The sequence below is a fragment of the Eretmochelys imbricata genome, chromosome 20 (genome assembly GCF_965152235.1).
Source record: "Eretmochelys imbricata isolate rEreImb1 chromosome 20, rEreImb1.hap1, whole genome shotgun sequence".
Taxonomy (NCBI): Eukaryota; Metazoa; Chordata; order Testudines; family Cheloniidae; genus Eretmochelys; species Eretmochelys imbricata.
The window spans coordinates 11,191,755-11,263,843 of record NC_135591.1 but is presented as its reverse complement, the minus strand read 5'-3'; the positions used below and the strand labels follow the sequence as shown (position 1 = coordinate 11,263,843).

The 72,089-nt window shown below is 46.9% G+C and overlaps 1 protein-coding gene across 1 annotated transcript; it reads right to left on the bottom strand.

Annotated features, from left to right (window-relative positions):
* Positions 1-26,533: 26,533 nt before the first annotated feature.
* Positions 26,534-49,312, bottom strand: SLC48A1 (solute carrier family 48 member 1). The gene is made up of 3 exons (XM_077838411.1): positions 49,133-49,312; positions 30,573-30,740; positions 26,534-28,479 (listed from the first exon to the last, which is right to left on the bottom strand). Exons 1-3 carry the CDS (start codon positions 49,269-49,271, stop codon positions 28,343-28,345), a joined length of 444 nt encoding a protein of 147 aa, XP_077694537.1. The 5' UTR covers positions 49,272-49,312; the 3' UTR covers positions 26,534-28,342.
* Between the last annotated feature and the right edge of the window lie 22,777 nt (positions 49,313-72,089).

The window sequence follows — 72,089 nt, the reverse complement described above, 5'->3', positions numbered from 1 at the left end:
GGAGGTCATCTAGTCCAACCCTTTGCTCAAGGCAGGACCAACCCCAACTAAATCATCCCAGCCAAGGCTTTGTCAAGCCAGGCCTTAAAAACCTTGAAGGATGGAGATTCCACCACCTCCCTAGGTAACCCATTCCACTGCTTCACCGCCCTCCTAGTGAAATAGTGTTTCCTAATGTCCAACCTAGACCTCCTGCACTGCAACTTGAGACCATCACTTCTTGTTCTGTCATCTGCCACCACTGAGAACAGCCGAGCTCCGTCCTCTTTGGAACCCCCCTTCAGGTAGTTGAAGGCTGCTATCAAATCCCCCCTCACTCTTCTCTTCTGCAGACTAAATAAACCCAGTTCCCTCAGCCTCTTCTCGTAAGTCATGTGCCACTGCCCCCTGATCATTTTCATTGCCCTCCGCTGGACTCTCTCAAATTTGTCCACATCCGTTCTGTAGTGTTTCATGGTGTTACTGTGGCTTTAAGAGAATGACTAGAAACTCCAAAGTGTGGGAGCTGACAGTGGGAGGAGGCAGCTGGTTGGAGGTTAGACTGGCAGATTGACTGGAGCTAAGATGGTCTATCTGCATGTTAACTACGGATCTAATAAAGACTGTTGTTAAATTACTAGCAAGTAATTAGCACTAACACTAATGGATTACTTGATTATAAACCAACCTATGGTAGCAGCAGTGACGGAAGTGATTCTATGAAAAGAACTGGAAGACATTAAAAAATGGAGGTAAAAGTTACTCAAGAGTGAAAAAGAAGTTTGAATGGAATCAGCTGGCTCAGAGTTCCCATTTCTAAAAATGGCACTCAATGGTGCAGAATGCTAGAAAGGGGTTACAGAATACTTGGGTTTATTTCTGAGGCCATTGGGATCTACTCCTAAGGAAGATGAACAAAAGGTCACCATCTTTTTTATTATTGCAGGTGCTGAAGCAGTTTGAGCTTAATGGTAGAGAATGAGCTGACTATGTGTAACCCACACACCTCGTGGGTGTGGTGTTCTGTCCCATCTAGTGACACCAAGAACACATAGAGAGAGAGATAAAATGAGTCTGCTCTACAGCCTTTGCTAAAAGCTGGTTGGCTTTTAGCTCATGTGGTACAGGCTCATGCACTAAGCTCCAGAGGTCCAAGGTTCAATCCCGCCCACTGATGGACCAGGGTGTGTCAGCTTTACACATGAATCATAGAATATCAGGGTTGGAAGGGACCTCAGGAGGTCACCTAGTCCAACCCCCCTGCTCAAAGCAGGACCAATCCCCAATTTTTACCCCAGATCCCTAAATGGCCCGCTCAAGGATTGAACTCACAACCCTGAGTTTAGCAGGCCAATGCTCAAACCACTGAGCTATCCTTCCCCACAAGCTATCCCTCCCCTCCAGTTTGTCTTAACAAAACTGGAGCGTACTGGTCACTAGAAGGATGAAGTGTGAAAGATCTCAGCATTACTCAAATGGAGGAAGAGCCTTTTGAACCATTCTTAACAGAAACAGAAGCTCCAGGGTGTGGGACCTGACAGTGGGAGGAGGCAGCTGGTTTCCAGAGGTCACTAGACTGTTGTAAGAGAACTGCTCCAAGGCCTTGTTTCGATGTATCTGAAGACAGATTTGTAAGTCTCTTACTCTCCAATAGTTTTAATACTGGAGCTAATTTTATTAGTTGCTTAAGCTGCTTAAATTCTAGTTGAGGGCTGAGCAGCATAAAACCACCCCCAGCATCATGGGCGGCACGTGAATCCCCCTCTTTGGGGAGGCTAGCCCCGACAGCCCCCTTGCCTGCCAGAGCACCAAGCACCCCTCCCCACCTGTCCCATCTGCCCCAAGCCCCTAGCCAGCCTGCAGTAGCCGTACCAGCCGCCCCGACCCCCAGCTGGCCCAAGCACTGGGTTGCTGGCCAGCCTGAACACTAGCCTACTTGGGCCACTGGCCCAATCCCCAGGCCATCCTGAGCAGCCCCAGGCTGCTGGCTGGCCCAAGCCACCCTTGGCCACCCTGGCCCCCAGCCTGATCCCCGGGCCACCGGCTGAAGCTGAGCCCCCACGGGGTGTGAGGGCGGGGCCTCAGGATGGAGCATGGGTGGGGACACAGCCTGCCCTGGCCTATGATACCTGCTGTCCATGCCCAGCATTAACCCTGCTCCTCAGCCTGGCACTTGGGGACACTGGGGCCAGCACTCAGGAGACCAGAGCCCTGTTGCTAGCTGTGTCACACACCTGCTGGGTGACTTGGGGCCTGTCCCACTGCATCTGTTTCTATAACTGCGGCTAGTGGCATCGCCTGCCTCCCTGTCATTTGTAAAGTGCTTTGAGATCCAGGGAGTTTAGTCTCCAAAGGCTGCATGGAGCCTGCTCCCAGCACCCGGCCCCACCACAGGGGCGGTGAGGCCTGGCCTATGCCAGGGCAATTAGCAATCCAACTCCAGCACACCCGCCCAGCCTGCAGCTGCATTGGCAAAGCTGGGAGCTAGAGTCCCTCCCTTCAGCTCCAGCAGTGAGAGGAATGCCGCCCTTGTGGCCAGGATCCTGGGCTGGAACTCAGGAGAGCTGGGACGTGAAGCCTAGCTCTGCCCTGGGTGAGTCGCACAGTCCCTCTGAGCCCCTGCTCCCATCTGTGACATGGGGACACTAATCTCTCTTCTGCCCCTTGTCTGGTGTGTGCATTTGCCCTGTGAGCTCTCTGGGGAAGAGACTGCCTCTCACCCTATTCAGTGCCCCTCACAATGGGGCCTGACCACAGCCAGGGTCTCTGGGTGCTCCCATCCTAACGCAGCCTGCAGCACGGAGTAGGCCAGGCCAGAGGCCTTTAATGCCCTGCTTGGAGCACGGTTGAAGCTAGAGAGTCCCAGTGCCCACAGGCTCAGCTCACAGCCTTGAGCTGTGGCAGAGGTGGCAGCCCATCCCTGTCCTGGGGAGAGCTCTGAGGAAGCAAGACAAGGAAGGCTGGGAAGAGCCCATGTGCTGCTCCAGTGCTGTCAGCCCCAGTCCCATCTCTGTTTGCTGGAACAATGAAGACTCGATGGCTCCGTGAGCCTTGGCTGAGCAATGCCAGCTGGGAGCTCAGGCATGAATTCTGCAGGATGCATGCCAAGAGCCTAGCCCCCATACCAGGAGTGCATGGGCTGGGCGCACCAAGGAGCTGACACATTCACTCAGGCTAATGACCCTCCTCAAGCAGGCAGCTCCATTATCTCCGTGTGCTGGCGTCTGGCCCAGTGGGTTGTGTGCCATGGAGCCTTGTTTGTATCTCACTTCACAGCAGATAATGAGAAGAGTCCATTGAGGGGTGACAGTCACTGCTAGGGAAAGGGCAGAAGCCATTAGAACAACAGAAAGACACAGGGCGAGGAATTAGAGGGGAAGGATGGTCCAGTGGTTACTGCACTCACCTAGCAGGGGGAGACCCAGGTTTAAGTCCCTGCGCTGTTACAGGCTCCTTGGTAGAGTCTCTTTGAGCCTCGGTTCCTCATCTGTGCAATGAGGATCAGAGCCCTGCCTTGCCTCTCAGGGGCAGAACAAATACCTTAATGACTGTGAGATGCCCAGATCCTGTGGTGATGGAGGCCAGATAAATGCCTTAGATCTCCTCCCCACAGGTTTGCTAGTACTCCTGCCTACAGCCTCTTCTGTTATTCAGTCCACCCAGCTCTGCCCTGCCCTGCGCCCATGGCTCATCTGACCACCCTTCCCCCAGCTCTGCCACTACCAGAACCCCCTGGCTATTTCAGTCCCAGGCCTCGAAATCTCCCAGGGGAGGAGTGTCTTGTACCAGTGCTGGAGTCAGCCCTGAGCCCAGCCTCCACTGTGGGGAAGCTTAGCAGCTGAACTCTGCAGCTGCCCTGCCTCTACAATGGGGCGAACTCAACCCCAGGTCCACACACCCCTAAAGGTTGTGAAAACCTGCCTTGTCCCCCTCCAAGGGCAGAGCAAAGCAGGAGCTGGCTGGGGAGGGACACCGAGTCCCCCGTCCACGCTCAAGGGGGATAATGGGAATTTCACCACAGACAGTGCAGGAAGGAGACATGCCCATGTTTTGCAGGTACTGCCCCCAGCGGGGTGCTGCCCCGCTATCCATTAGGGTTGGGGTGACTGGAGCTTCCAGTAACCTAGGGTGCAAACCAGACCCCCTTGGCTGGGCCCTACTCCCATCCCATCTGCTCTGCCCATCTGTCCTGCAGGCCTCACCACAAGCCCTGGGCCCTTCAAACTGTGCTTCTATGGGCTCAGTCATTGCTGTCCTCTAGCGGCTACTCAGGAGTCTTACATCCTGCAGGCCCAGGTTAGCGCACTTCCCCAGGCAGATTGTCCAATAAACCCAGCTCCTGCCGTGCTGACCACCTACCCAAGGGAGCGCCCAGAAAGCCCTGCTAGAGGGCCAGCTGCGTTGGGAGGGTCTGAGCAGCGCTGTGACAGGCAGTCAGAGCACAGGGGGCTCTCAGCCTGTGCTCCCTGATTGCAGCTCTATAGCCTTCACCGGGACCTTCCCCTTTCAGCCCCCAGGCAACGGTGGGTTTCACTGAGATGGAGACAGTGAAGAGGGACAATCTCCCAGGGACTTTGCCCCAGGTATCAACTCTTCCACTTTTTATAAAGGACGGATGTAGTTTTACTGCACTGGACAGGAGACTAGGAAAATCTGTTAGACATTCTGTTACTTCCCTTCACAGTTCTGCCAGTGCCCCTTAGTCCTGACCCACATCCCCTTGCTCTCCCAGCCCCGGGCCCCTACACACAGAGTTCTACCAATGCCCACTAATCCTGACCCGTCAGACCCCTGCTAATTCAATCCTGGGCCCCTTCAGAAAAGACTGCCAGTTGTGCTGCATTGTGCAGTGTTTTTGATGCAAGCTGGTGACCCCTGTGGATTCTGCTGAGCCCACCAAACTCATTTCATTTGTAATTGGAGCCAGATTGAAGCTCAATGCTGCAAAAATGCGGGCTGGTGCCTTTAACCGCAGCATTACAGAACCTTGGACTCTTTCCTGCTGCAGGAACAGCATCAAAGCGCAGACACCGTTCCAATGCTTTCCCCTCCAATGTATTCCAAATGTTCTAATTATCCCGGCCTCCCACCAGCATTTACACTCTGGCTCTGATACCGAAAACAGATGAAGAGACATAAACATGAGGGGACCTCCCCTCCTCCTGGAACGCACCAATCCACAGGAGTCAGCCCTGAGCAGGGATTTTGCCAAACACCACCCCGCCCCCCTTCTCTTCCTCCCTGTGTTGGGAAGCAAAGCCCCAGGGGGTGAGCCTGGCTGCAAGGTCTGGATGGGCCTGTGCTGCAGGGAGGATGCACAGCCTGGCTGGCAGAGATGGGAGGGGAATGGTCACAGAACCCAGCGCAATCATTTGGAGCCAAGGCTAGGCTGGGGAGAGGCCCCATCCCCCAAGGTTATGGGGGCTGTAAGTGGGGCACAGGCCATGCTGGTCTTTGGCACAGGGGTGACGCGCTCACCCAGGCTTCTGAGCCTTGTCACATGTGTCACTAACCTGGAGCCATTTCTGCCCCAGGTATTTATTCAGAGGCTACACAGGTGCTTGGAGGATTTGGGAGAGTCAGGTCCTTCTCCTGACTCTGCAACTGCCAGGCCTGGGTTCAAATTCCCTATGCCACCTTCCTATGAGATCTGGGGCAAGTTCCTGTGGGACATTGTGCCTCAGTTTCCTCTAATGCAACATGGGGATCATGTAAAGCACTGAGGTCTGGTCTACACTAGGAAATTAGGTTGGTATAACTATGTCACTCAGAGGAGTGAAAAATCCACCCCCCTGAACAATGCAGTTAAACGGGCCTAACCCGCAGTGCACATAGCACTGGGTCAACAGGAGAATTCTCCCATCTACCTAGCTACTGCCTCTCAGGGAAGTGGAGTAGCTACGGCCACAGGAGAAGCTCTCTCGTGGGTGTAGGTAGTGTCTTCTCTGAAGTGCGACAGTGGTGCAGGTGAAACGTTTTAAGGCCATGCAGACAAGGCCTCAGAGAGGGGCCAATCAAAGGAGCAGGTGCATGCACAATGTGAATGTAAACCCGGCCCTGGGCTCCCACCCACAGATGTTCCTCTTTTACCACTTCTCAGACAAAGCCCTCAATTTGCACCAGAACCAAGGCAGCAGTTCCAGCCTCCTGGAGCTTTTGCTTTCTTTATAGTCCATGAACAAAACCTTTGTTTTAAAGGTCTCCAAGTTGGGTAAGGGAGATGTCCCCAGCACAAGGAACTGTGGAGTCAGGGGCTGTCTCTGAAATTCCCCCAGCACCCAACCAGCATGTTCCACTGACTGACAGACTCTGCATTGTCCAGGGGACAACTTCCATCTTCCTCCACCGGATCAGGATATGCACTACACACAGCACAGTGTAAGCCATGACTGCGCCACACCCATACCACCCTGTGCATGCTCCATATGCCTGCCCCACACACCCACACCCTGAAATCCTGAAAAACCAAAACTAAAACAATGAAAATACAAAAATTTCTAAAACAAATACTTTCTATTACATTTTTGCAAAAGATTTGGTATAGAAAAAATTGTTCAGGCTCTTGACTTTAAAGGAGTCAGGATTGCACCCTCAGTCTGTATTAACACAGAGCCCAAGTTGCATCCACACTCCCAACAATCTGTCCATCCTAGGTGCTTGGCTGCATTGTCTGTAGTCGCTGCTTAAACCACTAGACCATCATTGCCTTCACACAGCCAGGAGAACACCCAAGGATTCCTGACTCCCAGCCCCCACCCCCCTCTGCCCAACTCTAATCATTAGACCCTACTCCACTCCCAGAGCTCAAAACAGAACCCAGGAGTCCCGATTCCCAGCCCCCACCCCCCACACTATCCCAGTAGACCCCACTCTGTGTCCTCCCAAAGTTGGGAATAGAACCCAGGAGGCCTGATTCCCAGCATTATACTGCAAATAGTTATGTAACCCACTGGGAAAGCATAAGTGTTTCTGACCCTTTTGGGGGCTGCTCCAGAAAGGAGTAACAAGTACTGCTGCAACTCATCCCAGTGGTCAGGGGGTCATGACCTGCTGGTCCCAAGAGGAGGGGTCATTAGTCCTGTCCATGATCTCAGTGCAAGGTGTCCAGTTTTCTTTAAAAAACAACTCCTCTTTCATTTACTTCACACAGAGAGAAAACAGTCTGAGGCCGTGAGCTGCGGCTGTCCTCTTGCAGGCAATCTGTATTTTATCTACCTGAGACACCGATCTGCCCCCTCATTGTAGTGTGTGAGCCTCACAATCTTTAATCATTATCCTCTCCCCCATTTCCGGGAGCTAGGGCACTGCTCTTCCCCCCACTCAGCTGGGAAATGGAGCAACAGCAGTGAGCCCAAGGCTAGCTACACAAAGATGCTTAGCTAACCACTGTGAGGTCACCTTCCGCCCCATGGAATCCACAGGAGGCATGGGGAACACGAGCGCCTCATGCTGAGACCCACATATGGCAGGCAGGGAGCATCAGCTGCCGAAGGGAGATGCTGACAGGAGCAATGTGTACTCAGCCCTAGCCTGCTCAGGGAGTTAGGCACCTGAGCTGCCCCCCTGCAATAACCAAGGCAGTGCACACCTAACGCCATAGAAAATGGGGTTGGGAGAGGAGGCGGTGGCCTTCTTTATACCCTTTAGGCTGGGGATTACATCACTCACCTGGATGTGGGAGCCCTGGTTCAATTTACCCCTCCACCATAGTCATTCCAATGCTCTCTCTGGCCCGATGCACGTTTAATTATTCACACAAAGTAAAACAACTTCAACAAAGCAGATTGAGAGTCCCCTCAGAACATCCCCTAGCCCAGTAGCTAGGCACTCAGCTGAGAGGTGGGGAAGCTCTGCTCAAATCTCTTCTCAGCAGGCAGAGGTGGCAGTCGAACTAGGGTCTGGGGGAGTGCCCTAATTGCTAGCCCAAAGAGGGGCCTGTGCCTCCTCCCGCTAGCTGTTAGGTGTGCTTTGAGACTGTGTATCTGATCTGAGCAGGCACTGCAGGCAAGATAGGCAGGACAGCACTTACCTTCCCCTGACTTGAGGAGCATATTGGGGCACAGGTGTGAGCTAGGTCTCCAGATAACAAGAGTGAGGCATTGTGCACACAGAATTAGGCTTCTAGGGAGCTTTTACAGCAAACATGTAGGTGCAGAGGGATTTGGGGCACCTTCAGCCTCAGACAGCAGCTGCCTGGGGGTTCTGAGGCTCTCACTGGCACCAGGGGTGGCCCTAGACTAGCTGCCAGCAACTGGCGCCCTTGGAGAACCATGCAATTGGCGCCCCCACCCCCAAAGGCAGATCTAGGCTGAGATTTTGGGTAAACTAGGAAACATTTTGCCCCTTTTTTCCTTTTAATGTTTTTTAAGCATTTTTTTTTTTAAACAGAGGCTTAATTATTTGGTTTGTCCATCCGACTGTCCAACCAATGTTTCTGAGATCAGATAAAATAGAAACACGAAATTTTCAGAATAGATTTGTTAACAACTAGATGATATTTCAGTCCGATTTCAAATAAAAATGCATTTAAAATGTTAATTATAATTTTTATTATTACAAATCCAAAATTATCCATTGCACTATCCTGCTTTAACTACCATTACTACCACATCCAATAAAGAAAGAAAGAAGAAAACTCTTCAATGAACTCTTCAGTAACCTGTATTTACAACACACTCCAAATAAAAAAACACTCTGTGCTCTTAAAACATGACTTTTCTTGCTTTAAGTTTTGAAAATTCAGTCACTAGTTCTTTTAGATCCAGTTTTCCAGCTATTTCATGCTCTATTGACATTGCGGCAAGTCCAACAAGTCTCTCTTGCACCGTTGTTGAACGCAGATATGTTTTTATCAACATTAACTTTGAAAAGGTACGTTCCCCACTAGCTATGGAAACTGGAAAAGTTAAAAGAATGCGTAGAGCTATAAAAATGTTTGGAAAACTGTGTGAGAGTTTATTTTCACAAACAAACTTCAGTACTTCTTCAGGAGTGGAATATTTCTTAAGTTGTCTTGAAAAAGCCTGAAGCTCACTACACAAATCTGTAGCATCAATGTTTTTTGAATTTTCATGAGTCAATGCCAACTCCAGTTTTATATAAAATTCTCTTATCTGTTTCGCTGTTTTCTTTTGCAAGCTGTGGATCTCATATAGAAAGCAAAATACTGACTCTAGCTGCTGCATCAGTTGAAATCTTTCGTCAACCCGGTGAATAGCAGTATCAAGGCCTGGGAAGCAGAAATTCACTTTGAACCTTTCTTTTGGGTTCTGAATGGGTGTGTCTCGTCCTTCATAGGAAAACTGCTGTTTCTTTTGCCAAATGCGAACTGGCTCTGGTTCAAATTCTGTTGGAAAGTCTATTTCTTCAGCAAGCTCAAGGGAATCTATCAATGTTCTTTCAAACCCTTCATCACTTCTGAATTCCTCCAGAATAGCAGAATGTACATTCAAGTTCTTTTCCTGAAGCTGCTTACTAGTGAGGTTAATCTCAAATAGGATATTATGTCACAAAATGAGTGAAGTCACAAATTTGAACTTGGAAAGGCCATTTGCAAGAGCTTTTGCATCTGAACGTGCCGTATTGCCAGATGATCCAGTAGGTAGTATCATCAGAAATTTCAATTAGGGCATCATAAATGTTTCCAAGTTCATAGCAAAGAGGCTTCAAAGCATCAGTGCAACTCTCCCATCCTGTCTAAGTGGTTTCACAGTTAGAGAATTCACATGGCGAGTCAGAATCTCCCAACAGTGTGTTGAGCCTGAGAAAAAACACATAAACACGTTGCACCAGGTCAAAGAAACTGCTTGCCTCCAAACAGCATCTAGCAGCATTATTGACAACCAAATTCAGAGAATGCGAACTGCAAGAAATGAAAAAGGCCCCAGGATTGATTTCCATCATTCTCCTTTGCATACCATTGTCTTTACCCTTCATATTACTCCCATTATCATAGCCACGTAAGTTTTCAACAGATGACAACACTGTTTCAAACTCTTGTAGAATAGCTTCAGTCATAAATGCTCCAGTTGTCTCCTTCAGTGGTATGAACCCCAAAAATGTTCCTTTATAAGCACTTCAACATTATCTTCATCTGCAGACTTTTCTGTAGCCACAAAATGAATGATCATCGTCATTTATTCAACATGACTCACATCGGGTGTACAGTCCAGTATTATTGAAATGTATTTTGCAGAATGGACAGCTTCTACAATTTTCTTTTTAATGCCATTTTCTAGGATTTGAATCAGTTCATTCGGCATATTTTTTCCTAAGTAATGAACCTGTGTTTCATGATCAGTTATTTTACGTAGATGCTCCTTCATGACTGGATCAAACAAAGCTAGGTTTTCAACACATTTAAAAAAGTTTCCATTACCTGGAGTGTATACTTTTTTATTTCTACCATAGCCGCAGAATGCTAAATTTTGCCCACCAAGAACTCTCATAAAGCAATCAGACACTCTAATATTTGTTGCCAATATTCTACTTTTTCCTTGATCACACGTAAATTTTCTTCATCTATAGTTTTTCCTTTTTTTCAATCGTAATTCAAGTTCTTTCCAATTTTGAAAACATTCCAAATGTTCTGTACTTCTTTCATGTGAAGAGAGAATTGAAGATATGTTTTTCCAGTCCTTCGAACCATTTTCAGTCAGTGATGTACCAATTGCTTGATTTCTAAACAACTTGCTGCAAACGCAAAACACAGAGTCCTTCGACACTGAATATTGTAACCAGTTTCAATGAATTCCTTCCCCATTAATGAGTTTCCTCTTGTAATGCTGAGCAGAGAATTTTCTTTTATTTCCATCGTTAGGGAAGGGAAATTCATGAACTTGTTCGGGTCCATGTTCCATGAGAATTTGCCACACATTGTCATCACATCTGGGCCATGAAGCTGGGTCTCCATACTGTAACTTCCTCATCCTTTCTTCCTTCTATTTCATTTACTTCAATTTCTGCATGTGTCTCTGAAGGTGAATAAATTTTCTCCACTTCCATATTAGTCTGATGCTGTGAGCTACCTTCATCTAGAAGTAAGTTTCCATCATCTTGAGTTTCCAAGCTGCTCTTTTGTGGATGTGAGCTACCCTCATCTCGAAGTAATATACCTTCATATTGATATTCCATAGTGCTTCCATGCGGACGTAAGCTAACCTCCTCTCCAAGTAAAAGTCCTTCATCTGGATGCTGTGAACTGCTTCCATCTTTATTTGGCTTAAAGAGAAGATATTTCAGGAAGGATCCCTGCTGTTTTGCTTGGTCCTTTTCCCTCTCAGCCTTTTGTTTACGATACTCAGCTCCTGCGGGTTTTTGGGGGGAGGGATAGCTCAGTGGTTTGAGCATTGGCCTGCTAAACCCAGGGTTGTGAGTTCAATCCCTGAGGGGGCCATTTAGAAATCTGGAGCAAAAATTGGGGATTGGTCCTGCTTTAAGCAGTGGGTTGGACTAGATGATCTCCTGATGTCCCTTCCAACCCTGATATTCTATGATTCTTTCTCCTCTTTCTGCCATGGGGCATTTGAATATTATGTACTGTGCTCCCGACTGAAAGCATTATAGCATTAAGGATGGCTGACATACCCACCACATGGTTGACTATTTAAACCACATTGCAGCCATCCCAACACGTCTTTTCACTGGTTCAATGATTAGTAACATAAACTCACTTACCTATTAAAACAGTTAGTTACAGAGTTTACATGGAAAAAAAAATGACCTTTTTCAACATTATAATCCGACACCGACTGTTTGGAAAGTAATCCCCTTCCTCAGGGTTACCCGCTTGGAGTGTGACTTTATCACTTTCGTAGTCTATTAAGCGTTAACGCTGTTACTTTTCTTTTACGGACCTTATTTATTACATATGAACCAGTTATAACAAAGAAAAGTTCATAATTATACAGCCCGATAATAACGCTAAGGTTTAATAACGCTTAAAGATACTCACATTTTGGATTTATAATGCTTAAAGACATTATTCTTTATTCTTTGGCACCAAGAAACACAATTTTCCACAGTATTCGCTCAATTCTTAACCATCTACCTGTGACGTGTGTTAAAATGACTGTTTGACATGTATCAACTCGCAATATCGCCACTCTACATGAATTTCCTGCTATGCGACCTTGATGTATATTCGAGTTAGGTGTCGCTAGCATTGCAGCTCTTGCCACTGGAGATGAGTTTCATTGTGGCTGAGTTATTGCTTATCAAAATTGTGGAGTGGGTCATCTTGACCCTACGTCGCAAATTGAAAAAAAAAATTTTGCTAAAATATTATTTATTTTTGCAGTAAATAAAAGATTTGACATTAATAAATTCTCAGAAATGTAGATAAATGAATTATAATTCATATTCCCTCCGCACACACATGGGAATTGAAATAATGACATCTTAGTTATTTTATTGTGCGTTTTTTCCATCTTTTTCATTTTTTTTTTTTAAATTTGACTTTTTCCTCAACTTTGGTGCCCCATTTAACTTGGCCCCTAGGCGACCGCCTAGTTCGCCTATATGGACGGGCCGCTCCTGACTGACCCCTAAGTGACTTCCCGAGGCTGCACACAGAGCTGTGGCAAAGCAGGGGAGAAATGATTACTTACTGGAACTGAGGTTCTTTGAGATGTGCTGCAGGATATATGCTATGTAGGTGTGTGTGCGCCCACTCCCTGGAACTGGAGAATTGTGCCAAGCAGTACCCGTAGCGGCAGCACTCGGCCTTGTGCTCATGGCCCCTCCTCTGGCTCTATGACGTGACCCTGCCCTGGTCGCACCGAACGCCCAGGGAGCAGACTCCAGTACAAGGGGATGGAGGCTGGTTATGGCATAGAAGTTGTCAGGACAAATTTTTTGATGGCCTCAGAGTGCAGCCGCCAATTCTTGCTGGTGGCTGCTCTCAAACTTTTCCCTAAAATACTTAATTAGCTTTAGGAAAACCAAATAAATATGCACATACACACACCCAAATCATTGTAATTTATTTATTGCTAGCTAGCAAGTCTGTTGTGAAATGTGCCATTAACAAACATACAAGTACAGTATCACTTTTCACGGCAGGCTTATTCAGCCCTGGCAAGCCGGGGACAAATTAAGCCCTGGATGGAGGGTTGGGGAAGGCAGCAGAGGCCAGGAGTGATGGGGGTGGGTGAGGGAGGCAGCCGGGGGCTGGAGCCTGAAGCCCCACGGCTGGAGCCTGAAGCCCTGCAGCCAGAGGATGGGGCCCAGGGAAGGAGCCAGAAGCCATGTGGCCAGAGCATGGGGCTGACGTGCAAAGCCTGAGCCCCACCACCCCTGAGAAGGTAGGGAACTCACCGCCTGCCTGCTCCTCCAGAGTCCTGCCTGAGATGTCTCCAGAGGGGGCAGGGCCCAACCCCTGCTGGCGGCCACAGCAACACCACCAAGGCGGAACACCAAGGAGGGGGAGGGGCCACTACTTTGTCCCCTCTCCCCCCATCACAGCCCAGGAGGCTGTGGCCAAAAGAAAAGCCCCTGGTGGCCACATTTGAGAAACGCTGCCACTTAAAGGTAAGTAACTGTTTCTTCTTCAAGAAGAAGAATACACAGCCATGTATTCCACTGAGGTGACTCACAAGCAGTATCCAGACAGGACGCAGGGCTCAGAGTCTACCTAAACAAGAATTGCAGCTCCACCCTACCAAAACTTGCATCTGTCTTGGAAGATGCGATACAAACATTTACGAGCCATCACTGCATCTATGACCATATAGCAGCCCTGCAAATGTCCAGTATTGAGACGTCACTGAGGAATGCTATTGACGTTGCGGCACTCTCATAGAATGAGCTCACACTGCTGAGGTGTAGCCAGAGCTATTTCAAAGCTTCCCCTCCTGTCCCTGACACCCCAACTGTCCCCCTCTCTGCATGCAGAGCACCCACCCCACTTCCCCACTAGGGAGGCAACCTAGTGACAGAGGATGTGGAAAAAGCTAATGTACTCAATGCTTTTTTTGCCTCTGTCTTCACTAACAAGGTCAGCTCCCAGACTGCTGCGCTGGGCATCACAAAATGCGGAAGAGATGGCCAGCCCTCTGTGGAGATAGAGGTGGTTAGGGACTATTTAGAAAAGCTGGACATGCACAAGTCCATGGGGCCGGACGAGTTGCATCCGAGAGTGCTGAAGGAATTGGCGGCTGTGATTGCAGAGCCATTGGCCATTATCTTTGAAAACTCGTGGCGAACGGGGGAAGTCCCGGATGACTGGAAAAAGGTTAATGTAGTGCCAATCTTTAAAAAAGGGAAGAAGGAGGATCCTGGGAACTACAGGCCAGTCAGCCTCACCTCAGTCCCTGGAAAAATCATGGAGCAGGTCCTCAAAGAATCAATCCTGAAGCACTTGCATGAGAGGAAAGTGATCAGGAACAGCCAGCATGGATTCACCAAGGGAAGGTCATGCCTGACTAATCTAATCGCCTTTTATGATGAAATTACTGGTTCTGTGGATGAAGGGAAAGCAGTGGATGTATTGTTTCTTGACTTTAGCAAAGCTTTTGACACGGTCTCCCACAGTATTCTTGTCAGCAAGTTAAGGAAGTATGGGCTGGATGAATGCACTATAAGGTGGGTAGAAAGCTGGCTAGATTGTCGGGCTCAACGGGTAGTGATCAATGGCTCCATGTCTAGTTGGCAGCCGGTATCAAGTGGAGTGCCCCAAGGGTCGGTCCTGGGGCCGGTTTTGTTCAATATCTTCATAAATGATCTGGAGGATGGTGTGGATTGCACTCTCAGCAAATTTGCGGATGATACTAAACTGGGAGGAGTGGTAGATATGCTGGAGGGGAGGGATAGGATACAGAAGGACCTAGACAAATTGGAGGATTGGGCCAAAAGAAATCTGATGAGGTTCAATAAGGATAAGTGCAGGGTCCTGCACTTATGATGGAAGAATCCAATGCACCGCTACAGACTAGGGACCGAATGGCTAGGCAGCAGTTCTGCGGAAAAGGACCTAGGGGTGACAGTAGACGAGAAGCTGGATATGAGCCAGCAGTGTGCCCTTGTTGCCAAGAAGGCCAATGGCATTTTGGGATGTATAAGTAGGGGCATAGCGAGCAGATCGAGGGACTCAGAGTAACAGCCGTGTTAGTCTGTATTCGCAAAAAGAAAAGGAGTACTTGTGGCACCTTAGAGACTAACCAATTTATTTGAGCATGAGCTTTCGTGAGCTACAGCTCACTTCATCAGATGCATACCGTGGAAACTGCAGCAGACTTTATATATACACAGAGAATATGAAACAATACCTCCTCCCACCCCACTGTCCTGCTGGTAATAGCCTGATGATTCCTTTAGATAAGCTATAATGGCCTAACCTGATGATTCCTTTAGATAAGCTATAATGGCCTAACCTGATGATTCCTTTAGATAAGCTATTACCAGCAGGACAGTGGGGTGGGAGGAGGTATTGTTTCATATTCTCTGTGTATATATAAAGTCTGCTGCAGTTTCCACGGTATGCATCTGATGAAGTGAGCTGTAGCTCACGAAAGCTCATGCTCAAATAAATTGGTTAGTCTCTAAGGTGCCACAAGTACTCCTTTTCTTAGATCGAGGGACGTGATCGTTCCCCTCTATTCGACATTGGTGAGGCCTCATCTGGAGTACTGTGTCCAGTTTTGGGCCCTACACTACAAGAAGGATGTGGATAAATTGGAGAGAGTCCAGCGAAGGGCAACAAAAATGATTAGGGGTCTAGAACACATGACTTATGAGGAGAGGCTAAGGGAGCTGGGATTGTTTAGCCTGCAGAAGAGAAGAATGAGGGGGGATTTGATAGCTGCTTTCAACTACCTGAAAGGGGGTTCCAAAGAGGATGGCTCTAGACTGTTCTCAATGGTAGCAGATGACAGAACGAGGAGTAATGGTCTCAAGTTGCAGTGGGGGAGGTTTAGGTTGGATATTAGGAAAAACTTTTTCATTAAGAGGGTGGTGAAACACTGGAATGCGTTACCTAGGGAGGTGGTAGAATCTCCTTCCTTAGAGGTTTTTAAGGTCAGGCTTGACTAAGCCCTGGCTGGGATGATTTAACTGGGAATTGGTCCTGCTTCAAGCAGGGGGTTGGACTAGATGACCTTCTGGGGTCCCTTCCAACCCTGATGTTCTATGATTCTATGATTCCCTCCTATCATAGAATCAAAGGGACCGAAAGGAACATCTAGTCTAACCCCCTGCCAAGATGCAGGATTTGCTGTGTCTAAACCATCCTAGACAGATGGCTCCAGCCTCCTTTTGAAAACCTCCAGTGAAGAAGCTTCCACAATCTCACTAGGCAGTCTGTTGTATTGGCCTATGTTCTAAATGGGGAGGCTTTTCCTGAGATTTAATCTAAATCTGCTGTGCTGTAGTTTCAACCTATTGCCTCTTGTCCTGCCCTCTGTGGCAAGAGAGAACAACTTCTCTCCATCTTTTTAGGGCAGTCTTTCAAGACTGCTATCATATCCCCCCTTAATCGCCTTGTGACGCATGGCTAGAAAGGGTTAAACATCCTTGTCATGAACTCACAGGTCGTTCCCACTCTTGGGCCCGTGCAGTCCCTGGGAGGAACCCCCTTCAGTGAGACAGCCCTTTCGGGAGTCCACTCTTTCTCTTGGGGGTTAAGCCCCTCCAACTCCTGGAACCGCACCCCTCAGGGAGTCCACTTGCTCTGGACCCCCGGCCTCCATTCCCAAAGGGAATAATGCATCCCTGTTCTCTAGACCGGAGTGACTCTCAGCCAGCGTAAAACAGGAGGGCGTCTGAACACAGCATAGGAAACTCTCAGGGCCCTCAGGCTTGGCCTCCCTCAGCAAAGCACAGCACATCTAAGTCTCCCCTGCATCCAGCTCTCTCTCTCTCCAGCCCAGAGCACCCCCACTTCCCAGCTGGGCATCCGACACCACCAGCCCAAAGCCCACCTCCATCCACCATCCTCTCTCCAGGCAAACAGGGCCACCTGGGTCTCCTCTCCTCTCCTCTGTCCCCTGCCCACCCCTGGCTCGAACCAGCCGGCAAGGCCACTGGGGTCCTCTCTTCACAGCCGACCATCCTCCCACAGGCCAGAACTGGCTGTGACTCCTGAGCTGGGCCCCCGGTGACCAGGTCCCCAGTCGCTGGGGCATCCACCCTCCAGGCCATTGGCTGGGGTCCCAAGCTCCGTCGCCAGTCTCTGCAACAACAAACTCACTCTCCTTCTTGTAGTGTGGGGCCCAAAACTGGACACAGTACTCCAGATGAGGCCTCACCAATGTCGAATAGAGGGGAACGATCACGTCCCTCGATCTGCTGGCTATGCCCCTACTTATACATCCCAAAATGCCATTGGCCTTTTGGCAACAAGGGCACAGTGCTGACTCATATCCAGCTTCTCGTCCACTGTCACCCCTACGTCCTTTTCCGCAGAACTGCTGCCTAGCCATTCGGTCCCGTTTCTGTAGCAGTGCATTGGGTTCTTCCGTCCTAAGTGCAGGACCCTGCACTTATCCTTGTTGAACCTCATCAGATTTCTTTTGGCCCAATCCTCCAATTTGTCTAGGTCCCTCTGTATCTTATCCCTACCCTCCAGCGTATCTACCACTCCTCCCAGTTTAGTATCATCCGCAAATTTGCTGAGAGTGCAATCCACACCATCCTCCAGATCATTTATGAAGATATTGAACAAAACCGACCCCAGGACTGACCCTTGGGGCACTCCACTTGATACCGGCTGCCAACTAGACATGGAGCCATTGATCACTACCCGTTGAGCCCGACAATCTAGCCAACTTTCTACCCACCTTATAGTGCATTCATCCAGCCCATACTTCTTTAACTTGCTGACAAGAATACTGTGGGAGACCGTGTCAAAAGCTTTGCTAAAGTCAAGAAACAATACATGCACTGCTTTCCCTTCATCCACAGAACCAGTAATTTCATCATAGAAGGCAATGAGATTAGTCAGACATGACTTTCCCTTGGTGAATCCATGCTGACTGTTCCTGATCACTTTCCTCTCGTGTAAGTGCTTCAGGATTGATTCCTTGAGGACATGCTCCACGGTTTTTCCGGGGACTGAGGTGAGGCTGACTGGCCTGTAGTTCCCAGGATCCTCCTTCTTCCCTTTTTTAAAGATTGGCACTACATTAGCCTTTTTCCAGTCATCCGGGACTTCCCCCGTTCGCCATGAGTTTTCAAAGATAATGGCCAATGGCTCTGCAATCACAGATGCCAATTCCTTTAGTACTCTCGGATGCAATGCATCCGGCCCCATGAACTTGTGCACATCCAACTTTTCTAAATAGTCCCTATCCACCTCTTTCTCCACAGAGGGCTGGCCACCTACTCCCCATGCTGTGATGCCCAGCGCAGCAGTCTGGGAGTTGACCTTGTTCGTGAAGACAGAGGCAAAAAAAGCATTGAGTACATTAGCTTTTTCCACATCCTCTGTCACTAGGTTGCCTCCCTCATTCAGTAAGGGGCCCACACTCTCCTTGGCTTTCTTCTTGTTGCCAACATACCTGAAGAAACCCTTCTTGTTACTCTTAACATCTCTTGCTAGCTGCAGCTCCAGGTGCGATTTGGCCCTCCTGATTTCATTCCTACATGCCCGAGCAATATTTTTAAACTCTTCCCTATTCATTTGTCCAATCTTCCACTTCTTGATATTTCACAGTTAGTGCCTGTATCTAATCTTGAAACTGTACACAGCAGAAAAACCACTACAAGCTTGAAAAAAGCTGTGCACAAAGGGAAACTGAGGTACAACACCTCACAGCCTTTATGGCTGAATGCCAGAGTAAGTGCTCTCTGAAGAACATTAATGGCTATGTTAAGTCAGCACATAGACCAAACCCTGGAGTCACTGAAGTATTTCACAAAGTATGGACTAAGTTTCTGGCTAGGGCCAAAGCATGCATCAATAATTTGGCCTTACAAAGAATTCAATGTAAACACAGCTCATATCAATGTTTGAAGGTCCTTAAGGTGTATCCAGGAGCCTTCCACATCAATCTCACGTTGGAGTGTGATGCATGGCTAGAAAGGGTTAAACATCCTGCAAAATAAATAACCCTCAAAAGGCATGTGGAGAGATAATTTTGGGGTTTTATGTATTTTTATGTATTTACATATGTATGAGTAGGGTCAACAATATAACCAACAGTCCCTGTCTCTGCTGTATTCTGATATCTTTTAAATGAATTGTAAACACGGGATATCTGGGTATTCATCTATCTTTGAAATGTACTGTGAATGGTTGTGGAAAAAGGAAATGGCCTCATGTTAATTCATATAGCTAAGTACCGCTAGTGGACCTCCTTCAAAGTCATTCTAATTACCTTTTGTTCCTGAGGAAATCCCAACTTGTCAAAGAGGACATGAAATTGTATGAAAGATCCTTGGGTCCTGATTTTGTCATCTCAGATCTGCTTAGACTTCATCAGGGGAAGTTTGATTGAGGTCCCAGTTATGCTGGTACGCCCTGAAGATGATATTTGGACATTGGACTATAACCTATGAACTATTTCTGAAAGAACTCTTTGCAACTACAAAGCTCACCATCTCTGCTATGAATCTGAATCTCAACGAATTGAACTCATGTCTGTATGTATATTGATCTTTTAACCTTACTCTCTTTTGTTTTTTAATAAATTTTAGTTTAATTAATAAAAATTGGCTGTAGTGTATATTTGGGTAAGATCTGAAATGTTCATTAACATGGCAATGTGTCCGATCCTTTGGGATTGGTAGAACCTTTTCTTTTATATGATGAAATAAGATTTACATAAATTTTCATATTTAACGTGGGTACCTGCATGGAGGCCTGAGGCTGGATCACTTTAGGGGAACCGTGTTGTTTGGACTTCTGAGTAACCAGTAAGGTAATAAACTGTTTTGTGCTGGTTTGGTGACTAAGTATTGGAATATCCACAAGCTTTTTGGGGATTGTCTGCCCCATTCTTTGCAGTTCACCATAACTGAGTGACCACAGCTGGCTCCCCACTAGGACCCCCGTCTCACTCTCTTTTCCAAACTACATATACCCAGTTCTTTCAGCCTTTGCTCATATGGCTGACATTCCAGCCCTTTGAACGTCTTTGTTGCTCGCCTCTGGATCCTTTCCAATTTCTCTACATCCTTTCTATACATTGGTGACCAAAATTGGACACAATACTCCAACTGAGGCTAACCAGCACTGAATAGAGCAGTACTCTCACCTTCCGTGACTTGCAAGATATGCCTCTGTTAATGAAACCGAAAATTGCATCTGCTTTTCTTGTAACAGCATCGGATTGCTGACTCACGTTGAAGTTGTGATCCACCACTACTCCCTGATCCTTCTCAGCAGTTCTACTGCCAAGCCAATTATCCCCCATTCTGTATTTGTGCATTGGATTTTTTTCCTTAAGTGTAGCATCTTACATTTGTCTTTGATAAATTTCATTTTGTTGTCTATAGCCCTTTTCTCCAATTATCAAGATCCCTCTGAATTTTAGCTCTATCCTTCTCAGTATTGGCACACCTCCCCCACATCCTTGTATCATCTGCAGATTTGATCAGTATGTTCTCTATTCCTACATCCAGGTCATTAATAAAGATGTTAAACAACACTGGACCCAGAATAGACCCCCAGCGGAACCCCACTTGAGACCTCCAATCTGACGTCATTCCATTAATAGCTTCTCTTTGTTTGCAGTTGTTTAACCAGTTCTGTATCCACCAAGCCCATATTTCTCCAGCTTACTTATCAGAATAAGTGAGACTGTGTCAAAAGCCTTGCTAAAGTCTACATATATTATGTCCATTGCATTCCACCTATCCACCAAACCAGTTACCCTGTCAAAGAAGGAAATCAAGCTGGTTTGGCATAATTTGTTCTTGGTAAATCCATGCTGGCTGCTAGTGATTACCCCTTCATCCTCCAGGTATTCACAAACTAAATGTTTTCATAGAATATCAGGGTTGGAAGGGACCTCAGGAGGTCATCTAGTCCAATCCCCTGCTCAAAGCAGGGCCAATCCCCAACTAAATCATCTCAGGCAGGGCTTTGTCAAGCCTGACCTTGAAAACCTCTAAGCAAGGAGATTCCACCACCTCCCTAGGTAACCCATTCCAGTGCTTCACCATCCTCCTAATGAAAAAGTTTTTCCTAATATCCAACCTAAACCTCCCACACTGCAACTTAAGACCATTGCTCCTTGTTCTGTCATCCAGTACCACTGAGAACAGTTTAGATCCATCCACTTGTTTTATACATTGCTCTAGTAGCTTCCCAGATATCTAGGTCAGGCTGACTGGTCTAAAGTTCCCCAGCTCTCCCTTTCCCCCCTTTTTAAAGATGGGCACTCCATTAACCCTTCTCCAGTCTTCTGGGACCTCTCCTGTCCTCCATGAGTTTCCAAATATTATTGGCAGTAGCTCTGAGATTTCTTCAGCTAATTCCTTCAGTACCCTCGGCTGAATAGCATCTGCCCCGCTGATTTGAATTCATTCAAATTAGTCAGAAGATCTCTGTGTTCTTTACTTATCCTGATCCGCATCCCTTCCTCTTTATCGTCTATGGTAACTTTGCTAGTCATCAGGTCACATGGTATTTTTTGTGAGAAGACTGAAGCAAAATAGGCAATGAGCAGCTCGGCCTTCGTATCATCTTGTTACCAGCTCACCTTCTCCAGTGAGCAACGGACCTACAACAGCCTTTATCTTTCTTTTTCGCCTGACACATTTGTAGAACCCCATCTTGTCATCTCCACCATTCCTTCCAGCTGTAACTCATTTTTTGCCTTGGCTTTCCTGATTTTGTCCCTACACCTTGAGCTATTCCTATGGATACTTCCCTTGGTGACATGACCCTCCTTCCATTTCCTATATGTATCCCTTTTGGATTTTAGATTGCTAAAACGATCCTTGTGCAGCCACACTGGCCTCCTGTGGCTCTTCTTCTCTTTCCTCTGTGTCAGAATAGCTTGATGCTAAGCCTCTATTTTACATCTTATAGGAACTGCCAGCCCCCTTTGACTCCTTTTCTTAATTGGTCTTTCCATGGGACCTTGCCTACTATTTCTCAGGGTTGGCTGAAAGCTGCCTTTCTGAAGTCGTGTCCTTGTTTTGCTTTTTTCATGTCTCCTTTCCTTAGGATCTTGAATTCTATCAGGTCACAATCACTTCCTCTCAAGCTCCTGACCACCTTCAGGTTCTCAACTAATTCATCCCTGGTGGTCAACCAAAATGGATGACCCCCTAGTTGTTGCCTCAACATTCTGAATCAGAAAGTTGTCCTGTACACGTGCTAAGAACTTGCAGGACATATTACACTTTGCTGTAATAGTCTTCCAACAGATATCAGGGAAGTTAAAATACCCCATTAATACTAACTCATCCCTGACACCCCAACTGTCCTCCGCTGTCTGTACAGAGCACTCACCTCTCTCCCCCTCCCATCTCTGACACCCTGACTGTCCCCAGTCCCCTCTTATCGCTGACACCCAAGACCTCCACCTGCTGTGTCTGACTCACCTGGCTCCTCATGCAGAGTAGCCACCCCTGCATTCCCACTCTGGCCCACTGCCCACGTAGGGCATGCCAAAGGGTTTTAGTGGAGTTTGTGCTCCTCTACTACCTTAAAGTTGCCCATCCCTGTGCTAAGTAATAGATTTAGTTGAAAATACCTAGAAAATTCACTCTTTACACACAGATTATTTGCTCTAAATTGAGGGAAGATTCTTCTCACAAAACAAAGATAGTGAATTCCCATTTTAAGTGAAAACCTGACCCAACCTTAATTTCAAAGGGGCTGTCAGGAATAAGCAAAGGGAATTCAACACAAATACTGGTGAAGCTGTAAAGTACTGTCAGCATTGGGATAGGAGGTTATGCAACTGGCCAGGACTGAGGGGGCTGTGTGTGCATAGAGAAGGCAGAGGGGTTGTGGGTCAGGATTGAGGGATATCAGCAGAACTGGGGCAGCCCAGGGCTGGAATAGCAGGGAGCTGTGGATCAGGATTGAGATGCATCAACAGAGCTGTCCCTATAGGAAGCCCAGGACTGGCAGTCAGAATTGCAAGGTGCCAGCGGGGCAGGAACAGAATAGCAAGGAGATCTAAGATCGTTAGAGAGGTGCATGAATTGAACCGGGGAGGATAGAGATGGGGGGAGCTTGCATTGGAAATGCCCACGAGCTGCATAAGTTTTCCCCTGGGCACCTCTCAGTGCAAGGGTCATGATGCTCAAGGGAAACTAGAAACAAGAACTGCCCAGGCTATCAGGAGTCACAGACATGGGTTAAAAAAGGCTGGCAGCAGGTTCTGGCCTAGCTGATGAAAGTGTAAAAGGCCTAGAAGAGGATAAAAGGGGTTGGGGCAGTTTCAGGTCCCAGAAACCCAGAGAGTATCAGAGCAGGGACTATTTAGCACAGTGCTGTCTCCAGGAGGTCAGCATTTGGTGTTGCACAGGAAGCTGTAACCTCCCACTAGACCATTTTACAGCACCAAGCAAATGGCAGACAGCACTCCGCTAACAGCCTGAAGCACCGCTTCTCTTACACATTTCATCCTAACATAACTGAACTGTCTGATGAGCCAGAAAAGCACCTCATCCTTTAGGAATCCTGCTGAGCTTTTTGCCACAAGGCCTTTCTGCTGTCCGGAGTTCCAGGGGCTAGTGATGCAGTGTGTGCAACATTGCAGGAGTCTCTCCTATGAGATCATGCACTACTGCCATGAGGACTTGTCTAAGAAAGCAACAGTAGCTGCACTGCTCCCAGATGAGCATCCAAGGGGCATTATCGTGAGTGTCCTTCCAAAGAGGGACACATTGTGGTAGTAGATTTGTCACCCTCTCAAAGGCTCTGGTACCATGGAGTGGATTTAAACATGCAGTGAAGACCGCTGAATGGCTTGCTGTGTTTTGGATTCTGCAGACAGTTTATTGATTGCCAGACTGTATAGAGGGGTAGCAGTGACAGTAGTGTGGAATCCAGCATTCCATCCTCCAACAGAAGCAACAAATTGACCCAGCCTGGTTTGTTACTTTCTTAACCACTATTGTCCCTTCCCCATGCAAGCTGTAGTTATAACAAGAGATGCAAGCTCTACAACTCCCATAGTTTAAATGGAAGGAGGCTGCAGGCAACATGTCTGGGGTGAGGGATCCTTGATGCTGGGATGCCCTCCCCTTGGTATACCAGAGTCAGGGCATGCTGTAACTTTGCTCTGTGGGCACTTGGGGGAGGGGCAGGTTAAGCCTGGTGTGCATGCAGCATTACTGCTGTTGGGGACAGTGCTGTAACTGATGTGCTGTTCGCTGAGGTTTTAGAGACTGGGCTACGTGCTGAGGAAACAGCAGGAGCCAAACATGCACACTCCAAAGCAGTGGCCCAGCCCTGAACTAACAGACATGGCAAAGCAGCCACACAGGGTGGACAGTGTGAATCACACATGGAGCAGCTTACCCTCACCCATGCTAAATGCAATTTGTCTCACACACTCCTCAAACATCTGACATGTCCCTTGGGGTATGTCCACGCAGCATTTTGGAGCAAGCCCGCCAGCCCAGCTTGGCAGACATGGCTTAGCAGGGCTTATGCCAGAGCACTAACAGTAGCCGTGTAGCCAGCACTTTGAAGTGGAAGTGCTTGCTAGAGCTCAGGCTCTGAAATCTAGGGAGAGCGGTGGGTGTCAGAGCCTGAGCTCCCGCTTCAAAGTGCTGGGTAAACAGCTACTGTTAGAGCAGCGAGTGTGTTGAGGGGGGCTGGGAGGCTTGCTGCCATGGGCTGTGCACACATACCTGCCCTGGAGAACTGGTGTTTTCACAGAAGACCGTGCACAACGCAGGTCTGGATGTTAATGCTGCTGCGACCAGGGAATGATGGGAGCTGAGTGCAGGTTAACAAGTTCTCTGTTTCTGGTCCCAGGCCCAGCCACACTAGTTTCCATTGTGTTCAAAAATCATTTTAAAACAGTTTGCAAAAATCATTTTTGCAAACATTCTGTTGCAACAGGGAAGAGCTTTGCTCCTACAGGACAGGTAATCACACTGGACGCTCTGGTTTGGTGAGAAAGAGAATCATGTATTTCTGCTCTTACTATGGTGTCACATACAAATTACACAGTGTGGTTAATACAACGTCAGACACACACTGGGATACACGGAAATGAACCCGCCCCATGAATTACACTCCTGCTACATGACCCAATTCTTACCGAGCGTGCAAACAAAGCATGAATACAATGTAAAAATATATTATATATTTACAGACACAATCTTTTAAAAAGCTGTGACATGAGTACAAATTCTAGAGCAAAAGTGGTGGAGAGAAGACTGGGGTTGACTAAATGGGTTGTTTGTAGGCAAAGTTACTGTCACTCAAAACAAGCCCCCCACAACCTCCAGGGTGAGCTGCTGTGGACCTTTTGGGTATAAACCTGAGAGAGGAGTCCGTCTACACCAGGTAATTTAGTAAGCAAATAGAGACATAGTTCCATCTTTAGAGTAACATTAGGGCCAAGATAAACCTCTGAATTTGAAGTCAGCAGCTCTTACTGTTCAGGATCCCTCCCAGGAGCAGGACAATGTGAGCCATTAGGTGGGGGATTAAAGATACCACTGTTTAAAACACTGAAATTGTGATGTCTAATCCACAGGCAGCCTCCTCCCTGCCTTGTCACAGATTTGCTCATGAGGGCAGGGACACTCATTCCACCCAGTCAGGAATCTCATGCTGCCTACTGCCATCACCACCTTTAGGGGGCTTTTCAGTAATTCTGAGCCTAACTATTAATCTCTATAATGGGTATTTCAGAGCTGCAACCTCTGCTCAGCACTGGAGATTCCTGCAGGGCTCTGAGGATTTCTAGTGGCCCTGTCTCACCAGCATTCGCTGCCCTGGGAGGTGTTGGCTGCAGTTTGAGCCTTCACTCCTTGCTTTTCCCTGGAAGCTGCTCTGGGGTTGACATCAATTGTCAGGGTCTCTGCCCCACAAACAGAAGGAAGTTTATATTTAATGAATCTCAAAGACTGAAAATCCCTTTAACAAAAATAATTAACCCAGCCATGTGCTCGAACTACTGATCTTCCAAACCAAGCACAGGACAGCGTGGGGTGTGGATGGGTAGGCACTAAAACTTTCCAGAAAATTCAGCTGAGTTAGGTGTGTAAAGGTGAGAGAATGCAGCTAGAGACACACACTACTTTGGACACTGCAAGCTGCTCCCCAGTGTACAACTGCACAGACATCAGCACAAAGAACCCACTCTGCTTGACACAGCTGGCCTGACAACACAAACAGGTAAGGCCCCAGCACACCTACTTCACAGCCTAGTCACTGCACCCTATGCAGTTTCCTCTGTGCTTTACATTCTGTAGATTGCCTAGGAGATCGCTTTGACCCTATGTTTTAGGAGACTTTTTCAGTAGTATATATACAGAAGTGACTTTACAACTGGACCTGTGACCATGCACATGCATTGGAGCAGTCAAGTTCCATCAGCCCAATTCCCTCACACCTCTCAATCTGCCAGGCCTTGGAGTTCCTCGTGCCTCTGCCCCCACCCACTGCACAAAAGAAACAATCACACACAACTGCTATTTTAATTTATTAAAAAGGAAATGCCAACTGCCCAATGCTGATGAGACACCTCCAGCAAATCATCCCAAAAAACTGAACGGTATGCATGAGCAACTGAAAGAAAAAGCAACAGCCTGCAGTTTGAAGCTTCCCAGGGTGAATATTAACAAGGACCAAACACAAGGGTAAAAGATCATTAAACCTACTCAGAGTGTCCAAGTGATCAATGTATGAGGGAGAAGCTGACGACACTGCAAAATCCCAGTGCTAGGGTCTCCCCTTAGCAGAGGGGGAGGAGCACTCAGTGTGACTTCTCCCATAGCAGGTCCCGTGAAGTTCAGACCTACCATGGGGCACCGATTCAGTGCATTATGCTGGTGACACTTGTGATGCAGATCTGCTGAAGCTGCACACTGGGTACATTCCTATGCATTTTTCAAACTTGGAGAAGAGCCGGGTAGCTTCATCACCTGGGCTCCTCTGCTGTGGTCCTGTAACCCATTTGCCATCAGCAGTTTCATCTGGCCATAGGTGAGTGGGGGCCCATCTTACACTCGAGAGCATACATTTGTAGAACTTTAGCAACCCAGGCAAACTGCAAGTGACTTATGTACCCTACACCAGGTTCCAGCAGGAAAAAGCCACCTCCACTGAGCGGCAGCCAGCCATCTACAGCTGGTCTGGCCTTTGCAGGACGCACACATGTGCTGAGCTCTTGCTTTTCTCCCCCTATGCTATTTGGAGCCACTCAGCACTAATGATCCATAGTGGTAGGTCAGCTTTAGGTTTAGAGTGAAACAGAACAAGAATCATTACAGGAACAGAAGCACACACAATGCCCTCCAAATGCTTCACGACCATTAAGGTACAGACTGCTTTAAAACAATGAATCACACATTCAGAACCCTTCTGAGACTCAAACAGCCCAGCCCCTTGCCCAGTGAACCCACTACCCAAACGTCAGATGCCACTTGCTACATCTCTCACTTTTAAGTGCTGTAATAAAATGGTTTCCTTTGAGAATGATCCTGGGTTAACAGGCAGTACAAAGTTACGTGGTGCAATACTGGGCTAGCGTTGATTCTCTCCAGCACTGGATTCCCCATCAGTGACCTCCGTTTGAGACAACTGACACTGCATTGCTGACTTCTTGTTTCTTTCCTGCACAAGGGGATGCATGTGCTCTAAACAGCAGGGTGGAGCCAGCACCATGCCTTATTCTTAGCCCAACTGTTTACAGGAAGAAGCACAAGGAAATGCTGAAGAATTGGGGGCTGGTGTGGAGGTATCAACAGGTTTGTCCTCCCCAGTGCTGGGAAACAATATGCCCCCCCCCCCCTTTGCTCAAACTGCCCTGTGAGAATAAAGACCTCCCTTCACAGGGCATGGTCCTCTGCTAAGCAACCCCGGGCACCCCCACAGCAGGCTGATGAGTCATTGGCTAAGAGAAGGATGCCCAATTCTTAACCAGGTGCTGCATCTACAGGCTAATCTTCAACTTTCCTGTTTGAAAGTCACTGGTCTACGATAACAGCAGAGCAATGCAGATAGCAACGTGAGGCCTGCTGCATGTGAGTGCATGGAACTTGACTCACTGCCAGACATACGGACTCCCCGGAGGGTAACAAAAACACTAGATTGACATAATTAGCCAAATTAAGTGGTTGAATAAAAGCTATTAAGAAAAACCCCTACTGCAGACAGACAAGTCATGCGGAGCTGGGCTGGCTCCTGCTCTCTGCCTCTTCACAGCCTCCTTCCAGTGCAGGGCATCTAAAAGCCCAGTCAAACATTAGGAGCTTCCGACAGGCTTAAGTCCAAGCTTCAGAAGTCACTGAGGATGCTGATGTCTGCAAACTCATTCCTGTACCGGTGTGAGTATAAGCTGAGCAGGAAGGCCCATTTCAGGGAGATGAAACTCCAGACACACGACAGGTAGTAGCTGCTGGGGTCAGTCAGGGCTAGGAAAGAAAAGGAGCCAGTTACATTTAAAATCCCCCTTTAGATTTCCACATAGAATTATAGAGGATTAGGGTTGGAAGAGACCTCAAGGGGTCATCTAGTCCAACTCCCTGCTCAAAGCAGGACGAACCCCAACACATGCACCGTGAAAGATTGTCCCAGGAAGAACCTCTCCCCAAGCTCCTGTTCAACAGAAGGCTTGTGCTCCTGTCTCCAGAAGGAACAGAGGTTTGCGAGCTGTGCTGTGTGCACTGGTGCCACTGAACTGCACCAGTTCTGCTTAGGGTTCTGTAGTTCTAAGAGCAGTTGGTCCTGGAGGCTCAACATGAATCCAGTTGCAAGCAAATGGAAAGGACACTCGTGCCATCTCCAAGGAAGCAGCATTCCATGCACGATGCTATTCTGAGCAAGGGTCACAGTGACCCTTCATCACTCTGTGAAGCCATTCCCTTCCTCCCGTTAAGAATCCTCCAGGTGTGAAGCGGCGATTGCAGCAAAACACCAGTCATACAGCTACCAATCCAACAGCCAGCTCAATACTATGGCTAAGTGGGTCCCGAGAGTAGAGAGCTGTGGTTACACGACGGACCATGCTTCCACACAACTGTCCATTTTCCATTTGAAAAGACCACTGTTTTCTAGGAACTTGGCTGATTTGGGGGTTCTGAGGAGAAGAGATGAATCACACACACACAGCAAGAAGGATGTTTGCCTGCCAGTGACAGGAAGAGGCACTGAAGGGAGGACAGGACTGCATGAGGTGGAACAGCTGATAGCACAAGTGTTGTAAGCATTTGCAGAGCAGGACAGCATAAGAGAGGCATGCTAACTGGAGGAATAAGAGGAATGCTGTTATTTCTCTATACTCCCAGTCTTTCAGAGGAGACCCAGCCTCACTCACAGAGCCCTACGACACTGTCTTGCTTGGAAGCTTATTCCATGTCACTTAAAGCAAACTGGGATGATCATGCATCTAATAATTGAGTGAAAAAAACCTGCATGGTTTAAAAGATCTTACACTACTGGCATAAGCTTACGTATCAATTTCCCATATTGTGCAGGGCTCATGGAGATGTAAAGGAAAGAAGCATTTTTGGTCATTCATCAGAAAACAGCTAGCGCAAAATGAGACACTAGAGATGGTAAGTGCCATTGCCCAGGAACGCAGTGCTCCATGGCCCTCAGAGGTGGTTCAGCACAAGGCTTTCACACACACTTAGATCCTCAGCTTCTTATACTGTAGGCACAATGGTCTCTCCATCTCTGCCACAGGAAAGTGCTGTACAGTCCAGACTTAAGCATGCAAATTAAGTAGTGTTGTTTCTAGAGCAGTAACACCTAGGAGCCCCAAAGCCATACTGTGAGCCACAGTAACCCTCATTGCTCCCCTACCCCAAGCCCCCATCTTGCTGTGGTGGGAATTGACTAATTGGGCACAATTAACATTTTCTAATATTTCAGTAAAATATGTCACAATGAAAGGAAACCCTCAACTCTCTGCAGAAGAACTCTACTTGGATATAAACAAAGGGAAGTTAAGAGGCTCTGTTCCCAATGAACCCTGCCAATCCTTGGCAGATGGGATTGTTTGGGTGGCTGTCTATACATAACTATCACAAATGTGAACAGTTTTTTTAAAAGTGAGTTCCATCCAGAGAATATGGTGTTTATGAATCTCTGGGGGTGACAAAGTTAGTCCAACAACACTGACCCTTCCTCTTTGGCTTATTGTTAAATATTTTATAGCACCGTAACTTTACATGGTGTGCTGGAGATTTGACAGACACAGACGCTGATGCAAAGAGTTTAGGGACTTGTATGCTTATGTGGCAAAATTCCAATCCAAACTGATTTATGAAGACTGAATAGACAGGTGCTTAGAAGTAATTTCAATATCTTGGGCAAGTCCCTAATTTGTGCCTGTTCTCCCCTCTACAATCCCTGCTTGTCCTGCTTTGAGCAGGGGGACTAGATTGGACTAGATGACCTCCTGAGGTCCCCTCCAACCTTGATATTCTATGATTCTATGACCCCATTAATTCCAGCCCTCCTGATGACCTCCCCATGATCACTCTTGGCACAATATACTTACACTGGTGCTTGGTGATGGCCAGAACAAGGAATGTGCAAAATCCCACCACGGAGAGAGCAGAGAAGAGGATCCCAATGAAGAGGAAGAACCTCAGCCCTTTTAACCAGGTCCTCCAGTAATCCTGCACATACATCACATGCGTGATTAGGGCCCAGAGCGCCAGAACACCTGCTCAATTAGACAGCAAGGGGAATCAGTATAATGGATCACACAGCAACACAGAAAGGTGTCTATAAACAAATATACAGCTAATTACATCCAAAAGCTACATTAAAAGAACATTAAGGCTTCAAAGTCAAACGCTCAAAATTTAGGAAATGCTTAGAATTAAGGTTGGCCATGCAACCCTAATTCAACCCCCTTGTGTGTATGCATTATGTAACAGAGTTCAATTACAGGATCTCACAGTATTTTTTCCACAGGACCCAGCCTCATTCAAGAATAGGTACTTATTCAATAACTTTTTATCCTCCACATTCAGTGTGTAACTCCAGGACTTATTTAAAAACACAGTGGTTCAAACCCTGCTCTGAATACAAAGATTAGTTTCCTCCTGGGCATTTTTATGGTTCTCTCACCACAGTATGGATACTTAACAAGCAGTTCAGTGCATCAAATATTAATGATTATTACCACTGCACTCAAGAGATTAGATGGTGTTATTAACCAATTTTACATCTGGGGAATTGAAGCACAGAGATTAAAGACAAAAATGTCACATGCAGACTAATTTTGGGTGCCAAAATCTTAAGGGCTGATTTTTCAGAGTATTTAGCATTTTATAGCACTTCAGTTGTTCAAAGCACAGTTCTGTGGAATTCTGCACTAAGAATTTTAAAATTCTGTACAATTCTGCATGTTTTATTTGTCAAAATAACACAATATAATCATGCTGGTTTCAATTATTTTGGTAATTTGTTTCAAAATACCTGTCAGCAAGTATGTCTGTAACAATATAGACAACAAAAGAGAGTCAGGAAATATTTTTTGACAAATAGATTCCTTACTAGGCATATTAATACAGAACTCTGAGTAATAATTCATTTAAACTGTAGTACAGAACCGTATTTCCCGCACCCCTCAGAAGCTGTTCAAAGGCTTGGGGGGCCAGGGGTAACAGAGAAGCTGAGAGAGACAGAAATAACTGCTGGGTATGAACTTTAAGGGTTGTTGGGTATGGGTGGGAAAAGTATGAAACAGGTTTTTTTGCGGAACAGGAAGGGATTGTTAGGAAGTGTCCCCATGCAGACCCTGGATGACCTCTAGCTTTTCCCATTCAGGCAGGCACATCTACCCCTGTCCCCATGTGTGTCTGTGCCTCCACTCTGTCATTCCCCTTTCCCCCTGTAGCTTTGCACCCCTTCCCCGTCTGCCCATGTCCCTGCACCCCCTCAGCCCATCTCCATGTGTCCCTGCACCTCCTGTCCCCATTTGTCTCTGCCCCCACTCATCATACCCCTTCCCCTTATAGCCCTGCACCTCCTTCCCCCATGGCCCTGCGCCTCCACTCCTATTCCGCCCTTGTCCCAGTCTGTCCTCCCTCACTAGCCATTATGAGCCCACCTGTGACCCCCTCAGCAGCCCCATGCTGTCAGTCTCCCCGTAACCCCTGTCTCCTGACCCGGCCCAACAGGTGCTGTGAAAAAGGCAGGTTCTTTCTCTTCCCTATTCTGGCTGGGGCTTGCCAGGAGCAGCTGCTCTATTCTAGTGCCACAGCGCCCTCCAGTGGGCAAAAGGTGGAACTGCAGTAACATGTCAGCAGAAGCTATTTTCTGCAACAAAAATTCAATATGCGCGTGGCACTTGAAATATGCATGTGCGCAGTGGCACAGAATTCCCCCAGGAGTATCACTTGCAGTCAAAGACTCAGCACTTCTGCATATCTGGCCCAAGGTGTCTCAAATAGGGCACACAGCAAATGAGGCACACAAAATTTGCAGCCACCTGTGAAGAGTTTGGTTTAAGTGACTTGTCCAAGATCACATAGGAACTCTGTGGCAGAGGCACGGATAGAATGCAGTTCTCCTGGGTGGCATTCTACTACCTTGACCATGAGACTGCCCTTTCTCTTCCTGCAGTCTCCTGCCTCTTTCAGTACAAACTTTCCAACTTTTGCAATGAACATTCCATCCATCTCCCTCTGGGTCTTTGGCTGCTTAGTGCCAATGTCCTGGTGACTGGGTTTTCCATTGTCTTCTCAGATTTTCCACTGATAGAGTGTCAGCCTTGGCCAGTCCTTTTTAATGGCCCATTCAGGCTTACACAGCTAGGCAACACAAACACACCCATGTCTCAGCCTGCCCTGAGAGCAAACTGAGTCCCTTTTCTCCTACTGGGTGGGCATTCAAAATAAAAGGGAAATTGAAACAAACATAGGATTCCTAAAAAAAATTACAGAAAATTCTCACTGTCACAGAGCCCTCAGCCCAAATTCGTGCTGAGGGGAATGGGGCAGGGATCACATCCTTTCTCAGTGTATAAACAGATAGGCAGCGTTTGCCTCTTGTTGCTGTTCTGTTAATCTGGCTGGACAGACAGCACTGAAGCACTACTCCTTAAAGCAACTTCAGAGCTTAATGCCACAAATCTTGTGATGTCAGCTACTGCCAAAGCTTTTGAATAGCTGATTTTACATGACAGCATTCTGTACACACATCAGAGATCAGAATTGAACTGAATGTGTTCAGCAGAAGGGCACTCTTGTGCTCTGTGGACACATACAGAAGACCACCACAGTGTGAGCAATGCTTTTAATAACATGGTGTGAGGCTTGTTAGAAGAACCTAGCACTTAAGAAGGTTAAGCTACTAACCTTGACCACCATATTAACTAAGCTTGCTCTCTCTACTGAGTAGCTAAAAGCTCAAACCACATTTAAAACACAGAAAATGGGAAGCTCCATGTTCACAGTTTGCAGAATGTAAACATTTCCCCATGGTTGTTGCAGCCGCCCATGCACTTTCACACAATGACTAAGCACATTTTACTTGTTAAAGTGCTGATTAATGGTGCTTGTGTTACAGCACTAAAGCGGTTGTTCTTAGGAGAAGTTGATGGTGTAGTTCTCCCATGACAGGAACTGATTCAGCACACAGGGAATCACCTGGTTCCCTCCTTATACAAGGCCTGACACAGCACTTTCTGCATGAAAAATTACTTAGTAACATTTATCATCAGTTAAACCTGTGAGCCCTAGAGTAATCATGTGACATGACGGGGCAAAAAAATTGGTGACAAGTTTCAGAGTAGCAGCCGTGTTAGTCTGTATCCGCAAAAAAAACTAGGAGTACTTGTGACAAGTGTGACTGACACATGCAAAAGAAGATATGGTCAGCCTCCCTTTCTCTACGGATGGTCCCAAGAGCTTCCACACAGTGATTACTTTTAAGACAACAACAGTGTTAGAATTCAAATGATTCGAAATTGGGTTTAGAACTCTGACTCCTGGCAATCAGCCCACATGGTCTGAAAGGAACATACACATACCTTGGTCCTTTCCCCAAAATCATCTGCTACTCCTGAAACTGAAAGGCCTCTGCCTTTAGATACTGACAGGTCATGGTGTTGTACTACACAAACTTTGCAAACAGGTTCAAGTCAGCAAAAGCCCAGGTCTTAGCATTATGCTGAATGGAAGATCTAAAAGGTTCGTGTTAGCCCAGAATTCCATCTGTTCATTCTGACTGTTTCCAAACTCTCAGAATTGGGAAGCTCAAAAACAAAACAAAACAGCATATAGGCACCATCCCTAGGAATAGTGTTTCACAAGTGCTAAAGACTGCTAGGCTTCTGAAATTGCAACATCTGTTAAGTCAGCATAAAATGACTATATTTTGGACTTTATATTTTTTATAAAGCTCATGAACTATTTACAGCTGAGGGTCAGATCACTAACAATCCTGAATGATGCAGCACTGTAAAGGGCCACAGTGAAAACAGTTTTCCACAAATGCATTATAACTGGATTCCTAGTGAATTAAGAAAAGGAGTACTTGTGGCACCTTAGAGACTAACCAGTTTATCTGAGCATAAGCTTTCGTGAGCTACAGCTCACTTCATCGGATGCATACTGTGGAAAATACAGAAGATGTTTGTTTTTTCCACAGTATGCATCCGATGAAGTGAGCTGTAGCTCACGAAAGCTTATGCTCAAATAAATTGGTTAGTCTCTAAGGTGCCACAAGTCCTCCTTTTCTTTTTGCGAATACAGACTAACACAGCTGTTACTCTGAAACTAGTGAATTAAGAATGCATTCACTGCATTCAGAACCTAGAAGACTACAAGAGATGCGACAGACACAAAACTAGCTACCTTATTATGATTTATTCAAGTTTAAATTCATTCTAATGCTTCGAATACACACAGGGTTGGAATCCAACTCAGAGCACAGCTGTCTAGAATCCAAGAACTACACTGCAGGGAAATGAATTCTCATTCAGGAGAATTAGGATTTTACTGCAGTATCAAATAAGCCAGGGATGGCTTCTACCACTTGCTGTTCACATTTTCATACTTAGAATCAGATGAGCTAATTGCCTTGAAAAGCTGTAAAAGTAGTTTGCCAGTCCAGGCACCAAATCACAGCCTGCTTCTATCCATGATAATACTGCTTCTGTGTTCCCTGTAAGCTGGGCACCTGAGCACTGTGCAGGAGAGATTTAAGTGCTGCCCAGCTAATTAGGAGGGCAGCATGTGTTCAGGTGCCCCTCCCTGCCCAGATTGCTCCATCCTGCAGCTGCTCCTGGGTGCTGATGTCAGGGTGTCCCCCTCCACCTGTACCCCAACTCCGCAGAGTAGGGGAGAAGCAGGGGACATAGCCTGGCTCAGAGCTGCTGTGGGGAAGGATGAGTGGCTGAATGCCTTTTTTAAAGAGACAGTGCACTGTTTCTGAGATTGCCCCAGCAGCCAGCACACACAGTCTCTCTTTCTGTCTGTCACTCTCTCTCTCTCTCTCACACACACACATACACACACACACTCTCACACTCTCCCCCCCCCCCACCACCCACATCTCTGCAAAGCGGGAGAGGGGAGACAACAGGGCTCAGGACAGAGCAGGAGAGCTTTCAGTGAGTCTCTTAAAGAGACAATGCAGGGCATCTGAGAATCACAGAATATCAGGGTTGGAAGGGACCTCACGAGGTCATCTAGTCCAACCCCCTGCTTTCCCACCAGCCAGCACACATGCTGTGTGTGTGTCTGTCTCTCTCTCACATACAGTCTGTGTCACACACTGTCAAACACACACAGTCTGTGTCACACACAGTGTTGCGCACACAATCTCTTGTGTCACACTCACCTCCCAACACATACTTCCATTATTGTTGTTGTTACTTCTTGGTAATTCCTGCAATGCACATATATTCTCTGTAATTTTATTATTTCAAAGTGTGTTATTTTACTGTTTTGACTGGTCTGTGCATTTCATAATTGTTATTTCTCTTACATTTAAATTTAATTCTTTGAGTAGTGAGTTCTAAAATGCCTAACCTGTCCTGGCTGGAGTAATTATCCCTATTTCACTTTTTAAAAATATATTATATCTAGGTTTTCTGTTTCTACTGGTGGCGCACATCCACACATACCTTGGTGCATATAACAATTTATTCCGCACATGGATCGAAAAAATTAGAGGGAACATTGCTTGCTCCTACTTAATTTGTATGGTGGTAGCACATGAAGGTACAAAGCAAGGTAACGACTCCCTTGAGCTAGGTGCAATTCAAACTCAAGGCCACTAGTGAAACTTTACTCAACCATCAAAAAAACAAAAAACAAAAATACAAAACCAAGGCAAGCAGAACTTAGAAACCCGCAGAGGTCCAATCACACTTCTCTTGTCCTATGTGGCTGAACAAAAGAAACACCTGCTCTGAGGAGTGTCCTCACAAGTTTAAGGTAAATTAAAAACAAATGTCTAGTGACAAGAGAGAGAGACCTGCACAGACTCAAACATCAGAGAGAATTTGCTAAATTACTAATCCCCAGGGTAACAGTGCTGAGGCGAAGTAAGCCTTCCCCAGTACAGTTAACTTTTTGGAGCACTTTCCTGACACTGGCTTCAATGCTACTGCATCCAGAGTTGGCTTTATTTTAAAGAAGTGTATTTGTGATCAAAACTGGAGAAGATTAATTCAGACTTGGCATAACTGACACATACTGGGCATGAGCAATAGCACTAAAAGCCACTGCCAGGTAAGCACAACCGAAAGGTTCATTTAAAAGGGGATGGCGTGCCTTCCTTTTCAATATGTACAGTAGCTGAAAAAACACATCAATGGCAACTAATCACTTCAGGATCACTCGAATAATCTCCACAATCAAAATGAAATCCAGACTGAATATCAGGGCAACTGGGAGGCTCTGGGAGCTGGTAATCGGATATGTAGAGTTCCATTTCTAGGGAATCAAACAGAATCCATTTCTAGATTTGAACAGGGGCCAAGCCAGTAGTGAGAGCTGCTCCTGGTCTGAGTTCTCAGGGAATAGGTATCATCACACGTCATGCCAATTGGCTCCCATTCTGGTGTTCTGGCCACAGGTCCATGGCTGAATGGGCCTGGAGACTGAACGCCCATCCCTCTCTCCCACAAAGGCCATAGAACTTCCTGTTCTGTAACAAAAAAGTGAGGAGAGGGCGGGCTTATATAAGGGAGAAGAAGCTTTCATTTCAGAGGGCTGTTTTGTTTTGAAACTACCAAACTAAGTGACCACTGTTATTGACAGTACAGTACCTGAAACACTCATATACAATCTCTATCATAATGCAAAAGGGCTCTCTCTCTCCACTTGGCAATTTCTGATCTTTGGTGCACCTGCTGGGCCACAAGAGAAGCCTTGTGTGAGATGTGGCAATGAAAGGCATTTCCCCTATAGTCCACTTTGTGTGGTTCTCTGGCCAGGGCTATGAGCATTATGCAGATTATTAGACTGGTTCCTTCTGGTCTTAACATCTGTAGGTAATAACAATTGCACAGGTGTACTGGCTGGTCAACAGCTGCTCCTAACTGCAAGTGACCAATGCCCAAGTAATTGGACTTTGAGAGTGAAGAAGCAATATTAAATAAAAAAGACTTTCAACTCAAGCCCGTGCATTTCATGCTGGAGAAGTTCTAACAAGGCATTCCTTCCACCCTGCTCTGTAAAATTAACACACAACTATAAGGGCAACGTGGTTCATGAGCAGCACATTCTGAAGCATTGTCCCCACAGGCCAGCAGGTACCTTCTGCTGCTCATTACAGCTATAGCCCGTTATTCCAAGTCAGACCAATACATTGTTAAACACAAAGCAATACAATTGCTGAGATTAAAGCCCTCACAATAAAAAAACAACAGGGAAATAGGTGATAAACTGGAGCATTTATTGCTAAGTTTTTGGGAAGCTGTTCAGGACAGCATATACAGTGTCTGAAATTCAGAGCATTAGCTTCCTGGAGAATTATGACCAGTCTCTGCCCAAAAGGTAATTTCCCCTCACACTCTCATTTACTGTAAGTATTCACTGGGAAAACTGAAGTCTTGGTTTCCTTCCAAGCCACAGGAATCCAAGGCACTTTATATAGTAATAAAGGCAATGGGGTTCCATGGATAGCTCAGCAAACATTCTTATTGAAAACATGAGCAGATAGTGAGAGATTGCTGGACAAAAGCCACTCCTGGGCTGGGACTCAGGCAGGAGAGTGGAGGGTTCTGGATCCCTCCAAAATGGACTTTGCTGTAACTACCTGCTTTCTGTGCTAACAAGATCTGTTCTCCGTTGTATTCCAGATTATTAAAAAAACGTTCTGTTTTACACCACTGGCTGAGAGTCGAGTTGGGGGTTCATGGCCCCTTTGGTGGGTAAGTAAGGCTTCCCCAGATGTCCTGTTTAGGTGGACTCATTGCAAGGAGCTCAGGGCATGAACAGGGGTGCTGAACACTCCAAGGTCAGACCCCAGGAGGTGCTAAAGCCAAGGAGGCTTGCCCTAGTGAGAGTATGCCCTGAGGGGAGACACTACAAGAGGGTCCTGTCTGAATTTCATTCAGAGTGGTTCCAGAACACCGAGGCTGTGCACCCCATGACACTTCCATGCGTGGACACCTTCATTTCACAGTAAGAGTGCCATATCCATATTTAGTTTAGCCCACTGAGTTAAGCTTAAACAGATACAAGGCCACCTTATTGAGGAATACAAATGTCCACACATGGAGGTATTCAGGAATAGCTGTTCCTCAATAACTCCACATGTAGGCAAACCCCAAGACTTTGACTTTACCAACAAAGATTACAGAAGCAAAGCTCTTCACCATACAAAGCCACATAAACAAACTTGTCTTAGTGGAGCTATGAAAGGAAACCATCTCTATCCAATAACCTCCCTGGGGTAAGTGGTGAGGGCGCCAGGTCAATTTGCCAGATTAAAAATAAAAGGGTCTTGAAAAATGTGATAGTAGCCATAACAACTATGTGGGAAACTAAATGAGAATACATGGCTGTTTCTGGTTAATATGAAACCTACAAAGCCTGAGCCTGGCTTCATTTTGATGCATGCTCTTACAATGGTCTTAAGACAAGATCATATTGTGTGACATCAGAACGCCCCAATTTCAAATAGCCTATCCTTCTGTCTCATAGTATGCTCCCATTAACAGGGTAACATGGTCATGTTGTGGTTAGAATGCAGTCAGACCATTCTGCTCTCCCAAGAACAAGGAGCACACTCATCATCTATAGGAGAACACCTCCAGCAGAAATATGGCACACATCTAATAAGCATGCACTATATGGCTTTGTAAGCTCTACTGGACTGGCTCCAACACTAATACAATAACTGACTGATTCAGTTGTTCTGCTCCAAAAAATTGTTTTTGGAAACAATTTTTACAGGAATAAAATTAAAATGATATAATATAAAGCGGGGGAGAGACATTTAAAGACCTCAAGAGGATTCAGTTCATGACTTTCCGTGTTTAAATCTTCTGTTCCACATAATCCTACTCCCAAAAAATACTCCATCTAACCACTGCCACCCAACACTGCATCCAGGTAGTTTGATCCAAGCCCCACACCACAGACATATACAAAAGCAGCATCACGGCCTCTGGAAGTAGCCCTGCAGCAGCAGTTTTGGAAGGTGGTCAGATGAAGTTGCCTCAGTGGCCCAAACACTACTCATATAATCTTGCTTCTTTCACAGTTGGAAATATTTGGTTGCCACCACCACTCTCGGACAATTGCTCTCGGAACTGTCCTGGGCTAAAATAGCCATTCAGCAAAACAGAATCTGTGGGATTTCTTACTTAGAGCTATGGAAAATCGTCACATCTAAAATAAAGATTACCTAAGTAAAGCACATAGTAGATCTGAAACAGCGCGGACAGAAGCACAGTTTCTTTAAAGAAAAAGTCAACTTGGGTATTTTGACAAATCTTAAATCCAGATTTAATAATATAAACCCTATAGAGTACTTGAAATGTGTGTAAATGAACAACTTCCTAAAAATAAGTTCAAAACAAGATGTCACCAAGTTTGGTAGCCAACTCTTAAAGGAGAAAAATACTGATAATTATCCTGGTATTTCAACACCACAATTCCAAAGCTTCCTATACTTCAAGGTACATAAAACAAGTCTCATTTTCTCTAAGTGCAACAACTAAAATGAACACCAGGTTGTATTTTTTTAAAAACCAGTTCCTAGTCATTTTGACTAATTTTTCAGAGCCTTGATAAATGAGCTGCATTGTTGACTAAGACAATAAAAAAGCTGCCTCTGCTGTCAAATCAGGTGTGAGACAAATACCCTTCATAATTAGTGACCTCACAGCAATGGGTATCATGGACAGTTTGACAAAGGACAAGACAAAAAACCCCTAACAGCTCTTCTTCCCACAGTGAGTTCCAGAAGACCGAAGAGTTAAACAGGAGTTTAAAAAATAAACAACCAAATTTGTTGACAGTGACAAATGTGATGACGATGCAAAATTAAAATAAATATGGATAATGCTATTGTGAACCACTGGCACATTTCTGGGGAGAATTATATAAATATTTGAACCCACAGTAGTCTCTTCAGAACACGTTATCCGAATGCCATTTTCCATCCAACATCCATAAGACTCTTGTTTTATAAGCGCAGTTATTCAAGCTCAAGCATTAGTGACACCTATATGAAGGGACCCAATGCATTTCCATTCTGACCCTCTTTTGTCATTCAAAACTATCCAAGACCTTGTCCTGTCAGGCTGAAAAATTGTAGGTCTCTATGAAAGGGTAAAATGTTTTCTTCTGCAAGTCTGAGCCAAAATAGTTCAGCTTCAGCCATTTTTGGGAACAAGTTAAAAAAAAAAATCTTCTTAAGACTTTGTTTGAACAGTTCTTATGCCAAAACAGCTGGGGACTGAAAACTTAAATTTGTTAGGGAAACAGTCCTCTGAGGAGAAGAATCTTTTGAGTGTTCCAGTGAAAACTGGTTTTTATTTGGCCAACTTCTCAGCCCACAAAATTGCAGTTTGGGCATGTGCAGTACAAGTAGATTGACTTTTTGGTTCAGAGCAAAGTAGGCTGGACTGCACATGTGCAAGAAGAAAGGCAATTGGCATTTGAAGTCTTTGCTCAACTCGAAGTCTGTCTGATCATCCAGTTTTAGTAGCAGGAAATGAGACTTATAGATTTCAGATGCTTTGTGCATCTAATATAGCACTTTAAAACTAAACCAACAATATTATTTATTATTTTTGCCTGGCATGTCAGAGACACATAATACGACAGATCTTGGCCTCTAAAAATGTAGTCTAAATAGACAACAGCGAAAGGAGGGAGAAAGGGGCATCAAGACAAAAATATCCATTCATATTTTCTCATTTTGGTGTATGTGTATATTTTTCATTCTTTGCCTATTTTCTTCAATTTTTTTCATTCATTCCTAGCTGCTCCATTTTAAAGCATAAAATTCTACTGCCATCACCCCAAATTTGATGACGAATTTGTGGTATTTTTGTATTTAAACCAGAGTTATTAATATTTAAAGACCGGCTACTGAACAAACACAGCCCTTTTCTACAATCTATTCCAGGGGTTCTCAAATTTCATTTCACCGTGACCCCCTTCTGACAACAAAAACTACTACATGACCCCACAAGGGGGAAACTGAAGCCTGAGCCCGTCCAAGCCCCACTGCCCAGGCGGGGCGGGAGGCAAAGCCAAAGCCCAAAGGCTTCAGCCCCAGATGGGGGGCCTGTAACCTGAGCCCCACCACCCAAGGCTGAAGCCTTTGGCCTTCGGCTTCAGCCCCAGGCAGTGGAGCTCAGGCTTCGGCTTCAGCCCTGGGCGGTGGGGGTCAGGCTTTGGCTTCAGCCCCGGGTCCCAGCAAGTCTAATGCCAGCCCTGGCAACCCCATTTTTATGGGGTCGCAACCCACTTTGGGGTCCTGACCCAGTTTGAGAACTGCTGACTATTCTACTATTTAATGCTGTGCAGGCATCAAGACACCCATATGGAGTTGCACAATATACCTAAGGCCTTAAGTTAGTCAGCAGGGTCTCCAAAGAGTCAATAATTCCAATATATGCCTGCTAGAAAGGACAGGCTTCTACTCTCCCAGTTTATCAGGTATTTAAAAAATGCTTTAAAACATCTCTACAAAAAGTGCATCCTTGACACACATCAGCTTTTTTGCAGTTGTTCCAGCCTATCTGGTGTATATTATGTTCTTAAAGCACGAGAGTTCTATGTTTTCCCAGAAAGATCTGAACAGTTTGGAAACAAGTCACCCATCCTCTTTGGAAAATAAAATGCATTTGGTGTTAAGTAAAAAGTACAGAGACAAAATATGTAGAATAGAAAAAATAAAACGGAATCAGGAAGGGGCATGATATTTGAACAGCTTAAGGATGTCCTGTTTTATTTAGCTTCTTCTTTTACCCCACATATGACAGTACAAATTACGAACGCAATGTCATTCTGAACTTTTGAGTTACCTGGGCTTCCCCAAAACAACACACCGTAATTTAAGAATAATCACTGTTTATATACTTTTTGCTTTATACATTCCAACACATGGACAAACAGTACCTAAGTAGGAAAACTACTATCCACACTTTACAGGTGGGAGAAGTTACCACACACAAAAGTTAAGGGACTTGTCCAAAGTGAAGTGGTAAATCAGTGAGAGCGATAGGATTATTACTCAAGGGCCTTGCTCTCAGCCCATTAACTATGCTGTCCATCAGGTTGCTGGAGCTGTGTTGTTTGTTGTCTGCCTAAAATGAGAGGATAGTACAATAGGTATGTGTCTCATTTAAGGTAGAGATCAGCATTTCTCAAACTGGGGTCCCCAAGGGAACTTCAGGGAGTCCACAGGCCCTGCTGATCAACTCCTCCCCCACCCTCTATCTCCTGAAGGCTACTGAAGCCAAACCAGGAGATTTTAGGTGCTAAAAGTCCAACGGTGCAGCGGGTCTAAGGCAGGCTCCCAAGCTGCTCTGGCTCCGTGCCACTCCCAGAAGCGGCCAGCATGTCCTTGCAGCCCCCAGGGGAGTGGGGGGGTCTCTGCATGCTGCCCCCGCCCCAACTCCGCAGCTCCCACTGGCTGGGAACTTCAGCCAATGGGAGCTGCTGGGGTGGTGCCTGCAGGCAGGGGCAGCGCATGAAGACCCCCCGACCCCTCCCCACACACTTAGGAGCTGCTGCCAGAGAGATGTGCTGGTCACTTTCAGAAGCCACCCAAAGTAAGAGCTGCCCGGCCGGAGCCCACACCCAAACTCCCTCCCACAGCCCGCACTCCCTCCCTCCCGCACCCCAACCCCCTGCCCCAGCCTGATGAAAGTGAGTGAGGGTGGGGGAGAGCGAGCAATAGAGGGATGGAGTGAGCGGGGGGCGGGAAGAGGTGGAGTGGGGGTGGGGCCTGGGGCTAAGCAGCAGGATTTGGGGGTTGCCAAAAAAATTTAAATTACAATGGGTCCCCGGGTTGCTACAGTTTGAGAACCACTGATATAGATCACAATTTTCAAGTCTGGGTGCATATTTAAGTTCCCAAAGTCAATGGAAGATGTAGCTGTTTGCCACCTTTGTAAAACAGGCTGTTCTTTAGGTACCAGAAGATGGATTTCAGACCCCACCTACAGGCACCCGGGTTACCACATCTTTGCAATGGTATATAACTTAAATAAATAAATAGTATGTAGCCAAGAGTAAAAACATGTAGAAGAGGAACACCTGAAAAGAACTGCAGGTTAATGAAAACCAGCAGGGGAAGGCAGATTAGGAGGCAGAAAGCAATGGAGAATAAAACATCATAGGTAACCGAAAAATATAGGCAGTGTACAGACTGTAATAAATTGATTGCAAACACGGAGGAACAGGCTCCATAAGAGAGAGAAATACTTGACACTGCCTATCAAATTCTTAAATCAGAGACAGGCAGAAAAGTGAACCATCAAGGAAAGAAGGAAAAAGCATTTGGTTAAACAGACTCTGAAAAGGAGTTGATGTCACAAACAAACAAGAAAGGACGGAATTAAAGTCAGTGAAGTAATCAATTTCACTTCTACCGACAATCTCTCAGAACTGGACATCCAAGAGATGGAAGAGGACAAGAATGCAAGAGGGGAGGGTAAAACAGAAAGATGTTAAAGCTAGATAAATATGTACAAACAAATACAAAATGATAAAACAGGCAGGCAGGCAAACTCTTGGCTTAATCAGAGGCATGCTAATGAGGAACTGCTGCCAGGCTGCCAAAGATACTCAACAACCTTCTCCCACATATACAGTACCGGACCTACAACTCTCATTCAGGTGCCTGAGTGAGTTTTTGAACCTTGTGAATGCAACAGGTACATTTAAGTTAAAAGAAAGTTTGTGCCAAGAACCAGCATATTCTGATCCCATGCATGGGCTATTCTGCATTGACACACCTAGCTCAGCTTTTTGTTTTCACAACAGCATGGGCTGCAGCAGCACAAACACTATGCCCCCAAGCCTTTGTGGGCTGTGTCACAAACATTAGCTAACAAGCAATCATTTGGTATTTACTATCCTGTTAAAAATATGGAAAGTCACAAAAAGGCATCTACTGCCCTCGCCAATTTATTGAGAAATTTCTAAAGTTAGAGAACTTTTCAAAAGCTTGCCCAATTCCCCTCCTTCCATCTCTTCTCAATGGAAAAAATTACTAATTAATAAGTTAAGATAAAAACAGACTAATCTATTTAGTGAAGTATCCCAGAGACAAAAATTAAACTAAAGCACTGTTTACTTGAGACTTAAGGGGCCACACTGCTTAAATATAGTGCGATCTTCTTAAGCGTGGAGTAGTGAACAACTTTGCTAACTGAAGATTCACAATATTCCAGGAATGCAGTCTGCACTGTGATGCAAAGTGGAGTTAAAATAGAACCACAAATGCCAAACCAGACAACCTCAGACCCAACAGTTCGGAGTGGCTTTGATATTGTTTTTGCCTTTCACACTAATACCCAGGCAAGAGGCAGGCTCTGGAAACCCCATTGCAAAGTGGGAGGACTATGTGTGCAGGCAGTAGAAAACAGGTTTTTGTTTAACCTCTTTTGTATTTATTGTATACCAAATAGCTCTATAGAACCAGGAGAATGGGGCAGGTAGGTGGCACCTCCGTGGCAGGTAGGTGGCACACAGAGGAAAAGTCAGTTGGGAAGGAACAGACTATTGGCAAACGGGAATGTCTGTATCCTGTGTGTCACAGAAGCCCCATAACTTGCTGCTGCACTGGACAGGACATCAGAAACACACTGGAGCAGAGGTGGGCAAACTACGACCCGCGGGACCGTCCTGCCTAGTCCCTGAGCTTCCAGCTGGGGAGGCTGTCCCCTCTCCCCCGCAGCCTCAGTTCGCCACACAGGCAGCGTGGCGGCGTGGCTGGCTCCGGCTGGACTGCGAGCTCCTGCTGCTCTGAGCGGCATGGTAAGGGGGTGGGGGGTTGGGTAAGGGGCAGGAGGTCCCAGGGGGCAGTCAGGGGACGGTTGGATGGGGTGGAGGTTTGGGGAGGGGTGCGCGGTCAGGGGACTGGGAACAGGGGGGGTTGGAGAGGTGTGGGAGTCCCGGGGGGCCTGTCAGGGGGCAGGGTGTGTGGATAGGGGTCAGGGCAGTCAGTGGATGGGGGGGTTGGATGGGGGTGGGGTCCCATGGGGGCGGCTGGTCCCCGGAGGAGGCGATCAGGGGACAAGGAGCAAGGGGGGGTTGGGGGTTCTGAGGGGGGAAGTGGGAGGGGGCCAAGCTTACACCACATTTTGGGCTAGCCCTAATCTGTTATTGAATTGAGACTATGTTCATAAAAAGTGTGTCTGGAGTCTGAGAGTAGTAAAAAATGTCTCCAAACCCTCATTTACAAAAAACCTACAGACAAACTAGATATGCAATCCTCCCTTAGCCTTTCACAGTGAAAATAGCAGCACTGCTAAGAGATAGCTAAGAGCTGCTGCAATGACATTCTAGGGACTGATGTGCTACACAAGAGCAAAATCAGCACCTGTTAGCAGTGAGGTTCCGGAAGTGGGAGGAATTAAATTATTTTTTTACTTAAATTATTCGTTTACTGAGTTTTCACATTTGGTAAGAAGTTAACGTAATCCTGAAACAACCACTTTAAATGGCAAAGTTCAACTTGGATCAGACATTAACAGTGCATGATAAGTCTCACATATAGTCCTTTAAAAATCCTGATTTCAAGGGACAACACTAAAGAAAATTCAGAATCCTACCAGATAAAATTTCAAAGGTCCATGTGCAAAAGTTCAGGGAGGGACTCCCTATATATCTGCTGCAACTCTTCACTTTTTGAAAGTTCTGATCACCTATACAACGAGACCACCATGTAGCCTCTCCATTACCCTACCTCACAGGCCAAACTTATTCCTTGCTTCCTTCCTCCCTTCCCACATCCGTTTCTCAGCCCCAGTTGAGACACTTATGATCCCAATAACCTTTCCTGGCTGTTCACTGAACAAAAAGTGCAGCCCACTTTGGCTCAGCTGGCAACCTGTGTGATATAACTGGTGAATTTTAACAGTCCTTAACGTAGACAGTGATGAAGTTTCCATACCTCTCCCATTCTTGACAAGCACACTGAAACCATAAGGGCTTCCCCACTCTCTCAGAAGGCTTGCAGAAATCCCTGACCTACTGTCTTTAATTACCACCAGTTACAGATAATGCTCTGACACACTTTTAAAGAGTCAACAATGGCAACATTAAGGTTCAGACTCTAGAGAGCCTCTGTCATTTCCACAAAATCCTTAGAAGTATCTCTGTTACCCTGACTACATATAAAGTAGACGGTTTACTGTTTAAGAACTCCATTTATTTCTACTGCCTCTCTCTTACACGGTGCCACTTGCTGATCTGGAGGTGATTTGACCAACGGCTAAAAATAAGTATATGGGAAGACATTTCTGATCCGACTGATTAGACTCTCTAGTCTAGCAGAAAAAAACATAATGAGTTCCAGAACAGGAACTGAAACTAGAAAAATTCACACTAGAAAGAAAGGCATACCCTTTTAGCAGTGAAGGGAATTAACCACTGGAACAGCATACCTGGGGGCCTAGTGGATTAACCATCACTTGAAATCTTTAAATCAAAACCAGGTGTTTTATAAAATATACTCTAACTCAACCAAAAGTTATGGGTTTGATGGAGGACTTACTAGGTGAAGTTACACAGCCTGTGTTATGCTAGAGGTCAGACTAGAAAATAATGGTCCTTTCTGGCCTTCAAATCTATGAATCCTCCCACAGACGAATGAACACACCCAAAAGCAGAAATTACAACACTTAAGATCCCACTCCCATCTACCATAACATGAGCAGCTTACTACAACTGCCTTGTAATTATGAAACCCTAACAATTTTGAGAGTGGCAGCTGTAAATATATTACCTAAATGAGCAAGGACAAAAAGTTTTCTATAAATCTAGTCCCACAAGTATCAGAATGGGCTATTCTGATAGCCTGTATACACCTGCAGGGACTCCAAATCTCCTGCAGAGAGGCAGCATTAGTATCTTCCCAGCAGTATGAGAGCTGAATGAAGTGGAGCAGAGGCCAGCCACATTTACAGCAAACTTGGTGGACCGTAAATCCCAGCATACAATCCTCCATCTTGACAGGAACAGTCTTGAAAATACTGGAAGCTGAGCCCCTGTTACAGAGGGGAGTGGCTGTGGGCTATACAGCCTCATCTGCTGTAAACTAAGTAAATGTCAAACTCCATGAGAAAGCCTCACAGATGATGAATAAAATGAGCCACAACAAACAGAGCAGCCAGCCCAAAACACAAGATCAGAAACTGCTCCAAATCCCTGAGAAACAGTTACTAGCTCATGAAAGCACTTTAGGGACCTGCCTGAATCCATCTGATCCCCCGCCAGGTGGTGAGGTGCACCCAGTCCAGTCCCCAGCCAGGTGGCAGGGTTCATACAGTATAAACCCCCAGCACAGTTGGGCTAAAAGATCTCTCAACACAGGTTCCCAGCAGTGCAACATGCAAGAGCCCCTGACCATAGGGGGCTGCGTCCCCCACAGAACCCAAGCTAGCACAGCACAGACTGCTAGTGCCATGATCTCCCAGCCCCAAGAATCCCCAACAGACATGCTGGCCTGGGCACTAGCTACAGACCAGATGCCCCATAAACTCCCCTGGTTCCATCCTAGAGAACAAAGCCCTAGCACCTGCCTGTACAGGAGCACACCCCCCAGTGTCCCCAGTATTGGAACCCCTCACCTCCCCACTCCCCCAATACTGGAAAGACCACTGTGTGTCTGGAGCCCCAGCTGCATGAGGACCCCAGGGAGCCCCCCTGCTCCCTAGGTATTGGAAAATGCTCTTCATGCCCACACCTGCCCTCCCCGATACCAGGGAGCCCCACCCATGTCTGTGCCGCCCCTCCCCCCCACTAGAGGGCCCCACCATAACCTCCCATACTGGACAGCCCCCCATTACCTGTGCCCAGCCCCCATATACAAGAGCCCCCTCGTGTCCCCCATATTAGCCCCATATCAGAGAGCCCCCACACTCCATGCCAGCACCCAGTCCCCTGTGCCCACGTTCAGTCTGTATCAGAGAGCCCCCCAACCTGGCCCTGCCCTGTACCAGAGACCCTCACCCCCTGTGCCCACACCCAATCCCCCACGTACCGAGGAGACCCCCCTAGTCTCCCGTACCAGACAGCAACCCTCTGGGACTATGCCCACTCCCTCACCCCATGCATGCCCCGCCATACCAGACCGACCCAAGAGCCTGCCACCGTACACCAACCACCACAGATGCCCGTACCGGGGACCCCCCCCTCGCGCGCGCCCGCCCCCCCCCCGTACCGGAGACCCCCCCCACGCACCTGCCCCGCCGTAGCATAGATCCCCCCCCACGCGCCCGCCCCGCCGAACCGGAGACCCCCCGTACCGGAGAAACCCCCCCACGCGCCCGCCCCGCCGAACCGGAGACTCCCCCCACGCACCCGCCCCCCCGTACCGGAGACCCCCTCCACGCACCTGCCCCGCCGTAGCACAGACCCCCCCCCCCCGCCGAACCGGAGACCCCCCCCGTACCGGAGACCCCCCCCGCGGCAGCCGTGGCGGGCTGGCGGAAGGCCGGCGCCAGGCTCCAGGTGAGGAAGGCCGAGAGGCCCATGAGGGCGCCTGCCGCCGCGTAGGCCAGACGGAGCCCGAGCGCCCGGCTCACCGCCATGAGAGAAACCGGCCTGTGCGGGCCGCGCCGGGCCGCCCCGCCCCGCCTCATCCAGCGCTCGGCCCCGCCCCGCCCCGTCCGCCCGCAGCGCCCCTGGCGGCCCGGGGGCGAGCCGGGGTCGGGGGTGCGGCATGAACACGCGGACACGGGCACGGTCTGCGCCCAGGGACCAGTGTTTTCCCCGGGAATTGAAATGGGGAGGGGTGTTCGAATTTGGGGGTCAAGGCCAATGCGGGGTGAGGGCGAAGGTGGGCTGTATGTCATCACAGCAAAAACTGAAAAACGTTTCATGATCATTTTATTAGTTTTAACTCATGTGTTAAAATCATCACACAAATTAAAGTTGGCTACTCAAGCCTTCGTTGAAGCACTACATCTACATCCTTCTTGGTTTCTTGTTACGATTTTGCACAGCTCTGTTAACGAACTTCTTGAATGTAATGCGTTCATCTTTGGTGGCTTCTCGTGTGACCGCTGCTTCCATTCCTTCAGTTCATTAGTTCATTCACATGATCAGGCAGAAGGCGACTTCTTTCAGAACACAAAATGCTGTTCAATGAGGCAAAAGAACGCTCATCTGTAGCTGTTGTGACTAGGAGTAGCAAGAGATGAATTCCTACTTCTTTCATCCCAGGAAACATAGCACAGAGATCGGATCGAGCCACTAGTGATGATAAAAAAGAAGTTGAAGTCAAATCTTCATTCATTTGTCATATGATATTCCACTCTGTGTTCAAATTCTCTATTCTGTCCTGAGCACACGGCAGCCCCACTGCTGGTAGTGCCTCTCTCCACTCCATTGTTGGTGTTTTATAGGACAGGGACCTGTAAAAGCTACGTAGAGGTTGAGTAGAATCTAGAAGTCGCTGTTGTAGATTTTTAAGAATCAATTCTGTGCACTTTTTCAGTTGTCTTAACAAACACTTCTTGTCCTCTTCACTTAAGGATTCAATATAAATGTCATCATTAGTCAACTTCTGGACTGAAGTCTTTGCTTCTTCCAGTACTTTTTCAATGGATAGCTCTCTGATTGATTCAAATGTAGCTTCTATTGCTGGACAAAGATCTGCTACTGTTGTAGCAGGTGCCTGGATGGCATTGTTTAATGACCCAAATGGTTTCAACAGTAGACTTACAAGAGAGAGAATGGCAATAGTCTTCTCTGAATGAGGTAGCAAAAGTAATCCACCAGCCTCACTACTTAGATCCATCCCATCTTGGTAGATCCTTTCCAAAGCCAGTAATAACGGCTGGAGTAATTTTAAGACAACAGCCAAGGATCGCTCATGAGAAAGCCAGAGGGTTTTCCCAGGTTGGACTAATTTGAACTTCCGTCCCAGTCTATCTTCTATATTTTCCAAGTTATTCAGTCTTTTTGGACTTTTGCTGAAAAAAGAATATAATGAAGAGATTACATTTATAGCTTTTTTAATGTCTTTTTAAGAGTCTGCAGCTCGAATGAGCACTAGCTAGAATAGATGGCCTCTGCAGTGTGTATAGGAGAGATTAGGGTTACACTTTTCTCTGAGCAAAGCTTGTACTCCACCATGTCTTCCAGAGAAGTTTGCAGCTCCATCAAATGCATAAGCAGCCATCTGTTTGGGGTCCAATTGACAAGCATTTAACTCTTCTAAGATGTGGGTTGTCACAGATGCAGCCGATGTGTCTTCTATAACTTGAACATCTAGAAATGCATCTACTGGCCTACCACTGACATCAAGATAACGTACACAATGACTTAATACTTGATGCCCTTTTGAATCGGTGCATCCATCAGCCATGGATGCACATTTTTTGAATGTGGTGAGAGAGTTCTTCACTTTTTCAACTGTTGAGTCTTTCACTCTTGCACCACATGCTTCTAGCCAGTCAGTTGAGTTTCTTGCAGAAAGACAGTGAGCATTTGCTGGTCTTGTTTGGAACCAGTGTTCAACTTCAGGATGAACAAGTGACAATGTACTTAACACTGGCCTCCAGATAGTAGTGTGTGGTATCTCTTGCTTAAATAGTAAGTATGATGCCACAGCCATGTTTGTTCGCATGAACTGTGTTGTGTCTCCAGCATTCTTAACAGCCTCATTAACACTCACCGGTGTTGTCCTTGGTCAGTGGAGACTCAGAGTTCAGAGCTGCTTTCACATGAGTTCACCTCCCAGGTGGGAGGCAAGAAGGCACCTTGCTCATTCCTCCAGCTGCTCACTGTTCGCTCTGGCCACTGTTGTTTGTTGTGCCACCGTTCACTCCATCGTTCTGTTGCCAATGGCCCTGCACCGTCACATTCTGCTGCCACCTGCTACTGTGACCTCTGCGAGTTGGTCTCTTGAGGTTCCACCCAGCTCTCAGTGATTTCAGCTGAGCTCTCAGTGGGGGAACCTCACTGCTAGAGCAGACTGGGCCATCTCTTCCACAGAACCACTGTCCCACAGCAGGTCTAAGCACTTAGACCTGATTATCAGTGATTTCAGCTGCAGTGGTCACTTAACAAAACAAAAGACTATCTATGGAGCCTTATCAGCTCTGTCCTTAAACAGTGGAGTGGGGAAGGTCAAATAGTACTTGTGACTCAGACAGACCATCAAGCAAAACACCTGTCCCCACCCTCTCTCTTGATGCCCTCAATCAGCAAAGGCTAAGTACAGTTCTACTGCCCTTTACTCATACAGTAAGAATAATAACATTTCATTACTTCCCTGCATTCAAGTGATTTGTAACCCACCCCCAGCCAAAATCTATCACTTGGGCAACACAGCTCTGTTTGCTGGATACCTAGGTAGATTAGGTGTGAATGTAAATACAGTCTGGTCCTGAAGCCTTTCTCCCTAGCCCCCAGCTCATCACTAGCTGTCAGGGAGAGCTCATTTAGACTTCGCTTACAAATCATAATTTGAAATTATTAGGTTGGCCAGCGTCACTGAAATGAATGCACTGACATTGTCATAAAAAAACAACAGCTGTATAAGGAAGCTAGTCTATGTTCATACTTTTCAAATCTATTATACTTTTTCAGGTACACGTATTTTATCATACACTTTATATGCTTTCAAAGTGTGTATTAATGTTTCAATTTCAATTCAAATTTCCAAACAATCACTAAATTGGCAACACTGCATATAACTAGTTCACAAAACTGGTGGGGGGGGATTGGTGAAATTCAGGGTGGGTGTAGGGAAATCCCTGCCACAGACACTCATGTAACATGTGTGCAGTGCAGACACGGGTACAATCTGTGCCCATGAACACTCGTATAATACGCGTGCAGCATGGACACGCAACTGGTCAGTGCCCATGGACACACATGTAACATGCGTGCAGCGCAGACGGGTCCAGTCTGTGCCCAGGGACACTCATATAACACATGTGCAGCGTGGACAAGGGTACAGTCTGTTCCCAGAGACATTCATCTAATGCACATGCAGCGTGCACACAGGTCCGGTCTGTGTCCACGGACACTCATCTAACACATGCGCAGTGCGGACATGGGTCCGGTCTGTGCCCAGGGACACTCATGTAACACGTGTGCAGCGTGGACAAGGGTACAGTCTGTTCCCAGGGACATTCATCTAATGACACTGGTACAGTCTGTGCCCATGGACACTCATATAATATGCGTGCAGCATGGACACAGATACAGTGTGTGCGTAGGAATACTCATGTAACACGTGTGCAGCATGGACCCAGGTATGGTCTGTGCCCATGGACACTCATGTCTCACACATGCAGCACAGACACGGGCAAGGTCTGTTCCCATGGACACTCATGTAACATGCATGCAGCGTGGACACAGGTACGATCTGTGGCCAGGAACACTCATGTAATACGCGTGCAGCACAGACACAGGTACGGTCTGTGCTCAGGAACACTCATGTAACACGCGTGCAGCACAGACACGGGTACCGTCTGTGTCCACAGACACTCATGCCTCACGCGTGCAGCATGGACACGAGCAAGTTCTGTTCCCAGGGACGCTCATGTAACACACGTGCAGTGCAGACACAGGTACGGTTTGTTCCCATGGACACTCATGCAACACACATACAGCATGGACACTGGTACAGTCTCTGCCCACGGACACTCATCTAACACACATGCAGCACAGACACAGGTACGGTCTGTGCCCAGGAGCACTCATGCCTCAAGCGTGCAGCATGGACACTGGTACGGTCTGTGCCTATGGACAATCATGCAACACACGTGCAGCACGGACATGGTTACAGTCTGTGCCCATGGACACTCATGCAACATATACAGCATATAGATACTGGTGCAGAATGTATTCATGAACACTCATGCAACACGTGAAAAATGTGTGCTGTCATCAGATGTTTGGCTGCATGTGTGTGTTCTCCCTATGTGCTGTCCCAGCTCTGCACAGAGAGCTGGCACGGCAGACCTCACGCGACTCGCCCAATGACCACAAGATCCATTAATGTGCAAAAGTGCCCGGCCAGGTTTATTGTCAACAAAGCAAGGTAATAGCACCTGGCAGACTCTACGAGGATACTAAGACATGTATGCCTGTGATAATGGACGCAGTTCAGTGAATGGCAGGACTTTCCGTTTCTCCCTCGGCTGGCCAAAGACACTCCCTCTGAGATTCCATTGTATACATCAATGCAAAGAAGTTAGGTACTGCCCCTCTGACGTAGTTAGTTAGTTGACACCCTCTCATGTAGCCAGTTACCACCCATCACCTTGTACATCTCTATCCATCACACTGTCATCCTGACCTTACCTTTGGGATGGGTCAGCGTGTTCCTGTTCTCTTTAGGGAATGTGTTGGTCTCAAGGTGTTCTGATACTACTCTTCTGGAATGTGTTTGCTTGAGTGCTCTGTGTTTAGCACCTCTTAGGAATGTGTGTTTTTGCAATATCAGCCTGTTCTTGCCAGATTTGTGACCAGGGCCTGCCTCTATCTCACAGCCTGATTTTGCTTTATATCAGCAAAGCTTTGACCACTACTTTAGCCCAGGCCTTGGGCCTCATATCAGGCCTCTGATACAAGGCCTTATGTTTCAGGCCCTCTTCCTACTACACATGCAACACAGTCATACAAACAATCTGTGCGCGACATATGGGTGACATGTGAGAGATGCCACGCGGGAGCTGTGTCTTCTATTGGACCACCTGCCCTTGGTGGAAGGGACAAACTTCTAGCTTCACAGGGCTCTTTTTTAGGGTTGGGGCTCTGCAAAGCTGGAAAGCTCATCTCTTCCCCAGCAGAAGTTGATCCAATAAAAGATATTGCCTCACCCACCTTTTGTCTTTCACATCCTGGAACCTACATGGCTACGAGAACATGACAAACAATACATAACGTGTAGCATACATGCAGCATGGCATCATAAAAGCCTTAGACATACAACACACAATCAAAATACATTTAATGCAGTCACACATGCACACAACACACTATATGCACACGTGCTCAATGCACATTCACACATGCAACATGCACCTAGACATGGTCATGTGTGCAGCATGTGACACACAGTCACAGGGGTAGCATGCCTGCTGCACCTAGTTGTGTGTGTGACACAGGGTCATGTATGCAACAGTCACACATGGCAGTCATGTAACTGTGTAACATATGTCCACATTTGCAACATTTATGTGACACATGATTTCACATGCAACATGCATTGGACATAGTGATATATGCAACATGCATACACACAGTCTCACATTCAACATGTATGCCACATAGTCACATGTGCAACATACATGACATACATTGCATGTGACAATCATGTCTGCAACATGTATGCAACAGAGCCATGGGTGCAATATACATGTGACACACCATCACACACATGATACTTGATCATATATGCAACATTTATGCCACATGTATGCAACACATGGCCACATGTGAAACGTGTGTAACACAAAGTCCTATTTTTCCAGATAAATTGGAGATAGTAATGGTTATGTTTGCACAAGGTTTCTATGCTGAGAGAATAGCCAGAGTAAACTGTATATTTAACCCCCTCCCAACTGCTGGGAATGTAATTTGGGATTGAGAATGGAAAGAAACAATTGAGACAGGACAATTACGAAAATTAATAATAATATAGTTAATATTATTATAATGAATAAATAGGTGTTATCTAGCACCTTGCAGCCATTGGTCTCAGCACTTTACAAAGCAGAGGGTAAGATCTATAGCTAGTGTTATTCCTGCAGCTGTGTTACCAGTAGCCAGTGGCTGGGGAGAGTTTCCCCTGGTGCACACAGACAGAGCTCTCTCTGCTGTAAGCAGGTGATAGTGATGCATTCCGGACACCTCAGGTAATCCCAAAACAATATTAGTGTAATTAACTATTGGAACAACTTCCCAAGAGTTGCCTACTGCCCACAAGGATCCTTAGGGGCAGTATAGGGTGGGCACTCTGTCTGTAGCTCAAGAATTAGTTATTTTTGCCTTTTTCAAAAATTCTGATTTTTTTCCTTAAATTCCCAATTTTGCTCCATTTGCCAAAATGATGTTTACAGATCCAAGAAATTGATACCTGCTCTCTACAGAGTTTTTGGTGCATCTGTGTGACTGTGTCTATAAGACTGAACAAGTTTAAGCTGTAGGTGGCAGCATCCTCCTATGGTTACTATACTGGATACAAACAGAAAAATCTTTCTGTCTTTTATGCCATTATTTATTGTTATTATTAATATTAATATTAATAATGATTTGTGCCAGGCACTATCCAAACACACAGGAAGACTGAGGAGTCCCTGCCCTGATTACAGTCTAAGACATTTTTACTAAATCAGGAGCTATCATTCTTTTCCCTGGTCGACTTGAAACCTGGCTGATGTGAAAGGTTCATTCACAGGAATAAGGGACCAGAGGAATTGCCAGACTGGATCAGAGAAGTGGTCCAGTTAGTCCGATATCATGACTCTGGCAGTGGCTGGCACTAGATGGTTCAGGAGAAGGTGAGAGAACACTGCAACAGCAGTTATGGGATAAACGGCCCCTAGGGACAGTTATAGGGAAGAAGAGGGAAGTATTATTAATAGGATTGCCAACCCTCCAGGATTGTCTTTAATTTAAGATTATGTCATGAGATGAAATCTCCAGGAATACATCCAACCAAAATTGGCAAATCTAGTTATTAGCTCTTTCACATAAAACAAGAAGTGGTCACCCAATTAAATTAATTAAAACAAACATAAGGAAGTAAAAAGAAAAGGAGTACTAGTGGCACCTTAGAGACTAACCAATTTATTTGAGCATAAGCTTTCGTGAGCTACAGCTCACTTCATCGGATCTTCTTCACACTTCTTCATTACCAGCAGATGCTGTGAGGGCTGAAAGTATAATTGGGTTTAAAAAAGAATTAGGTAAGTCATGGAGGATAGGTCCATCAGTGCCTATTAGCCAAGATGGTCAGGGATGCAATCCCATGCTCTGGGTCATAGGTGGTCCGGGGCTTTTTCGTTTGGGGAGGCTTATGCAAGTGCCAGAAGCTCCCTAAAAGATGACGGGGCTACTGGCGCCAACCCCCAACTCTGCCCTGAGGCCTTGCCCTTGCTCCACCTCTTCCCATCCCTGCTAGCCTCTTCCCCCGAGGCCCCACCCTCACTCCACCTCTTCCTTCCCCAACTCTGCCTCTCCTCTCCTGAGGCCCACCCTGCCCACCGCTCACTCCTCTCTACCCCTCCCCCCCATCACTCTCCCCTAAGGCAGGAAAAAAGGGTATAGCCCTCCCACTTTTAAAAGTGATGGAGCCATGGCTCCCTGCCCGCACAGTTCTGGCACCATTTAGCTGAGTTGCTCTGGCATCAGCATGCACAACCTATCCCTGGCTTGCCCACCTGTGGGACTTCTCCTCCTGCTGTGCGAGCTGATGCTAGAGCAACTCAGCTAAGGGATGCCAGAACAGGGGGAGCCAGGGGACTGTGGCCCGTCACTTTTTTCCTGCCTTAAGGGCGAGTGATTGGGAGAAGGATGGAGAGGAGCAAGTGGCTGGCAGAGGGGGCAGGGTCGCTGGAACAATTTGTATAGTGGGGGTGCTGAGAGCCATTGGATCAAACTGTAAACCCTGTACATAATGGAAACCATTCAGGCCAAGGGGAGCTCCCGCACCCCCAGCATCCCTAGTTCCAGCACCTATGGAGGGGGGACTCGGGGAAAAAGGCAGAGCCTCTTGGGTCTCGGGGGGGAGCACGGGCAGAGCCACAGTCCGGGTACCAGGGCCCCTCTGCTTCTAGGGAGCTTCCGGTGGTGGCGTTCCAAAGATGGCAAGCCGGCATGCCTCCAAAGGAGGTGACCCGCATCTGGCATTTCTTGCCCCCTGCATGGCCGGCCTTTTTGGGGAAGGCTTAGCCTCCTCAAGCCTCTTATACGTGCCACCCATGCTCGAGTGTCCCTAAACCTCTGACCGCCAGAAGCTAGAAGTGGGCAACAGGGGATAGATCACTCGATTATTTCCCCTTTCTATTCATCTCCTTCGGACTGGACACTGTCGGAAAACAGGACGCTGGGCTAGATGGACCATTGGTCTGACCCAGTATGGCTGTTCTTATGTTCTGGGAAAGTTCCTTTCCAGTCCCATTAGCTCCCAGTCTACTCATGCCCTGAAGCAGGAGGTTTCTAGCTCTGGCAAAGCTTTTGTTTATTTCAATATTGACTGTTTTAAATGGATATTCATGTCGTCCATCCAAATGTCCAACCTTGTGTGAACCCTGCTAAGGTGTCCCAGTGATTCCAGACTCTCTTTGCCTCTGTGCCACCATTGCCAGTTCTTATATATCTCACTGAGAGCCATTCCCTGCTGCCACACTATCATGCTGTAGCACTAACACATGGCATTGGCAGGTCATCCCTGTGACAGAATATACCCGTGTCCACTGTTGTGATAATCTTTATACAAGTATGCCTTATGAGGTATCATTTGAAAACTCATAATTTCTGGTCATAATTGTCCTGGTAAAATATGTGTGGTAACTGTGTCTGGAAAGTTATAAGTTTCCACTGTGCGGTGTTACTAACACATGTTCCAAGTCTAGGGAGTGACCAAACCAGTTCCTCAGAGACAAAGGGCAAGCTGACACCCCAGCCAGATGTAAACAAGGCCAATGGGCCATTACCTTCTAAATGGCCATTCTTTGGCAGAAAAAGGGGCATGGGTGAAAAATCTATATCTTAGCAAAGAAACAGCATGGAGGTCCCATCCACACAGCCTGTCACCATGCTCCCAGCTGGAAATGCTTCTCAAAGAGGGAACAGGACTATAAAAAGAAGGGGCAGACACTCTAACACTCTGAAGCATGAAGGTGCATACAAATGTTTAGCATAACTGGCACATAAATACCTTGCAACGCCAGCTGTAAAAGTGCCATGCAAACACCTGTTCTTACTTTGAGGTGACATTGTAAATAAAAAGCAGGCAGCATTATCTCCAGTAAATGTAAACAAGCTTGTTTGTCTAAGTGATTGGCTGAACAAGAAGTTGGACTGAGTGGACTTTAGGTACTAAATTTTACATAGTTTTGTTTTTGAGTGCAGTAATGTAGCAAAAAAAATGTACATTTGTAAGTTGCATTTCCATGATAAAGAGATGGCACTAAAGTACTTGTATGAGGTGAACTGACAAAGGAGGTGCTGTTGTCATCATGAATAGGTCGGAATATGAACAAGAGGCTGCTCGGCAGCTCTCCAACACCACTTTCTACAAGCCATTACCCTCTGATCCCACTGAGGGTTACCAAAAGAAACTACAGCATTTGCTCAAGAAACTCCCTGAAAAAGCACAAGAACAAATCCGCACAGACACACCCCTGGAACCCCTACAAGATCTCTATCAAGCATTCTTACTACAATACCCACCTGCTGAAGTGAAGAAACAGATTGACAGAGCCAGAAGAGTACCCAGAAGTCACCTACTACAGGATAGGCCCAACAAAGAAAATAACAGAACGCCACTAGCCATCACCTTCAGCCCCCAACTAAAACCTCTCCAACGCATCATCAAGGATCTACAACCTATCCTGAAGGACGACCCATCACTCTCTCAGATCTTGGGAGACAGGCCAGTCCTTGCTTACAGACAGCCCCCCAACCTGAAGCAAATACTCACCAGCAACCACATACCACGCAACAGAACCACTAACCCAGGAACCTATCCTTGCAACAAAGCCCGTTGCCAACTGTGCCCACATATCTATTCGGGGGACACCATCATAGGGCCTAATCACATCAGCCACACTATCAGAGGCTCGTTCACCTGCACATCTACCAATGTGATATATGCCATCATGTGCCAGCAATGCCCCTCTGCCATGTACGTTGGTCAAACTGGGCACTCTCTATGTAAAAGAATAAATGGACACAAATCAGATGTCAAGAATTATAACATTCATAAACCAGTTGGAGAACACTTTAATCTCTTTGGTCACTCAATTACAGACTTAAAAGTCTCAATATTACAACAAAAAGACTTCAAAAACAGACTCCAATGAGAGACTGCAGAATTGGACTTAATTTGCCAACTGGATACAATTAACTTAGGCTTGAATAGAGACTGGGAGTGGATGGGTCATTACACAAAGTAAAACTATTTCCCCATGTTTATTTCCCCCCCACTCCCCCCCACTGTTCCTCAGACATTCTTGTCAACTGCTGGAAATGGCCCACGTTGATTATCACTACAAAAGGTTTTCTTCCCCCCCCCCCCCCCCCCCCCGCTGGTATTAGCTCATCTTAAGTGATCACTCTCCTTACAGTGTGTATGATAACACCCATTGTTTCATGTCCTCTGTGTATATAAATCTCCCCACTGTATTTTCCACTGAATGCATCCGATGAAGTGAGCTGTAGCTCACAAAAGCTTATGCTCAAATAAATTTGTTAGTCTCTAAGGTGCCACAAGTACTCCTTTTCTTTTTTTGAAAAATACTATTTCTTTTTTTATTTTTTACAGTGCAAATATTTGTAATAAAAAATACTTTGTATTCCCTGTTGTTACTGAAATAAACATATTTGAAAATGTGGAAAAACATCAAAAATGTTTATAATAAATTTCAATTGGTATTCTGTTATTGTTTAACGGTGCGATTAAAACTGCAATTAAGCGTAATTATATTTTTAATCAAGTTACAGTAACTCCTCGCTTAATGTTGTAGTTATGTTCTTGAAAAATGCTACTTTAAGTGAAACGATGTTAAGCGAATCCAATTTCCCCTTAAGAATTAATGTAAATAAGGGGGGTTAGGTTCCAGGGAATTTTTTTCGCCAGACAGAAGACTATATTTGAGATATATATATACACACATATACACAGTATAAGTTTTAAACAATTTAATACTGTACACAGCAATGATGATTATGAAGCTTGGTTGAGGTGGTGAAGTCAGAGGGTGGAAGAGGGTGGGATGTTTCCCAGGGAATGCCTTACTGTTAAATGATGAACTAGCAGTCGGCTGAGCGCTCAAGGATTGTTGTTAATGTAGCCTCACACTCTACAAGGCAGCATGAGTGGAGGGAAGGGAGACAGCATGGCAGAGAGAGACAGAGACACACACCGTGTGTGTGTGTGAGAGAGAGACGTGCATTGCCCCTTTAAGTACTCTGACCCCACTCTAAGTACACTGCCTTTTTAAGTAGATCAGCAAGTTGAGACAGCAGCTGCTGCCAGCAAGCTCCCTCTGTCCTGAGCCCTGTCGTGTCCCATCTCTCCCCCGCTCCCCCTGCTCTGTGGAGATGGCCCCATGGGGTAAAGGAGCAGGGGGGCAGGAGCAGGGAGGAGGGGGACACCCTGATATTAGCACCCCTCTTTCCCCCCCACCCTTGCACAGCAAGCAGGAGGCTCCAGGAGCAGCTGCAAGGCAGAGGGCAGGAGCGGCACACGGCAGTGGGGGGAGGGACAGCTGAACTGTCTGGCAATTGATAGCCTGCTGGGAGGCTGCTGCACAGGGAATTTAGGGGACCTGATGGGGGGCTGCCAGCCTACCCTCATTCCAAGCCCCCACCAGCTAGCTCCAAAGGGCTGCTCTTTCTGAAAGCAGGGACAAAGCAGGCAGCTGCCAAACAACGTTGTAAGGTAGCATTGCGCAACTTTAAATGAGCATGTTCCCTAATTGATCAGTAACGTAACAATGAAACAACGTTAATCGGGACAACTTTAAGTGAAGAGTTAGTGTAATTTGTTTTGAGTTAATCAACTGTGATTAATTGGCAGCCCTACTTTGAATTTGACATAGTTTGTTAACTTAGGCATTAATTGCATTTTATCTTTATTTTTCTTGTAGCCATTTCTGACTTTTATGCCTGTGCAGTGGGGTATATTCCCCCTACACTGGACAGGGAAGGGTTAACCCCACACTGCAGTCTGAGGAAGCCATGCCCCCTCATCCCTGCTGGTCATGCTCCTACTGGAACACCAGTAGGAAAGGGAGCAGGTCAGCTCAGTTGGGGCTGCCTGCCAAGGAGGGTGAACGCAAGTTTCCAGCTCCAGTCTGTGAGCTGCTGAAGCCCCAGATTGTGGAAACCAAACCCGCCGAGATCCAGGCTGATACCTGGCTACCTGAGAGAGAGAAGAGCCACAGAAAGCTTCATTGGCCGAGGCACCTGGAGACACCCAGACCACCATGTTGGGAGACAGGGTAGAAAGTAGGGAGACTTTATATTGGTCTGGTTTTAGAACCAGTTGTAGGATCCCTGCTGACCCAGTGATAAGTACACTAACCTCTGACAGGGCCCTGGGTTGGGACCCAGTGGGGTATGGAGGGTCCGGATCCCCCTACCCCTCCACCCACCCATCTCGGATGGTGGTCCATCCCTTCTACAACCATTAAACCGCACCTATAGTGAATCCGGCAATTAGGCCACACAGTCCTGAGGAAGAGGGCATCTATATTGACTCTGGCTGCTAGGCCATATAGCCCTGCGAGGGAAGGTCTCTATAGTTACTCTGGCCATTGGGAGAGGGCCTGCCTGAGGGAGAGGGCACCCATACTGACTCTGACCATTAGGCCTGCTGCCTCGAGGCAGCTGGTAGCTATATTGACTCTGACCATTGGGCCACACAGCCCTAAGGGAAAGGACATCTGTATCGACAATGGCCACTAGGCCAGACTGCCCTGAGGTTAAGGGTGGTCGGGTGGACTTAGCTGCAGCTTTGCAACTCCCTTGCCCCGCCCAAAAGGGGGATGGGGCATACTTGTCCCGTGACTGCCTCATTAGTTGTATTCACTTAAAATCTCTCTTTGTAGTTAATAAACTTGTTTTACTGGTTTATCTAATCCAGTGTGTTTAAAATGAAGTGTTTGGGAAACTCCATGTGGGATAACAAAATATGTGCCTATTATTTCTATTGATGAAATAACAGACCTAGATAAGTTTGTATTGTCCAGGAGAGGGCTGAGCAGTACAAGGCATACATTTCAGTGTGTGTGTGTGAGGGGGGAATCTGGGACTGGGAGTGTGTTGGGGTCACCCTGCAGTATAATTCAGGCTGGTAAGAGCCAAGGTGTGGCTGGCTGCCTGCAGCACACAAACAGGGACATAGCTGGGAGTGACTTGCATGCTGGAGGCTGTTTGTGAGTAATCCATGCTGGAAGCTACAGCATCAAAGCATTGTAAAGGGCACCCCAGGTTGGAAGGCAGGGGTGACACAGCTACTCATTATTCTGCATTTCACTATGTCACAATTCCATCATAATGAGATGTTGTTTCACAGGCCTTGGTAGCTTCTGGAGTTAGTTTCAGAATGAAACTGCAAAAGATATGAGGGAGATTTGCACACCTGAGCCATTCATTCTTTGTTGGTGACAAATCTGAGGAACTGTCCCAGACTGAGGTGTCAATAGAAAAGGTTTTGAAACAAATTGATAAATTAAACAGCAAAATGTTAGCAGGACTAGACAGTATTCATCCACTTTTTTGATGGGCGAAACCAAGAAGGTTTACTTTGGGCTTCCTACATGTGACACAAGTCCTTTACCAGTTACACTTCTTGGGCCCACTTCTGCAAGGCATGGAGCACTTCCTGAATAGTGTCAAGGGCCCTCCGCCATTATGCCCATGGAAGTTGAGAGTGTTTAACACCTTGCAGACTTGCTGAATGGGCTGTGGGCTCAGAGATACTGGACCTGGAAGACAGCAGCTAGAGGAGGACTTGATTCATTAAGCTCAAGGGGACTTGAGGTTTTTGTTCCATTAGGAAGTAGTAAAAATGTGCAATTTGACTCAGTCTGAATGTGGGAATGTTCACCAGGTTCCTAAAGTCTTTCTCTGGACCCCGTGTTCCAGATTTTCAGGAACCATCTCCCTAGAGATGGAGACCTATAGGCTTTTCCATACTGCAAGGTGGAGGAATTTGAGGGTTGTTGATTTCTGTCCCAGGATTTTCATTGTGGATCCAATAATGATGCTTGACATCCAATATTCATACATTTTAAGGCCATAAGGGCATTAAAATCTGACCATCCAGCCCAGCCTCCTGCATAACTAGGCCAGAGAATCCAGCCAGGGATTTCTGCATCCAACCCAACAACTCATGGTTCAAAAGCTAAAAAATATGACATGACAGCATTAGCTGGGCAAGGGCCTCTGTAGCCTGTGGGTTAGAGCGTGCTTTTTTAACTCTGCCCCATACAACTCTGCCCTAGCTGGCAAAGCCATATTATAACTAAAAATGGTTAAAAACAAAACAAACAAAAAACCCACTTCCTCGGTTTTGTTTCACAATGCTGGAAATGGATCAATATTTGGCTTTATGGATTTATGTGAATTTTTTTTAATGTTTTTCTGGTTTTCAAAAGTTTTCAATTTTCAGAAAGGACAGGAAAGGAAAATAGGGTTTCAGCTACTTTGGAGAGGAAAAAGCCAAAAGGAAACAGAAAAAAAGGAACAGTCAAAAATCAAGAAAAAGGCTGCATGGTGTCCGATTTGGTCAAAAAAAAATCAAAGTTTTATGAAAATGTATTTGGAAAAAGGCCATTTATCAGTGAAAAAAATGTACATTTGAAAAATGTCCAGCAGCTGTACCTGTAAAACTAGTCTGCTCCCACATGGGCTGAACTGACACTGCACTGCTGTTCCAGAGTGCATGATTGTGGAGACAAGCTACTACAGAAGGAGGTTTGAGCAAAGCAAGGGAACTTGATCAAGTCTCACTCCTGTGGTTCTTTGGTTACACACAATGCCTGTTACTCAGATACTCCACATTGGCTTGTGAGCTGCGATCACAGTAACACCTCCTGTGCACACCCAGCCACAACAGAGGTAAATGCAGGTCCTCACCACACTGCAAAGAGATGAGATGTCTCCCTCTTGTCATGGAGAGTGTGGAGGCTTCAAAGAAAAGCCCAGAGGTGTTAGGAAATGGGGCCCGTCAGCAAGTATTCACAGTTAACTCCTTGTCACACTCAGTCCCACCCACGGTTTTTCCGAGCAATAGATTGCTGTTGTGCGACATATAGACACGCCCTCTCGCTGATTCTGGTCCCACTCGCTCTGTCTAGCTCCTGTCACATCACTGAACTTACTCCTGCTTCACCCCAGTGTAAGTGAGAGTGAGAGCGGGACCAGGCCCTGAGTGTTTTGCTGCCCCTAGAGCAGAGCAATGCTGTTGAAGTTTCTAATAGACTTAGACTTGTAGAATCATAGGACTGGAAGGGACCTTGCAAGGTCATCTAGTCCAGTCCCCTGCACTTTCTCACCCTCTGGAGCTTTCTCTTGGTCTCTGCCCACATGCCTGACCTTTTAATCCAGCATTTCCAAGACGTGGAGTGCTCACAGATCTAATCCAATGCTCTCTCTTGGGTACCCACCAGACTTGTGTGGGAACCAACCTCTAGATCCGAAGAGAATCCAGGCACTGCCCCATCTTGGAGTCCCTAGGCACACTCTTGCGGTATAGACCCTCTACCTACCACCCTCTTGAGAACTTAGACCCTGAGATCCAACTTCCTAGTACTCGGGACTAATGCTGACCTTTCAGATTCCCTATAGATTAAACACATGCCCTCCCAGAACTCCAGACGTGAGGGTGTTCTGCATTCACAAGGCAACTCTTCAATGGTGTGTGGTAGTGTAAAAGGGTGCTGGCCATGAGGTTCTGAGCCAGGCCCCTGTTAGCCCAGCCCCAATTAAGGAGTATTAATTGGTGCTGGCTGGGTATAGCTCGCAGAAGGGTTTCAGGGCTTCAGCAGAAATGCCTGCTGGCCTGCTCAGATAGGGAGCTATATAAAGCTGGCAGAAAGGAAGCTAAGAGGGGAATTGGAAAGGGAGGAGTCTGTGGCTGTAGTGCCCTGCTGGCTGAAGAAGCTCGCTGTTCCCTAGGGAGCTGTGTGGAATGGACTGTATGTAATGGTGCTGGGAACTGACACTGTGAATAAAAGGGCACTGGTGCTGGCATGCTAAGCGGTCTCTGACTGATTTGTGGCATGAGCAGTGAAGGGCTCTGTTACAGGTAGGTGTAGTACATAAAATGCATGGATGCTTTGCACAGGACTAACAACGTTGCTCTTTACTTAATTGCACAAGAAATATACAGACCTAGACAAAAATAACAAACTCTACATGTATTCCCCTGGTTAAGTTTCCTCACCATTCCAGAGCATTCTTTGGGCTAGAGCCAGGGTCCTCTGGGGTAGCCAGGGCCCTTCTACTGCAGCTCATGACTTATCTTCCCAACCATGGGGCCTCTTCTCTCTCTCCAGGTCACCTGGCTTTGACCTTGGTTGGTCTCACAGCTAAACTAGGCCCCCTCTTAGAAAAGAACTTGCCTGTCAGTGGGACAATGGGGCCTGTGACCAGACCCTCCTATCAAGTGGGGGGCCCTGGAAAAATGGGTGCCCCAACACCCTGACCCACTCTGCCTGCCTGCTAGGTGCTCCTGCTGTGGAGTGGGGTTGGGGTGCAGCAGCTTGCCCTGCTCTTCCTGGTACTTGTCAGGAAGTGGGGGAAGCCCTGGTGCCCTGACCCTGCTCCCTAGCAGGAGTGCCTGGTGGGGGGCAGGGCAAGCCCTCACACCCCAACTCCATTTCCCTGGCAGGAGTGCAGGGAGGTGCAGAGGTGGCCCCCTTTTCCTCTGGCCAGGGCCCCACAAAAGCTTAATCCACCTCTGTCTCTTCCCCTCTCCTGCCTAAAACTTCTTGTGTGGCTCTGAGTCTTTATCTGACTCATCCCACTTCTGTGGTATTTAAAGGCTAGCATCAACACCTTGCTTTCTCTGTCCTGCTGTTGGTAATTTTCCACTCCCCAAATGCCAGCCCCTACTGAGGGGTTGGGTAAACTTATTTCTCCTGGTTTCAGCCAACCTCCTTAGCACACCCATTGTGTGGTTAGAGTTAACGTCTCTGCATTGTCCCTAGTCCAGTGGGTACGTGCTTACAAGCCATACCAGCATTCATATGTTGTACAGAGATTCCCCAAATCATCACAGGGTGCTGCCCTTAGGGGGTGCAAAGGACTAGCTGGGCATTGGACAGGCTCCTCAGTTAATCTCCAGAATGTTCATTTTCATTTTAAAAATCACTCTAGCTGTTCTGGTCGCAGAGAGACCTTGAGAACATGATCCAAGTCTAAAGGATGCAGTGATGGCTGCCTGAGTTTGCAGAGCCTGAATGATATTTAAATTTCAACATTGTTAATTATTTCATGACTCTTCAAAGCATGTGAAAAAGAAGAGGGAGGGTGAGATTTGCACACTCCACTCTGAAGGAGCCCTCATTTATTCAGCCCCCAGGCCAGATGGGGGCTGCATTGTTTCATTTTTCTGTTGAGGGGGTGTCAGCTTCCAAAACTTTGGGACAGGCAGTTCTTACACTTGTATCATCTTCATAGCCCTTCCCTGGATTTCTTTAGGACTAATACCTTGCTGCGAATGTCCACTGTGACAAACGCCTTTCCCGGGCTTGCTGCTAGCAAACAACAGTGCTCGTGGAGATGCACAGGAACGGTGACCAGGGGATACAAGAGTGCTATTATTATTACTGCTGGTTTCCTGTGAAGAGGGGCTGGCAGCCACTGGAGCCTGTCACTCTCTGCGAAATGCTGGGAAGCAACTGCTCCCTGAATAATGTAACCACTACCTCTAACTCCCCTCCTTGAAAAGGCTGTTAAGAAGCTCGGGTTGGCACAATCCCACCAGCACTTGGCTTCCCCCAACAACCCAGTTCAAAGAGATTGACTTTGATTAGTACAGGGCCAGAGAGACTTCAGGGTTTCCTGACACAGGCCCTTTCATTCACTGCAGCAGCAGAACTTAAAGCGAGGGGCTGTGGCCAGGCAGTTGGCCTGGGTGCCCTTCTGGAGCTACTCCCGGCAGGTTAGTCTCTTTGTTTTGGGCATGAGGGACCATGTCTGAAGAATCCAAAGAAGGTTTTAGGTCCCCCTCTCCCTCCTCCCATCGCTCCAGCAAGGTGGCTTCTAGGCCTCTGTCCGTTCCGGAGGAGTGCCAGGGAGGGCCCAGGGGCTGGACTGTTTCCAGGGGCCACCATAAAGAACCCCAGGGGGATCCTGTTTCCTCTGGTTCATGAGGGCCACCCAGGCAGAGGGGCCATCCGGGGCGAGAGGCAAGGACCCAACCTGAACAGTGCGCAGCCATTCTGTGGGCAACGTGGAGGCTGTTGCTTTTCTTAGCTAACGGAGATGTGATGAGAAATACAAAGCCTCTCTCCTGCCCCCTCCCCCCATGTCTCTCTCTCACCCTCAAAGCGGGGACAGCGGGTAAGCGCTCTGCCTGCGAGAGGGGCCACATCAAAGCAAGAGTTGCAGGTCTTCCTGCTTCAGAGAGCCTGCAGCAAGAGTGAGAGAGACAGAGCAGAGAAGGGGAGGCTACCAGCATTTTCAGGGGTCCTGGCCAGGCTCTGCAGGGCCCCTGTAGCTCTCAGGAACAACCAGCAGGTATGTTGGGTTTGCTTGGGGGGTTGCAAACTGTGAATGGAAACTGCAGCTTGACTCTGGGCTCAAGACAGGTGTACCAGTGGCTCCCCTCAGTACTAGGTGCACACACTGCAGAGGGGCAAACACGACACCTGGGAGCCATCCCTCTGCCCCAATCGCTCTGCAGCTAGTGGGGGGTGGTCTGAGCCAGGGAATCCTAACTATTTGGCATGCAGGTTCGCTGCCCTCATCCTGGTCAAAGAGCTCTGGGGCATACATTCCTGCCTTTGGAGCAGTTGCTGAGAAAAACAGGGGATGTGAAAAGCAAGGCAGACTATTGAGATCAATAATAGAATTTCCCTGAACAAACTCAAAGTGGGGAGGATCTCCCTGTCTGCCTGGTCCCACTGTCTGCCACTGCACTCAACCAGCAGCCACAAAGCCTCAGTGATTTTCAGCAGGCTTTGTGGATACGCTTTTCATTATTCAGCAATTATGGATGATTTGAGAGGAAGAATGGGCTGACTTGGGAGAGCAGGGTTCTGTTCCTGGCTCCAGCACAGACTCTCTCTGTGACCTGGGCCTCTGCTCCCCATCTGTGCAATGGAATGCCCTGCCCTGCCGCACAGGACGTGGGAGGACAAATGCATTAAATATTGGGAAGTGCCCAGCCACTGTAGTGATGGGGGCCTGATAAGTGCCTTAGATTAATGGTTTATTGATCTTTCAAAAATCTAAAAATGTACTAGGTGCGTCACAAAAACAAGTTGAAGACTCAGTTCTTGTACTGAAGAGTTGCTAATCTCTGTCTGACCTGACACAGTTAGCAAGGACCATAAACAGGCAAGAGTGATGTATGGAGGAAGGACAAGGGGGGATAATAAAACAAGGAGGATGATCTTGGGCTCTGGAATGGGACCCTGGAAATCTAGGTTAAATTTTTGGTTCTGCCTTAGACTCCCGGTGGAATTCTGGGTATGTTTGAAAATCTGGCCCTTAAGGGGGAGGGGAAAAAAAACCCTCCATGTGCCTCAGTTTCCCCATTTGTAAAATGGGGATCATGTCTTCAGTCTAATAAGAGAGTTGTGAGGGTCCAGTCACCAATGTCTGGGAGGGACTTAGAGTTTAAGGCCAAAAGGGACCAACAGATCATCTATTTTGATCTAGATCGCATAGTGACTCTTGCAGTGAAAGCAATAACTCGGGTTTGTCTAGAAAAGGAAGATGGCCTCAGTGGCCTTGGCAGTGGTGGAACACGAAGTACCTGCATAGACAGAGCTCTAGGGGCCCCCAGCGCCTCAGGACAGCATAGGCTTATATTACTGCTTCTGGTGGCATTTACGATATTTTTGGGTATTTTGCTATCTTTTTGCTGAAAACTTTATATGAAAATTCCAGCCTAGTGGTTGTTTCACAAACTGTTTTTGTTTTACTTGCTCATTACTTTTAATTGTCACTGGGGAGCTCATGATTGGTCACTTGTCACATGGTGTTTCCATTTTAGATGGCCTGTGTGACCCAGGAGCCAAAGTGCCCTGGTCTGAATTTTCAGGGAGTGGGGGACTAGCAGTTTCTTGAACAGACCAGACTGAAATGGGGGCTCATCTGTGCACGGCCAGCGTGGCTGGCTCAGTTTGCGCATGGCCCCATTCTTTCTGCTGCAGGACTCTGTCCTGCCATTAAACGTCTCCTCCCACCAGCTCTGTAATTGTCCCTCCAAAGAAGGACAGATTCATAAGAAATGTCTGAGCCACACATCAGAGATTTGTCCGGCCTAGGGTGTGCAGGGGTTGTGTGTCAGAATGAAGTAGTAGCTAATGCCTTCTAACAGGTCCTTAAACAACGGAGGGCGAGACAGAGGCTTTGACTAGCTGGACAAGTTGAAGGCTAGACTCCCACTTCTCAGCTCCAGCTCACTCAGGTAACCCACGTTAAAGTCTCTGCTGCCTTGTCTCCACTAGACCTTCAGAACAGGGCAGTTTGAGTGTGGTACTAACCCTTCCTACCAGCTAGTCAGGGCAAACCTAGACAGCCACACAACGCGCAGTCCTCTCCACAGTACACAGAACACTATTATGGCACAAGGCATAGCCCTGATGGCCTGGATCCATTTGCAAGTGGAATGGGTCCCCTGGGAGCTGCTAGCTAGGGCTAGTACCAGCTCCTGGTTGTGGGAAAGGCCAGGTCTGGAGCTATAAAAAGAATTCACTCTGACATGTCACAGGCTTTATTCAGTGTTGACAATGCGTGTTTGCTGCTTTTCCCACAGAAAGCTGGGACCAGCCTGCTGTGTTCCTGGGAGGTTATTTTATCTTGGACTTGATTTATGAAAGGGCCCAAGAGAAAGCTAGAAAGCTTTAAAACTGGATGAAGAGATCTCACCGTTCAGAGGGTGAAACACAGGGGAGGGGCTGGGCAAACGCTCCAGAAAGGATGATCTGGCTTATCTCTTGTGGGGCTCAGAGGAGCACTCACTTCCTGCCAAATTGCCTCTTCAGCGTTCCCAGGAGTCCCAGCGTGAAACAAACCCAGAGTTTATTTAGGTCTCTGGTGGTGGCAAAGGGCAGTACCCAAAACCTGTGTGAAGTCAGGGTTCAGCTTGTGTGCACTCCCCTGCAAAGGCAAGAGAGTTTGGGACTGCCGTGTGAATTGGCTAGGCAGAAGAGTCCTGCTGACAGCAACTAGTCTGGAATCTCAGAAGGGGTGAGAGGTTCTTCTCTCTCCCACCCCAGCATCAATCAGAAGTAGCTCCCCTGCCACCTGTGGAGTCACCCTGGTGTATGATTGGTTCAGGTGAGATTGGATTCAGGCTCAGTGGGTATGCCTACACTGCAATTAAAGGGGCTGTTTAATTGTGATGTAGATCATAGGACTGGAGGGGACCTTGAGAAGTCATCTAATCCAGTCCCCTGCACTCATGGACTATATTATCTAGACCATGCTTGACAGGTGCTTGTCTAACCTGCTCTTAAAAATCTCCAAAGATGGAGATTCCACAGCCTGCGTAGGCAATTTATTCCAGTGCTTAACCACCCTGACAGTTAGGAAGTTTTTTTCCTAATGTCTAACCTAAACTGCCCTTGCTGTAACTTAAGCCCATTGCTTCTTGTCCTATCCTCAGAGGTTAAGAAGAACAATTTTTCTCCCTCTTCCTTGAAACAACCTTTTATATGCTTGAAAACTGTTATCATGTCCCCTGTCTTCTCTTTTCCAGACTAAACAAACTCAATTTTTCAATCTTCCCTCATAGGTCATGTTTTGTACACCTTTAATAATTTTTGTTGCTCTTCTCTGGACTTTCTCCAATTTGTCCACATCTTTCCCGAAATGTGGCATGCAGAATTGGACCCAATACTCCGGTTTTTATAATAATCAGTGCAAAGTGGAGCGGAAGAATTACTTCTCATGTCTTGTTTACAACATTTTGCTAATACAGGCCAGAATGATGTTTGGTGTTTTTTTGGCAACAGTGTTACCTATTGACTGATATTTAGCTTATGGTCCATTCTGACCCCCAGATCCCTTTCCGCAGTACTCCTTCCTAGGAGTTATCCTAGTTATCTCCCAGTTTGTATGTGTGCAACTGATTGTTCCTTCCTAAGTGGAGTACTTTGTATTTGCCCTTATTGAATTTCATACTATTTACTTCAGACCATTTCTCCAGTTTGTCCAGATCATTTTGAATTTTAATCCTATCCTCCAAAGCACTTGCAATCCCTCCTGGCTTCATATTGTCTGTAAACTTTATAAGTGTACTCTCTATGCCATTATCTAAATCATTGATGAAGATATTGAACAGAACCAGACCCAGAACTGATCCCTGTGGGACCCCACTCAATATGCTCTTCCAGCTTGATTGTGAACCACTGATAACTACTCTCTGGGAATGGTTTTCCAGACAGTTATGCATCCAGCTTAGATGTTCAGGCTCATGCTGGAGACCACACTGTAGGATTCTGTGAGGAGGGAGGGTCCCAGAGCTTGGG

Bases quoted from the DNA above. Each gene is read 5' to 3' on its own strand.
- SLC48A1 (XM_077838411.1), bottom strand. From the start codon at position 49,271: ATGGCGGTGAGCCGGGCGCTCGGGCTCCGTCTGGCCTACGCGGCGGCA. The intron at 30,741-49,132 runs GTACGGGGGGGG...CTAATTGAGCAG, and splicing joins TGCCGCGGGGGGGGTCTCCG to GTGTTCTGGCGCTCTGGGCC. The intron at 28,480-30,572 runs GTAAGTATATTG...TTTCTTTCCTAG, and splicing joins GGCCATCACCAAGCACCAGT to CCCTGACTGACCCCAGCAGC.